The 72,089-nt window shown below is 36.0% G+C and overlaps 1 protein-coding gene and 2 pseudogenes across 1 annotated transcript; 1 reads left to right on the top strand and 2 right to left on the bottom strand.

Annotated features, from left to right (window-relative positions):
• Positions 1-21,190: 21,190 nt before the first annotated feature.
• LOC109680579 (olfactory receptor 4F3/4F16/4F29-like) lies at positions 21,191-22,127 on the top strand (annotated as a pseudogene).
• Positions 22,128-48,037: 25,910 nt separating this feature from the next.
• LOC109680584 (olfactory receptor 4F4-like) lies at positions 48,038-64,646 on the bottom strand. Its single transcript, XM_074058697.1, is given in 3 exon segments — positions 48,038-48,618; positions 61,699-62,049; positions 64,601-64,646. Coding segments are annotated over 3 exon segments (978 nt in total).
• Positions 64,647-67,124: 2,478 nt separating this feature from the next.
• Positions 67,125-68,087, bottom strand: LOC109680585 (olfactory receptor 4F6-like; annotated as a pseudogene).
• Positions 68,088-72,089: the final 4,002 nt, after the last annotated feature.

Here is a 72,089-nt window from a genome sequence, read left to right as displayed (position 1 = left end):
ATTTCAGTAATTCTCTCCTCTCCTCATTTTTTTTGCTTTTACTGACTTCATTTCTCTTATGGTTATCCTTTTATTGTGTCTTGAATGTTTCCAGATTAATTATCAGTACTTTATATTTTCCGTTATATAATTCTTTTCACTCAAGTCTCCTGAAGGTTACTTCAGAGGGAAAACCTATTCAAAACTTTATATTTTTATGTCTTTTATTCATATGTGCATACAATGTTGGGGTCATTTCTCCCCCATTCCCTATTCAAAACATTGATAGAATATTTGCTCTTAATTTTCACTGCTTAGTGGCATAAACTTTTTATTATGTGTACGCTGTCTCTCCTATACCATTTTCCCAACTTTTTGTTCATACAGCACCTTCCTATAGTTGAATGTCTGTTTTACTATTTTAACAAAATTATTTAAAAGTACTAAATGTATACTATTTTTGCTATTATTTTAAATTAATTCACTTGACAAGTAATAGTATATAATTATGGAATAAAATACAATATTTTCAGGTATGTATACCTTGTAGAAATATTCAACCAAGGAAATTAACATGTCTATTACCTCATCAATATATTTTTCTTGTGAAAACATTACAAATCTAATTTTGGGCAGTTTTGAAATACACAATTCATTGTTGTTAACTGTTCTCCTCATGCATGCACTAGATCACAAAAGTCTATTATCTTAGTCTAACTAAAACTTTATAGCCTTTAATTAACTGCTTTCACCATCCCTCCATCTCCCTTTCAGCTTTGGAGATATATTTCATTGCATGTTCTAAGTATGTGTGAAAAGATGTTGTAGAAAACAGGAGGTACTGGCATAAAAACAGACACATAGACCAATGGGAAGGCCCAGAAAAATCCATACACCTACAATAATCTGATTCTAGACAAGGGTTCCAATTATTTTGAAGAAAAGACAACCTCTTTAACAAATGGTGCTAGGAAAACTTGTTCTCCACATTTAGAAGATTAAAACTAGATCCCTGTCTCTTACTCTTCACAAAATCAATTTAAAAGAGATCAAAGATCTTAGTTAAATTTTTTTGTGTGGAGCTGAAGTTTGAACTCAGGACTTTTTGCTTGCAGAGCAGGTGTTCTACTGCTTGACCCTCCCCTCCAGTTCAAATATCTTAATATAAAACCTGAAACTTTAAAAGTACTGGAGAAAAACATAGGATAAACACTTGAAGGTACAGGCATAGGTAGTGACTTTCTGAGACTCCAAAAGCTCAGGAAATAAACACAAGAATTGACAAATTGAATCATATTAAATTAAAAAGCTTCTGCATAGCAAGAGAAAAAATTAACAGAGTGAATAGACAGCCTACAGAGTGGGAGAAAATCTTAGTTAGGTAGTCATGTAATAGGGGGCTAATATCCACAATATATAAAGAACTCAAAAAATTAAACAATAAAAATCAATCTGATCAATAAATGGGCAAGTGAACTGAAAAGTCTCTTCTCAAAAGAGGAAGTACAAGTGGTGAATAAATATGTGAAGAAATGATCAACATCTTTAACCCTCAGGGAAATGCAAATCAAAAGTATGTTGAGATTCATCTCAGTCAAGATGACAGTCATCAAGAAAATAAAAAACAAAGCAAAAAAAGATGCTTGCCAGGAGGTGGGAATGTAAAGCACTATGGAAATTAGCACAGAGGTTCCTCAAAAACTAGACATAAAACTAGTATGTAACCCATGCATACCACTTCTGGGTATATAGTGGAACTGAAGACCATATTAAGTGAATAACAAGACTATAAATTACAAATATTACATCTTTTCTATATATAAAGAAAGAGAGAGAGGGAGAAAGAGAGAGAGGGAGAGAGAGAGAGAGAGAGAGAGAGAGAGAGAGAAAGGTAGAACAAGAGGAAGAAAGAAAGATAGAAAGAAAAAGAAAGAAAGAAAGAAAGAAAAAAAGATATAGTGGAAGGGAGGTTATTTGGGAGGGGGAAGGAAACCAATGAGGGGGAAAAGGGGAAATCATACAGTAATGGAGTGAATATTATCAAAGTATGCTATATTCATGTATGAAAACATCAAGTAAAACATTTTGTTTTGTACAATTAATATAAACTAAAATGGGATATTTTGTAGGAGAAGCTAGGGTTGACCCTAGCTAGTTAGGTACGGCAGAAAGCAGAATTCTTCTGAATATTGTCTCCAAAACACCCTTATTTATTGTGGGGACTCTCCTACTCTACTGGAATTACTGCTGGTTTGGAGTGAAGTCACATTGGTTAATTTTTCATGTCTTATGATTTATCTTTTGCTTCTCCTTTTGTAATAGGAATTGTCATTTATCTGGCCAATTCCATTGCCTCCTTCTTTGATTATTCTTCCATTATCCACTGCACTCCCCCATCCCAGCCCCAATGAGGCCTAACACCTCAGAGTGCTGTGCTCTGCTTGCATGTTTTTCTTCAAGCCCTTTCCCTAGGCACTCTGTAGAATGAGCATTCAAATGATACAGCATTTCTATGCCCAGTAAGGACCATTGTCTTTGTTTTCAGTATATCTACCTCTTGTAATATGCCTGAGCCTTCTAAGATTGTCCATATTTTTAGAAGCATGAATTTTCTTGGGTGTCTTTTCCCATTTTAATTTTTTGTAATATTTTTAATTAGGATAAATTCATTATATGATAGAGGGACTCATAGTGACAATTCTAATTAGACTTATATTGCACATTAGTTACATTGTCCCCATCATCTCTCCCTCTCAACCTCCTCCCTGCCCCACTTAAATTTCAAGAGATTTCTTAGTTCTGTTTCATATAAGTATACGAAGGCCATCAATTATATAGCATCACTTTAATCTCCTTCATTCACCCCTCCCCCCTTCCAATAGTTCACCCCACAACTATGCCTATTTCACGGTCCTGTTTTTTGTTATTAATATTTAAGTTGATGTTCAAAATATGCCCACTGTGTGTATACATTATTTTGGTTTACACAACCCTTTCCATCACTCTGTTTTTCACCCCCCATTTTTAAACAGCTTTCAATACACATCCTTATATCCTGTACCTTCACATCTTATGTTATATGATATTACTGATGCTCTATCATCCTCTTTTCCTTTTCCTCTTTCCTCAAGTGCCATAGAGTATTTCTTCTATTACAAACATGTCCTATACCTGAATTTGTATATGATCATGCTTGTTTTTGTGTATGTTTATCATTTGGATCTATCTTCCACATATGAGAAAAAACATGTGGACTTTGTGTTTCTGAGCCTGGCTTCATTCACTTAACATGTTATCCTCCAAAAGTATCCCTTTACCTTCAAACAGCATGTCATTATTCCTTATGGCTGAGTAATACACCATTGTGAATATATGCCACATTTTCTTGATCCATTCATCAGTTGTGGGGCACCTGGGTATTGTGCTGTGATTAACATCAGTGTTCAGGGTCTCTACTGTATCCTGTAGTGAATATGTCCTTTGAGTGGATGCCCAGGAATAGTATCATCAGATCATATGGGAATTCTATCTTTAGCTTTTCAAGGAGTCTCCATACTTCTTTCCATAGTGGTTGTACCAATTTGCATTCCCACAGACAGTGTAAAATGGTTCCTGTTTCACCTTATCATTGCCAGCATTTGTTGCTGTTATTGTCCTTGAATATAGCCATTCTAACTGTGAGGTGAGATGAAATCTTAGTGTGGTTTTGACTTGCATCTCTTTTATTACCAGGAAAGTTGAACACTTCTTCATGTATTTTCTGGCCATTTCTACCTCTTCCTTTGAGAATTCCCTGTTTAATTCATGTGCCCATGTTTTCAATGGGGTGTTGATTCTTTGGGCTAAGTTTTTTGAGTTCCCTGTAGTTTCTGGATATTAATCCCTATTGGATGAGTAGCTAGCAAGATTTTCTCCCATTCTGTGGGTTGTCTTTTGAGTCTGGTGACTGTTTCCTTTGCTGTGTAGAAGCTCTTTAGTTTGATGCAGTCCTGTTTATTCATTCTTTCTCTTAGATGCTGAGCCATTTGAGTTCTGTTTAGAAAGTCATTCCCTGTACCTATCTGATCCAGTGTATTTCCTACTGTTTCCTGGAGTTGTTTCAAAGTTCCAGGACTATCCAAAGTTCTTCAATCCACTTTGAGTTGATTTTGGTATAGGGGGAAAGACAGGTATCTATTTTCAGTCTTCTACATGTGGATATCCAGTTTTCCCAGCAGCACTTGTTGAAGAGAATGTCTTTTCTCCATTGTATTTTTGGGCTCCTTTGTTGAAGATCAGTTGGCTGTAGATGCATGGGTTATGTATGCATATTCTATTCTAATCCACTAGTCTTCCTGTCTGTTTTTTGTGCCAGTAAGATACTGTTTTTATTGTTATAGCTCTGTAGTGTACTTTGAAGTCGGGTATTGTGAATGCCTCCAGCATTATACTTTTTGCTCAGAATTGCTTTGGCTATTCAAGGTCTTTTGTGTTTCCATATGTATTTCAAGATTGATTTTTCTTTTTCTGTGAAGAATGTCATTGGAAATTTGATAGGGATTGGTTTGAAAATGTAGATTGATTTTGTTAATACGGCCATTTTTACAATGTTGATTCTACTAATCCATGAGCATAGATCTTTCCATCCTCTGATGTGTTCTTTGATTTCTCTCTTTGGTGGTTTATAGTTTTCATTAAAAGTTCTTTAGATTCTTTCATTAAATTTATTCCAAGTACTTTATTGTTTTTGAGGCTATTGTAAATGAAATTGTTTCTGTGATTTCTCCCTTGGTCTGTTCATTGTTAATATACAGTAAGGCTACAGATTTCTGTATATTAATTTATATATTGTTTCTTCCCTGAAAGAGTTTATGATTTCTGGTAGGTTTTTGGTAGAGTTTTTAGGTATAGGATTGTGTCATCTGCAAATAGGGATAGTTTGACTTCATCCTTCCCTATTTGTATCCCTTTTATATCTTGCTCATGGCTTATTATTCTAGTTAGGAATTTGAAAACTATATTAAGGGGAGACCCAAGTTGGTGACTAGGGTATAGAAGCAGAAAGCCTAAGCTCCATGACTCCAAAACCTCCCAAAGATGTTGGAGCCATACTTGGGTAATTCTGACTTCTTCTAGTCAAAATAATAACTGCCATCACACTAGGTGCAGGAAAAATTCAAAGACTGACCCACAAATCAGCCTTTATTTGCACCTAACAGTTGCAATCCTCTACACAGCCAGCAAGGTAGGTCCAGCCCCAGGGAAAACATCCTGCTCCACAGCGATTTTTTTCTTCTTTTCTTTTTTCTTTCCTTCTCTTCTCCTTCCTCCATCAAGCAGAAATAAAACACCAAAAGAATCAAACTTTAAACATCCTGAACCACTAGCCTGTGGAAAGATCTTCCTATGCTATGTTACACTAACAAAACTTGGCACCATTTCTCACCACCACCATGGCTGCCATCAGCTCCAAACCTCCTGTGCATCAATTGACAGAACAAACAGTTGAGAACAAAAGTGAAACTCCATGATCCACCCCAGGAACATGAACCAACACAGTCCCTGGCAGACTGATCCCCCTGCAACAAAACTGAATACCAAACAGTGAACTGTAATCTGGCACAGACAGCAGAGAGGGCAGGTGGAATGCTGAAAGTGCACTGGAGAAAGGGGGATAGGAAAGGAGCTAATCTCAATGCCAAACTATCAGGAAAAAAACACAGGAAAGGCAGTGAAGACTGAGAGTAGACAGGTGGAACACAATCTGCCTGAGAGAAAGTGGTCAGGGCAAAAAAATAAACTCCCAGTGTGGAAATCCCAGTAAATAAAAACAGCTACAAGCCACTGCAAAGCAGGGCAGGTAGTGGATTGCAGGGCTGATCTCCTGAACCAGAGGGCAGCATTCAAAACTGAACTGCCCCACCTCACTGGAAGAGGAGCTAACCAAACAGATTACACAGTTATCAGCTGGGGAAATCAATAGCTCTGACTACCCTGCATGATCTGTCAAACGTACCTCACCTCACAATTTCAATTAAACTGGTAGACAGAAGAACAAAACACTACTCACAAGCCAATCACCTGGTGAGACCACATCAGAGCTTCTGCTAATACACCAATACCAAGACTGGATGCTGGAGGAGTAACTCCAGAATTTAAATTAAGACAGAAATGCTATTGTTCCTGAATCTGGTGGTTTTGGGGTGTTTTTTATTTGTTTGTTTGTTTGCTTTTGATTTTTAATTATTTTTTCCTACTGAGTTTTATTGTGGGGTTTTCACTTTTATTTTTATTCCTATTTTCTTTTTTTTTCTTTCTATACTATTAATTTTACCATGATCATGTTCTCATCCTTACTCTCACTCCTTTTGCTCTCCCTCCTTCTCTTGTTCTAAAATCCATTCCTCTTCTTCCCAACTACTCTTTCTGGCCCTTCTCATCCACTCTCTGCCCCTGACCACACCTTCTCTTCCCATTCTCTCCTAATCTGTCACCAGACAACCTTTCCCTCCTACTCACTCACAACCTGCTGGCCAACCTACTATACCAACTTTACACAACAACAATCCCCCCAATCCCTGACACAAGCACCGTACACTACAACAGAAATACACCCAAACACAAACAAGGGCCACAAAACCCAGCATCCCACTCACTGTTTCCCCCACTTAACCACCCCACTTCCCACCTCCCCTTTTATTGCCACCCTATCCAACTCCCCAAATTTCTATAGCTAGCCTAACAAACATTAACCCTGAGCTCCCACCACTTATAGATATCATTGCCATGGGTCTTCTATATGATATATAAACTACTGGTCAGGTATTGAAACTGTGAATTAGTTATTGCTAAATTACACCTCAAGACCAGGGACATAAATAGCACACCAACATAACTAACAAACACAACACAAAGATTATATGAAGGGAAAGAAAACAGGTGTCTAAAACCACCAACTTGCCTATCAAGAACATAGTTGCACAGTAACAAGTGGAGTGATGAAAAAAAGAAAAGATAGAAACCACTCTACATTCCCCCCAAAAAAATTTAGTACAAAATTCAGAGGGAAGTGAAGAAAACAGATAGCCAGTTCCAGACTCCAACTAAACAAAGATAAATGACACCAAGGAATCCAGCAATGCCCACAAAAACGCCCTCAATGAAGAAATCCTGTAAGTAACCATTGAGAATTTCATGGAGATGTTACTAGACATGGTTAAAAAAAATGTAAAAGGGGCACTCAAGATATTTGGAGACATCAAAAATAAAGAATATGAGAAGACACAAAAACAAATAAAATGAACTCAAAGCAGCCCTAAATAAACACCAGAGTGAAACATAGAACACTATAAATAGAGAGAAAAATGAATTAAAAATGAAACTTAAAAAATACTAAAGAGGAAGTGACCCATGATATGAAAAACCTCAGAAAAAAGAATCAAACATAAAGACAAAACACAGTGGAAGGCCACTCCAGCAGACTAGAACAACCAGAAGGCAGAATCTCAGAACTCAAAGGTAAAATAGAAATTAAAGAGAAACCTGAAGAACTGTTACTTAAACAACTCAAGACCTGTGAAAGGAATAAGTAAAAATTCACTGACTCCATCAAATACCAAACCTGAGAATTATGTCCATGAAGAAGGAGAAGAGATCCAAGCAAAAGTGATTATAATCTATTCAATAAAGTACTAAAAGAAAATTTCCCAAATCTTGAGAAAGTTTTGCCCATTCAGGTACAGGAAGCCTCCAGGACACCAAATAGTCTTGGATTTAAAAGACCCTACAGACATCAACAAAGTGGTAGTGGGAGACTTTAATACCCCCTTATCCACAAAAGTTAGGTCATTCAAACAAGAAATGAATAAAGAAATTCTAGAACTAAATCACACCATTGATCAAATTGACCTAGCTGATGTCTATAGAATATTTCATCCAACATCTGCACAATATACATTCATTTCAGAAGCCCATGGAAATTTCTCCAAAATAGAACATATCTTAGGGCACAAAGCAAGCCTCAGCAATATAAGAAAATACAAATAATCCTCTGAATTCTACCTGATCACAGGGCTGGCAAACTGGATGAAGCAATAGAGTACCTGTATTGCAAGTGTGAGGCCCTGAGCTCAAACCCCAGTCCTGCCAAAAAAAGTGTAATCTACCTGATCACAATCATTAAAGTTAGAACTCAATAACAAAAACAAAAGCAGAAAATATTCAAACAATTGGAAGCTGAACAACAAATTTATCAATGATCAGTGGGTCATAGATGAAATAAAAGATGAAATTGAAAGGTTCCTGGAAGTTAAAAAAAATGAAAACATGACCTACCAGAACCTATAGGACACAATAAAGGCAGTCTTAAGAGGAAAGTTTATAGCCAGAAGTGCATATATTAAAAGGACAGAAAGATCTAAAATAAATGACCTACATCTCAAATTCCTAGAAAATCAAGTCTAAGCAGAACCCAAATCAAGCAGAAGAAGAGAAATAGTAAAACTAAGGGCCAATATTAATGAAATAGACATCAAAAAATTACAAAGAATCAATGAAACAAAAAGCTGGTTCTTTGAAGAAACTAAAACAAGATCAATATACCCCTGGCAAATCTGATTAAAATGAGGAGGGAAAGACCCAAATCAGTAAAATCACAAATGCAAAAGGGCAGATAACAACATACACCATGGAAATCCAGGGAATCATCACAGACTACTTTGAGAACCCAGGTTCTCAGGTTCTTCATTTCATGAAGAAATGGACAAATTTCTAGATACTTACAACATCTAAAATAGAACCAAGAGGATATTACCCACCTAAACAGATCTATAACACAAAATGAAGTTGAGGCAGCAAGAAAGAGCCTCCCCCTCAAAAAAAAGAAAGTCTGGGACCTGAAGGAGTCTTGCTGAATTCTATCTTTAAAGAAGAACTAATACCAACCCTCCTTAAACTTTTCCATGAAATAGAAAGGTAAGGAATACTGCCTAACTTATTCCATGAAGCTGGTATTACACTCACACAAAACCAGAAGGCACATCCAAAAAGTAGATCTATAGGCCAATCTCCTTAATGAATATCAATGCAAAAATCCTAAATAAAATAATGGCAAACAAAATCCAACAACATATCAGAAAGATCATTCATCATGACCAAGTCAGCTCTATCCCAGGGAGACAGGGATAGTTCAATATACACTATTTATTGTATAAATAAATAGTAATAAATGTAATACAATAAATGTAATACAGCCCATTAATAGAATCAAGGACAAAAACCACTTGATCATCTCAATAGATGCAAAAAAGTCTTTGAAAAAATTCACCACCACTTCATGATAAAAGCTTTAAGAAAACTAATAATAGAAGGAATTTAACATTATAAAGGTTATGTATGACAAACCTATACCCAACATTATACTTATTATAGAAAAACCGAGCCCATTTCCCTTAAAATCATGAATGAGACAATGGTGTCCACTCTCTCCATTCCTATTCAACATAGTTCTGGAATTTCTAGACAGAGCAATAAGGCAAAAAGAAGAAATAAAAGGAATACAAATAGGTAAAGGAACTGTCAAAGTATCCTTATTTGCAGATGACATGATCCTATACCACAAAGATCCAAAAAGTGCTACCCAAAAACTCCTAGACACCATAAACAGCTTCAGCAATGTGGCAAAATCAACTTACAAAAGTCATTAGCTTTTCTATGCACCAACAATGAAGAAATTGAGAAAGAATATATGAAAACAATTCCATTTACAATAACCTAAAAAAAATCAAATACCTAGGAGTAAACGTAACAAAGGATGTGAATGGCCTCTACAAGGACAGCAACAAACCTCTGAAGAAGGAGATTGAGAAAGACTACAGAAGGTGGAAAGATCTCCCATGCTAATGGATTCAAAAAGTCAACATAGTAAAAATGGCTATACTACAAAACAATCTACATGTTTAATGCAATTCCCATGAAAATCCCAATGACATTCATCACAGAGATTTAAAACTCTACCTTAAAGTTCATTTGGAAACACAAGAGACCATGAATAGCCAAGGCAATACTCAGCAAAATGAGTAATGCTGGAGATATCACAATACCTGACTTCAAACTACATTACAGAACCATAGTAATAAAAACAACATGGAACTGGCACAAAAACAGATACGAAGAACAAAGGAACAGAATAGAGGACCTAGATATGAATCCACATGGCTACACCCACCTTATTTTTTACAAAGTTGCCAAAAACATACTATGGAGATTAGCCAGCTTCTTCCAGAAATTTTGCTGGGAAAAGTAGTTATGTGCCTGCAGAAAACTGAAACTAGATCCACGTCTATCACCCTGTACTAGCATGAACTCCAATTGGATTAAGGACTTTAATATCAGACCCAAAACTCTGAAGTTAGTACAGAAAAGAATAAGAAATACTCTAGAAGCAATAGGTGTAGGAAAAGACTTCCTTAATAGAAACCCAATAGCCCAGCAAGTGAGAAAAAGGATGGACAAATGGGACTATATGAAATTAAAAAGCTTCTGCACAACAAAAGAAATGGTCTCTAAACTGAAGGGGCCACACACAGAGTGGGAGAAAATATTTTTCTGGCAATATATCAGACAAGGACTGATAACCAGAATATACAGGGAGCACAAAAAACTGCACTCCCCCCAAATCAATGAACCAATAAAGAATTGGGCAACTGAACTAAACAGAAATTTTTCAAAGGAAGAAATCAAAATGGCAATAAAACACATGAAAAAAGGCTCACCATCCCTAGCCACAAAGGAAATGCAAATCAAAACCACATTAACATTCCTGTTAGAATTGCTTTCATAAAAAACACAAACAACAGCAAATGTTGCCAAGGATGTGAGGAAAAAAGGAATCTCATACACTGCTGATGGGAATGCAACCTAGCAAAACCACCTGGGAAACAACATGGAGGCTTCTTTAAAAACTAAACATAGATGTGCCATATGATCCAGAAATACCACTCCTAGGTATATACCCAAAGGAATGTGACTCAGGTTATTCCAAAGGCAACTGCATACCCATGTTTACTGCAGCACTATTCACAGTGGCCAAGTTATGGAAACAGCCAAGATGCCACTATTAAGAAATGGATTAAGAAAATGTGGTATTTATACACAATGGAATTTTACTCAGCCACAAAGAAGAATGAAATTTTGTCATTCGCAAGAAAATGGATGGAACTAGAGAACATCATCTTAAGTGAAGTTAGCAAGGCACAGAAGGCCAAAAATCATATATTTTCCCTCATATGTGGAAAATGCAGTAATATTATTGGACATGGGTCACACGCTAAGGGGTGAAAACATATAGGAGGGATAGGGAAAGATAGGAAATCCAAACCTTGAATGTGTTTGATGTGATCACTGTAGATGAATAAAGTAATCATGACAGAGGCCACGATGGGAATGTGGCCAGGAAGTAGTGAAGAGTCTGGTAGAGATGAACCAATTAGGATTATATTACACATGTACATGGAAGCAATGCTAGGAATATCTCTGTATAGCAATCACTATCTTAAACTACAAATGCGGTATGTCTTCCTTATTTTTGCTTATGTCTTCTCTTCAACAAAATTGGAGAAGAGGGTAGAACAGGTTCTGCCTGGTAGCAAGGTGTTTGGTGGGGAAAGGGAGGGGGAGGGAGGAGAGGTGGCCCAAACAATGTATGAAAATATGAATAAATGAATAAACAATAAAAATTAATAAATAAAACTATATTGAATTGGGGTGGAGAAAGTCGTCAGCCCTGTCTCATTCTTGAGTTTAATAGGAATGATTTCAGTTGTTGTCTATTTAGTATGATCTGGCTTTAGGTTTGTCACACATATCCTTTATTATGTTGAGGAGCATTCCTTCTAGTCCTAGTTTTTTCAGAGCTTTTATCATGAAAGGGTGTTGGATTTCGTCGGACTTTTTCTGCATCTATTGAGAGGATCATGTGGTTTTTGTCCTTGCTTCTGTTTATATGCTGTATTACATTTATGGATTTACACATGTTGAACCATCCTTTCATCCCTGGAATGAAACCAATTTTGTCATGGTGTATGATCTTTTTGATGTATTGTTGAATTCCATTTGCTACTATTTTGTTGAGAATCTTTGCATCTATATTCACTAAAGATATTTGTCTATAATTCTCTTTTCTGATACGTCTTTATTGAGTTTTGGAATGAGTGTAATGTTGTCTTCATAGAATGAGTTTGGTAGTGTTCCTTTCCTTTCTATTTACTGGAAAACTTTCATGAGTATTGGTGTTAGTTCTTCATTAAGGGTTTGGTAAATTTCAGCCATGAATCCATCAGGTCCTGGTCTCTTCTTTGTAGGAAGGCTCTTTATTACTGCTTTAATTTCACTGCTTGTAATAGGACTATTTAGGAGTTAATATCATCTTGGTTCAATTTTGGTTGGTTATATGGATCTGGGAATTTATCCATCTCATCTAGATTTTCCACGTTACTTGAATATAAGTCTTCTAAGCACTCTATAATGATTCTCTGGATTTTGTTAGTATTTGTGGTTATGTGCCCTTTTTCATCTCTGATTTTATTAATGTGGGTCTTTTCCCTCCTCTGTTTTGTCATGTTGGCAAGGGTTTGTCAATCTTGTTAATCTTTTCAAAGAAGCAAATTTTTGTTTCATTTATTTTTTGTATAGTTCTTTTTTGTCTCCATCTCATTGATCTCAGCCCTGATCTTTATTATTTCTCTCCATCTGCTAGGTATGAGTTTAGCTTGTTCTTGTTTTTCTAGGAGTTTAACGTGCAGCATTAAATTGCTTATCTGCTTTTTAGTGTAGGCACTTATAGCTATAAACTTTCCTCTTAGCTATGTCCCACAGATTCTGATAGGCTTTAATTTCATTTTCATTGGATTGCAAAAACAATTTCATTTCTTCCATTATTTCTTCAGTCACCCACTGGTCTTTCATCAGTGTGTTGTTTGGTGTCCATGTGTTTGAATATTTTCTGTGGTTTCTTTTGTTGTTGAGATCTAGCTTTATTCCTTTGTGATCTGATATGATGCAGGAGGTTATTTAAATTTTCTTGAATTTGTTGAGACTTGATTTGTGTCCTAAAATATGATTTATTTTGAAGAAAGTCTCTGAGCTGTAGAAAAGAAGGAGTATTGCCTGGTTGTTCAGTGAAATGCTCTGTAGATATCTACCATGTATATTTGGTCTAGTGTGTGGAGTGGCTCTGAAGTTCCTTTGTTGACCTTTTTCCTGGATGACAGTGAGTGTTCAGGTCTCCCACTATCACTGTGTTAGGGTCCATCTGTGCTCTTATGTCCATTAGAGCTTTTTAAATGTAGCTAGGTGCCCTTGTGTTTGGTCCATATATGTTAAGAATTGATATTTCCTCTTGATGAATTGTTCCTTTAATTAATATGAAGTGACCATCATTTTCTCTTCTGATTGATTTTAATCTGAAGTATACTTTTTCAGATATGAGTATAGATACTCCTGCCTGTTTATGGGGGTGCATTTGCTTGGAACATCTTTTTCCACCCTTGACTCTAAGCCAGTGTTTTTTTTTTTTTTTTGGTCAGTGACATGAGTCTCTTGTAAGCAACATGTTGTTGGGTCTTGTTTTTTAACCCAGTTTGCTATTCCATGTCTTTTGATTGGGGTATTAAGGCCATATTCTTTCAGTATTAATATTGAGAAGTGCCTGTTCTTTCCAATGATGTTTTTTATTCTCCTATTGTTTAATTTTACCTATTCCTTGTTTAGTGGTCTGCTTGCTAAAAAAATATTTTTTTCTTTCTTGAGTCTTTCTGTCTCACTCTAGTTTCTTCTTCTGTATCTAAAACTCTATTTTCAACTTGCTTTACTCTGTTCAACAAGCTTTTTTGAGATTTTAATGGGAATATTGTATTGTTTATTTCAGATTGATTATTTTTCAGGGTTTCAATATCTTCATTGATTTCCTTTTTCATATCCTACATAGTCTTCTTAATTTCATTCATCTGTTTGTTTGTATTCTCTTTGAGCTCATTTTTTGTTTATTCATATCCTCTTTGAGATCAGACACTATCTTCTGTGTTTCTTCTTTTCACTCATTAATCATTTTTACTATTGATTTTTGGAATTAATTTTATGCTATTTCTTTCTCTGTGCAGGTGTTTATATCCTTAGTGATGGAGTTAGCTTTTGGGGATAATGGCTGTTTTGATGTTTCACTCTGCATTGAGATTTACACATCTGGAGTTGTTTTTGGTTAGGGTTTTAATCCCTTGTTCCCCTGTGGTTGGAGTTTTGAGCTCTTCCTCCTGGAGTTCCAGCACTTTTCCTCAGAAAGGGGTATGCTAGAAATGTTACCCTTTGCAGGGTTTTTGTCATGGTACAGATTACCTCTCAGTGAGGCAACTGGGGTTCCTGCTCTTTGGTGGGGGAGTGGTGACTCCCTCATGGTCACAATTGAGAACAATGGGTCTCTGTGCACTGTGAGAGGCAGTTCTACTAGCACCTGTATAGTAGCAGATTGCCTCTCCATGGAGGAACTGGGATTCCAGCTCTTAGATAGGGAGATGGAACTCTCTTGCAGGGAGGTGCACTGGGAAGTGCTGGACCTCTGTGCTCCTTTGTAAACAGGTCTCCTGGGCCCACCTAGAGAGTAGCAGGTTACATCTTTCCTCTTTTCTGTGGGGAATCCAGCATTCTTTCTCTTTAGTGTGGGAGTGGGTGTTCACCCACTCTCAGGCACAGTGGGGAATGCTGGACCTCTGTGCACCTTGAGAGGCAGGCCTCCTGACAGCTGCAGAGCAGTGGATGGCCACTCAGTGGAGGAGCTGGGATTCCAGCTTTTAGACAGGGGAGACTGGACTCTCTTGCAGGCAGGCAAGATGGAATCTGCTGGTTCTTTGTTCTCTTTGGGGTTTGGAATTTCTGGTGCTGCCCACAGAGAAGCAGGTTGTAATTTTCCTCCCTTCAGTAAGAAATCTGGCATTCTTGCTGTTTATTGTGGGAATGGGGGCTCTCCCACTGTCAGGCACAGTGGGGAGTGCTGGGCCTCTGAGCACATTGAGGATGTAGGCTTTCTGGTGCCATCCACTGAGTAGCAGTTTACAGCTTTCCCTCAGTGGGGATTTTTGTTTTCTTTCTCTTTAACAGAGAAATAGGGTCTCTTTCATGGTCAGGCATGGTGGAAAGCATGGGCCTTTTTGCCCTTGGGAAAGCAGGTCTTCTTGTACTCACAGAGTGGCAGATTACCACTCAGTGGAGGAACTGGATTCCTGTTCCTTAACAGAGCAGTAGGGACTCTCCCAAGGAAGGGCTTGCTGATGAGCACTGGGCCTCTATGCTCTGTGGGCAGTTAAGCCCCCTGGAGCCCCGGGTTCACTTTTATGTATGTATGTATGTATTTATTTATTTATTTATTTATTATTTGTATAGGGCTTCAGTATGCAGTCCTGGTTTTCCTCGAACTTGAAATCCTTCTACTTCAGCTTTCCCCATACTGAGATTACTTGTCTGTTCCACCATACCTGGCATTTTCTAGTCTTTCCAAGGATGGAACTCACATTTATTTCTTCTCCTTGTGTAAGGAGGAGAGAGAAATAAGTTGTCCAAGTTGCAATACTTACATTGGAATCTGAATTTATTTACATAATTGAGGTTGACCTAGAGTTTTGTTTTTGCTATTGTGCTACCCTGAAATTCAAGGTCGTATGTGCATATTTAACATAATATAAGACAAGATAATGTTCTCTAGTTCCACCCATGTTGTTACAAGTGACTGAAGATCATTTTGCTACATGAAATGAGCCAGCACAGGAAGAGAAGTGCTGCATGGTCTTACTCATGTAAAAAAAATTGACCTCATAAAAGTTGTGAGGAAGCCAGAAAGAGTAGGTTGGAGAGTGGGATGAAGAAAGGAAGATCAATGAGTACTTGGTTACTGTTAAATAGGAGAGAGATGTTCTTGAGTACTGGATGCTGATGGCGCACAACTGTGATCCTATCTACTTGGAAGACTGAGATCAAAAGGAATATGGTTTTAGGCCAGCCCATACAAAAAAGTTTGCAAGACACCATCTCAATGAAAAAAGTTGGGTGGGAAAGCATCCCAGCAAGGACAGGATCTTAGAATAAGAGGATCAAGATCCTGGCTGGCCAGGACAAAAAGCAAAACTATCTTCAAAATAACCAGAATAAAAAGGGTTGGAGCTGTGGTTCAAGTTACAAAGTGCCTGCCCAGTAAGCAAGAATTCCTGAGTTCAAACCCCAGCACCACCCAAAAAATTGTGTGCTAATGAAACACAGGAAGACTATAGATGATAATCTTCTTTATATTTAAAAAAGCTAAGAAATAAATACTTGAAGAGATAGATATGTTTGCTTTAACTTAAACATTGTATCATATGTAATGTATGAAAACATCACATATTAACCCTAAATAGGAATAATGTTGTGTTTCTATGTATCAGTTAAAATTTTAAATTGAAACCTCATATATTCTTCATGAATATGTTGAATAATATTGTGACATTTCTATAATTGAAGGAGGTTTGTTATAGGGGAAAATATGAAAAAGAAAAATAAGAGAAAGTCCTTAGTTGATAAATGATCACCTTTTAATATCTATGTATTTTAGGATAAAAATATTTGCCTGAGATTATATGACAATAACAAACTTCATTATGTAGTAGTTGTATGACTCTAATATAATGCATACATTGCATGTTATTTTAAACTCACTTTAAATCTTGTTTCCTTGTATATTCTTTTGATGAAATATTTTATGATTATAGCTGAATGTACTATTCTTCACACTTTAAAAATATATTCTGTTTGAGTTGAATATTATTGTGGTCATCATTTAGGGAATGCTAAAAAGGATTTAAAATTTATTAGGACAGTGTTTTAAAGGTGCCCTGTAATTCATCTTTAGTCATCATAAAATAAATATTTAGAGTGCTTCTTGAAAATGACAAAAGGTCCTTTTGCCATAAGAAATTTAAATATCACTTATTTCCCCTAATTAACAGGGAAAGTTCTTGGCTAACCTGGGAAAACCACAATGATCACAGGCAATAATTCTCACACAACCCCAGACCTCTGTAGTGTCATTTGTTCACTTTTTTGTATGATCTGTACCACCTGCCTCACATATTGCTTTTTATGTGCATCTGTATTGATCTCATTTTAGATCCATGAGATCTTGTGAAACCATTTCCATGTGAATCTTTAATGATGCTATTTTCTTAGTTCCTTTGGCAAAACAGGTAGGTGAGAAGGACAGATATAAAATTATAATGAGTGGGTCAGTGAGCCCAGTATTCTGTGCTCTGGGAAATGAGATACGTTTTTCTCAATTCAGTATGATGGAACAGAAGTACAGCAGTTTTTTTGTGTGTGCTAGGGAAGAGGGTGGGACAGGTGTCAGGCACTCTCCATTAGTGTGTGGGCAGTTAAGATTACAGGCAGGAAAATGTGAACATTCTAGCCCTCAAGCAATGAGAATAGAAGTGTTTCTCTCTCTCTCTTATTCTCTTTCTCTCTCTCTCCTGACATTCCACATTCCACATCTTAGCCCTTGTTAATCTCATGGTTAGAGTTCTTTTTTATAATTTCAAACTTCAAGCTGTTAAGCATTGCTGATTGTCACAGCAGGATGACATACATGTTCTCTGAAATCTTTGTCATCAACCTCTAATAGGGGACTTTTCATTTATTCATTCTTTAGTGACTCATCATGTTCCTTAATTTTAGAGAAGAGATTGAGTGTGTTCAAGGTAGTATGGCTGTAGATGTGTCTCTTAGCCTATAATGGGTACCTATAATAAGCTAACCCAACAAGCCCATTTGCAATGTATAAATACATGTAAATTGGTGTTTCAATTTTTTTATGTTTCTTCTCTTTTCCCTTACCATGTCACTTTGTTTGGCATCCCCAAATCTGTCTTCTCCCTCCCTTTATTGTTACACCCATTCCTTCATCTTGATATGTTCTTGTCCTCTCAAGCCCACTATACTTGTCCTTCTGCCTCCAACTGATCTGCCTTTACTTCCTTCCTTTCACATTATCAATGTAGATATTTTCTATAGTTACGTCTTTGATTTTTAATGTTTTTCCTGTATACTCTTACTCACTTTTATGCTTTCAGTTATTATCTTTATATGGATTGCCATACAATTTTATCTTGCCTCTGTATTTCCTTTAACATATCCTATCTTATACTTCCATCTAGATATCTCAGTATTATCCAAAACTGCATTTGCTTAAAATACATATGATCAATTATTTTCCCTATTTGCAAATATTCTATGTTCAAATTCCATATTTCCAAAAATGTACCTACTATTTTCCTGTGTATTATTCTAAAATCTTGATGTCATCATTGATTTCACTTTCCTTCATGTTTCCCCTAACATCAATCATCAATTCCTTTGAGTTTTTCTTTCTCCTTACTTGTACTTTTTGCATCTATGGTCTCATAGCTAAAACTACAGTCTTAATGCATTTTCATAGACTCTCAACTCTGGTTATAATCATCATTCTTATAAACAGACTCTTCTGTGTACAATCCCTTTACAGTCCTTTTGAATAGAACCCCCTCTCTCTACAGACACTTTGGAGAGAACCCCCTCTCTCTACAGTCTCTTTTTTCCACTTGGATCATCACACAGATTGACAATTTCCCTTAATAACTGCCCTCTTTACTCATCTCTTGCCCCTAAACCTTCATTAACACCATAAATTTGTTTTAAAAATTCTTACATATCTTAGAAAAGTTAGGCAAAAATAAATCTCAATCATTTTATTTTCTCTGTTCTCCAAAATAATTTCTGTGCTGTAGACAATCATCTAGTTCATCATTAACCCTATGTACATCAAACTTATCTGTTTCTAAAAATATTTTACCAACTCTTACAATGACTTCTTCAGACCTTATATTTGCAAATTGTAGTACTTACCACCTTTGATGGCTATCAATCAAATGGTATATCACTACACTGCCTTCTCTAATCACTAGTGTTACCTCTTTTTACATTCTGCTAATATTTTTGATGACCTGCTCCACACATCTGATGTGTATTTATTTGCTGGATAAGGATCAGCTTTGTACAACATTTTTCTTCCTTGACATCTGACACATAATCTTAAAATCTACTTTAGATGAATAAAGTAAATCAGTGAGAAGGTAAGAATGGAAGTCACATATGACTAGAATTTGGTCTTGAATAGCCATCTGATTTTCTGATATACATAAATTACCTCTGTTTTCTCCACTTGTGAAATTTGACTTGAGATTAAAATTGAAGAACTCTACTCATAAAGAAAGCAGTTTGGATATGAATAAAAGAAATTAAAAAATGACATCAGTTTAGGGAGAAGTCTGTTTTTCTGAGCATCATGTATTGTATAATTGGCTTTCTTGCTTTGGAAGGCAATGGAAAAGTTTACATGTGGATCTTTAAGGCATCTTGTGTCATTCCTAATGACAGAAAATATCCAATGTTCTAACCAGTTAGAAAAGACATCTTCTTTTCAGGTGAGGCAAAGAATTTCATGGCTTTAGATTGGGAAGCTTATCATTGTGGAAGGGATACAGCCTGGTCTCAGCACCAGTCTTCTTCCTGTATTCCATAGATAGTCTTTAATTAGTGTATATGCCTAGGAGCAAATTGTTTTTTTGGGTAAATATTCTTAAGTTATTAGAAGAAAGTGTAGATATATAAGTCTCACCTAAAACTAGTTCTAGTTTCTAAAACTTTAGAATAGTGAAGGATTGGAGAAATCAAATTTGAGGAATAATAATTTTCTATACATGAAAGTAACTTATGAACATAGTCATACACATGTATAGGTGTGTAAATTGGTAATTTGTATCTATATATCATTATCCATATATTGTGATATATACTGAGTTTCATGCTTACATATGTCATTTATTTATTAGATTTTGCAAGGGAGGCAGGATCTCCATTTTAAACAATGAGATTTTGCAGAGGTCTCTTAACTTTTTTTATGCTCACATAGCACGTGAGTGGTGGAGACTAGATTAGAAAAAAAAACAGTCCTAGCAGGTCTCAACCCCAAGTTATTAAGATTTCTACTACAATATATGAAATCCAATCTGAATCTTTTATTTTTAGGATTGAAGGAAGGTAGATGAAAATTCAGAAATGGTTTCTGGACTTCTGAGCATCAGCATACAGGTATGTGAGGAGTCCACAGCCTTTGGAAATGACTGTAGTGGCCATCAGTAGCCAAAGCTGACTGGACAGAGAGCCCTCTTGGAGTGGTAACAAGTTCAAGGAAAACACACACTGGGGAGGATGTCATTGTCACTTGTCTTTCTCCTGATCAGTGTATGCTTGTCCTCAGTATCTTCATGTGTGTAGACAGATAACTACAGACCTATCCTCATCCTCTTTGGGCTCTTCAGACATGTTGCCTTAGCAGAAACTCTGATGAAATTCCCCCAAAATACATTTAATTTTGTCTGGTGAAGGTCTTGCATGACAGGTGATATACTATCCTTATGAAGTCATTACAAGGTGGGAAGCCATTAGGGCTTCATAATTATGAAAGATTGTGGAGAAGCTGAGGCACCAGATAGCTGTGATCATGAGAAACCATTATGGAGAACAGGTTTTTTTATAGAGTGATAGTCCACATACTTTCCCTGTTCTAAAAGCAGTTGAAGGCTCACATATTTTCATACTCTTTATTCAGTCTTAATGTATGAACTATATCAATTTAGTATGAAATCATGTCTCAGAAACCTCTTATTACAAATGGTGACCCATCTGTTAATAGTGATTTTTTTCATATCTCTGCAATCTGTCAGAGAAATGTGAGTGCCAACAGGAGAGGGAAGGAGATTATGAGAATATGCATGAATGCAACATGGAATATGGTGGCATTGAGTAGCAGTCAGTGGAACAGGTGGCTTAAGTACCTGAGGAATGTCATGGATATTATGAACCTTTTGGTGTTGTCTAATTTGCCAATTTGAGAACAGAACATTATTTTGAGAGTATCTTCTTGCAGCCCACACATTGTAATGATATGCTGATTTTTGTATAACTGAATAAATGGGTAATAGTACACTGATTCTTAATGAAAACATTGCAACTTTATTTTAGCACATATTATCATAATTTTCACAATATTGGCCATAATCACACTTTCCTCCTCATTTTCTTACTTCTCATAAGTTTAGCTGCAGCCTAATCAGCTGTGTCAATGGATGGAGGGAATCACTCAGTGGTGTCTGAGTTTGTGTTTCTGGGACTCACACACTCCTGGGAAATCCAGCTCCTGCTTCTGGTGTTCTCCTCTATGCTCTATGTGGCAAGTGTGACTGGAAACACCCTCATTGTGCTTCCTGTGACCTTTGACCCTCACTTACACTCCCCCATGTACTTCCTGCTGGCTGGTCTCTCCTTCATTGACTTGGGAGCCTGCTCTGTCATCTCCCCCAAGATGATTTGTGATCTTTTCAGAAAGCGCAAAGTGATCTCCTTTGGAGGCTGCATCACTCAGTTCTTCTTCATCCATGTCATAGGTGGTGTGGAGATGGTGTTGCTCATGACCATGGATTTTGACAGGTATGTGGCCATATGTAAGCCTCTGCACTACCTGACCATCATGAGTTCCCAAGTGTGCATTTTATTTCTGGCTGCTGCCTGGAGCCTTGGCATTATTTACTCACTCTTCCAGCTGGCCTTTCTGATTAATTTACCCTTCTGTGGCCCAAATGTACTGCACAGCTTTTACTGTGACCTCCCTCAGCTTCTCAGACTGGCCTGTGCAGACACCTACAAATTACAGTTCATGGTCACTGTTAACAGTGGGTTCATCTGTGTGGGCTCCTTCCTCATACTTCTCATCTCCTATGTCTTCATCCTGTTCACTGTTTGGAAGCATGCTTCGGGTGGCTCATCCAAAGCCCTCTCCACTCTCTCAGCTCACTTCACTGTGGTCATCTTGTTCTTGGGTTCAACTGTTTGTTTATACATGGCCACACTCCAATTCACAGATAGACAAGTTTCTTGCTATTTGTGATGCAGTTCTTACTCCTTTTCTGAATCCAGTCATCTACACATTCAGGAATAAAGAGATGAAGGCAGCAATAAACAGAGTTTGTAAACAGTTAGTGATTTTTAGGAGAATCTCATAAATGCTATAATGAAATCTTCTCATTAACCATAATGCAGCTTTAGAATTTTGACTTGAAATATTGATTAGAATATTATTAGATCTATATTTCACATGTGAATTATTTATTTCTTGTGAAAAAATTTGCGAATTCTGTACATCTCTTTATATTTATCAATTTTAATTTCATTCAGCAATGTTTTGTAGTTTTGATAACCAGATCTTGTATATTTTTACATTTTTTCCTAAGTATTTAATATTTTGGTGCACTGTTAAATGGGCTTTCAGTTTATAATTGCTGATTGAGTGTATATAGAAGTATAATAGATTTTTATTGTCATTGCATTCTGCAAACTTGCAAAACTTGTTTAAAAGTTCTCCCAGTAGATGATGCAGGATTTTATTTACAGATGATCATGTGTCCAATGAATTAAGATGCTTTTAAAATTCTGGTATGGATTCATTTTAGTTGCCTTATTGTACTTGCTGTATCACTGAATAGAAGTGGTTATACTAGACATACTTGACTTGCTCTTGTTCTCATAGGAAAATTATTCTATCTTTGATCAGTAAGTATGAAGGTAACTGTAATTTCTTTATAAGTACTCTTTTTTTCAGTATTGAGAATTGGACCCAGACCTCCAGAGTGGTAAACAACTTTCTGCTACTGAGATAAATCTCTAGCAATTTAAGAAATTTTATTTTAAGACAGAGTCTCTCTAAGCTTCTCAGGCTGAAGCTGACATTTTGATCCTCCCATCTCAGCCTCTTGATTAGCTGGGATTACAGACAAATGTGACATAAGTATTCTTTTATTTATTTTTTATTTTTTCTGCTATTTTTATTTAAAATTTTTTTCTTTCTTCTATTTTATCCTTTTTTATACTTACTTACATGTATATAAATTGTTTGTGCCACCTACCCCTCCTCACCCCACACCCCTCTTCTGCCAATTCTCCAATTTTGTTGAAGAGAAAACATAGTTAATAAGAAAGACATAACATTTTTGCTAGTTTGAGATAAATATAGCTATACAGAGAGGTTCTTAGCATTGCTTCCATGCACTTGTTTATTGAAACCCACATTGGTTCATCTCTGCCAGAGCTCTTCACTACTTCTTAGTCCCTTCCCATAGTGGGAAGTCTGCCAGTTTAAGATTACTTTATTCACTCCTTTACAGTGAGCACATTAACCACATTCAAGTTTTAGATTTCCTTCCCTTTCCCTATTCCTCCTGTGCACGTCTCCCCTTAGTGTGTGACTCATGTGCAATAATATTACTGCATTTGTTTTAGGTCTACAATCTGCATATGAGGGAGAATATGCAATTTTTGGCCTTCTGAGCCTGACTAACTTCTCTTAAGATGATGTTCTCCAGTTCCATGCATTTACTTTTGAATGACAAAATTTCATTCTTCTTTCTGGCTGAGTAAAATTCTATTATGTATAAATACCATATTTTCTTAATCCATTCATTAGTAGTGGGTCATCTTGACTGTTTCCTAACTTGGCTATTGTGAATAGTATAAGCACTCTTTAATAGGTTAAATGACCTTTTTATTCACAGTTTGAGGGGAAATTATTTTTTAATCCAGAGTGAATCCTGGGTTTAAAAATTTCTTTTTGTTTTACTATCAGGATTATGCTGGGGTTTTTTAAAGAATGAGTTGGAAAGTATTTTATCCTGTTACATTTTCTGCCACAATTTTATAGAATAGATACAATTTCTTCCTTAAAAGGAGAAGTCCTAAATATATCCTCCCTCATTATCCTTAAGTAAATTTAGATAAAAGTAATGGAGAAACTTTGATACATACAGAATGTCTCCTGGTAGTGTCTTCTGGGTGCTTGGTTATTTTAATGAATATGAGGGCTTGAATTGGGTAGAATAATGTCATGCTACCATGGTTGAGAGGTGTGTAGGAATGCTTTATGAAAGAGAGAACAGTATCACTGTGGAGCTCTGACTGATAGGATAATGTTTTTGGGAAATGACAAAACAAATACTGAAGAATATTAATAATCAACAACCACATACCCTTTTTACATAAGTAGTATTTTTAGCTGTAAGCATGAAAGCCAGAGCTATTCTTATTTTTGCCAGAGATCCAGAGATGTTAAGTGTCTTTTTTCAAAATGCTGGTGACTGAATCTAGGGACTTGTATATGCAGAGATGTTAGAAGTCTTGCAATGTGAATGACAGGTTAACAAAACAAGTTAATTATCCTGTAGTAATTGTCAACAGTACAGAGAATCATTCTGGACCATCTATAAAAGGGTTACAAGTTTTTCTTTATCAATCAGCTGGTCAAAGATGCTCACAATGAGGTTCTAGGTGCAAATAGCAAGAGAATATACAGAAAAAAAAGTAGGAATAAAATGGGCATACATCAATATAATAAAGGGTACATACAAGAGACCTACAGCCAAAATTTTACTAAATGGGGAAAACTAAAATTATTTTATCTAAAATCAGGATTGAGACAAGGGTATCCACTGTCTCTACTCTGTTAAATGTCATTCTTGAATTATTAGCCAGATCAAAAAGACAAGAGAAGGAATAAAAGGCACCCAAGTAGGAAGGGAAGAAATCAAATTATCCCTGTTTTTTGCAGAAACATGATCTTATATATTGAAAGTCCACCATGAAAAATGGTTAGAATTAATAAATGTATTAAGAATTTTTTTATTATAAAATAAAAAAATTTACAAAACCCAGTAGCATTTATATACAGCAATAATGAGCACCCAAAAAAGAAATCAAGAAATAATCTCAAAAATAAAGACAAATATACTTAACAATAAACTTACCTGAAGATTAGAAAGACTGGTACATTACGAATATAAATAGAGGAGTTGAAAATGGTATAAATAAATGAAAAGACATTCCATGTTCATAGATTGGAATATGAATATTTTAAAATTATCTAGACTACTTAAAGTGATCTATACATTTAATGCAATCCCTATCAAAATTCTATAGGAATAAAAACAATCCTGAAATTCATATGGAACTATATAGCAATTTTGAGAACAATTACAAAGTTAAGGGCATCACCATACATAACTTCAAAGTATATTACAAAGCCCTAGTTATTAAAACAGCATATACTAGCACAAAAGACACATAAAACAAAGGAACTGAATTGAGAACCCAGAAATAAATCAACACATTTAGAGTCAACTAATTTTTAACAAGTGTGCCAAGAATATACATAGTGAAAAAACTAATCTGTTCTAAAAATGGTGTTGGTATAACTGGATATACATATACAAAGAAATGAAATTATATCCTTATATCACACCATATATATAAAGATCATCCTAGGACCTGAAACTCTAAAAATACCAAAACAAAAACAGTAGTAACACTCTCTGACAGTGGGCTTGGCAATTGTTTTTTGTATATGAACCTCAAAGCAAGGCAACAAAACTCAAAAATGAAAACTGAGAATGCATCAAGTTAGAAAGTTGAACAAGAGAGGAAACAATCAATAGAATGAAAAGACAAACTACAAAATGAGAAAAATATTCAAACACAAAACATGTGATAAGAGGTAACATCCAAAATATGTTAGGAACTCAAACTACTGAAAACTTTCAAAGTAAGAATATTACAAATAAATATAAGCAAAAAAGAGGCCAATGAAAAAAAATGCACAAATTAGCTGACTAGATATTTCTCAAAAGAAGAAACACAATGGCCAATGGGTGTATGAAAATATCATCAAAATCACCAATCACCAGGGAAATGCAAATCAAAACCACAATGGAATATCACCTCACAGCTATTTGAATGGATATCATAAAAATGACAAAAGATTCAAATATTTTCAAAGATATGGAGAAAACAGAACCCTTGTAAATTCTATATGGGAAATCAAATTAGTACAACTATTATAGAAATATTATGTAGGTTCCTCAGAAATTTAAAAAGTGAGCTGCCACATGATCTACAATATCACTTCAGGGTATATATCAAAGTTTATGAGATAAGCATACTGAAGTGATAGATATTCCCATATTTATTACAGCACTAATCACTCAAAATACAGTATCACATTAAGTCTCCATCCGTGGATGAATGGACAAGGAAAATGTGAAATGTAGACATTTAGGAAGATGGCGGAGTAGAAACTTTGTCACACTGTAATAAGAGTCAGGGTCATAATGGACAGAGTTCATTCAGAAGAAAGAGAGGAAGAGCACAGAGAACTAAGAAAGAGATATAGGACAGCTGAAAAGTTCAGCAAAACAGAAAGGCAACAGTGTAAATCGGGAAAGAGTTTGCAACCCCAGCCACAGCTCCCTCAGGGGCAGTAGAAGTTGAAGTCTCCATGGCAATGTAAGCTAGGTGGCCTTTGTGACAAACTGGAAGATCTAGTTGTGGAACAAGCTCACACCTCCTGCAAGCCTCTTCAAGTGACTCTTCAAGCATGACAAGTTAGCATTGGCCAAGGTGATCTTTCACTCTCCATAGCTTGGAAAGCTGGGGTGAGGTTCCATGCTTTTTATTAAAAAAAGTTTTTTGTTATGATATGTTCATTATATAGTGTGGGGGAGGATTCAAAATGACAATTCTGATTAAACTTTTATTGTCCAATATTTACATTGCCCCCATTGTATCTCCCCACCAACCCACTCCCCATTCCACTAAAAGCAATTGCAAGGGGTTTCTTAATTCTGCTTCATATAGGTATATGAAGTCTCCTTCTGTCATCTTTCTGCACTGACTAGTACTCCCTCATGCCCTGTACCTATTTTACAGTCCTGTCTTTCATTATTAATATTTAAATTGATGTTCAAAAGGTTGTCTCATTGTATGTCCATTGTGGATATACTTTACTTTGGTCTGTTCAACCCCTTCTATTTTACTTCCTTACCCCTTTACCTCCCACCCCCACACATCCTTATATCCTCTGCCTTCACATCTTGTGTTATGCAATATTATTTATGTTCTATAATTTTCTATACCTTTCCCTACTTACCCAAGTTCCATAGAGTAGTTCCACTGTTATAAACATGTTGTACATCTGAGTTTGTATATGATCATGCTTACTTTTGTATATGTTTATCTTCCATGTATGAGAGAAAGCATGAAGCTTTTATGTTTCTGATAATGGCTTACTTCATTTAACATGATGTCATGAGGTGCCATAATGACAGTAGAGAGAGGGTCTACTGTTTGAGACTGGGAGAACTTAAAACAAGGGGGAACTACAACCCAGGGAGTATTGGGACACTTGGACACAATGTTTGGGAGAGAGACATCCACAGAGGTGGTTACAGAATGCAAGAGATTTTAATCGGGGCAAGCAGAGAAATTTAAGCTGCCAGTTAGCTTGGGGAGCAAAGGCACAGTGGTTGGCAACCACACGTGGCCTGGTGAGAGAACGTTTCAATGCCTGAGGGTCATTTCAGAAACAGAGCAGTGAGCCAAACAGCTGCATATTAGCTGCTGAGGTTTGCAGCCAGTCAGGGGTCTCCCTTGGGGACCAGAAAACACCAAACAACTCAGGGAGTATTGGGACACCTGGTAACAATGTCTGGGAAGGAGACAGGCATAAGAGAGGTTTGTGGAGAATGAGTGGGTCTAACATGGACCCACAAAGTTGTTTGAGCAGTCAGGAGCTCAGACAGTGAAGGATTTGGTGATCAGTGTGGTCAGTGTGCCCACCCTTCCTGGTTAGAGGAAGTCCCAATGCCTGAGGATCATTGTGGAAGTAGACAACTAGGCCCACAGCAGGTGGAGTGCAATGGCTCCAAGAATTGCCTGTCAGCTACAGGCATTTGCTGTAAGCAGGGTTTGAGACCTAACTACTCTGGGAACTTGAAAACCAAGGAACAACTGTGGCTCAGAGAGTTTTGGGACACCCTGACACAAGGTCAAGGATGTATATAGCCATGTGAGAGGGCCATGGAGAGGAAGAGAATTGGATGTGGATTCACTGATTACAAAGCTTGGAGTTCAGACATTGAAGGGCATGAGGATTGGTGACTCTGCCTTCTCCAGGGAGGGCAAGACTCATTTCCTGAAGTTCAGTGTAGAAACATCACCAAGCCTATTTTGGACAGAGAATCCAACTCAGTTTCCAGGGACCATCTACTAAGTGGGAGATTGTGCCAGGTGGGACTGAGAGCTTTGAGGACAGGATTCTGAGATAAGGTGATGTCCCCTGCCTCCTCCCTTCCATGGGGTGACAAACTTGTGGAAGGGGTCTGAAAAAATCAAGACTTCCAGAGCATATGAGTCTCTCAGTTATTCCTCACCATTGTAGACCTCAGTGCTCTGTTTGTTCCCCCCACTGTAAGATGTGTTCAGGGGACATCCTTAGGGTTACATGTGTGTTTCCTCTGGGAACACATAAAGGGGCCTGTTTAGCAAGTGGAATCCTACCTGGCCCTTAGGCTCAAATCTTTGTGTTGCCAGCAGTGGTTTCCAGTACACAAAGAATGAAAGGAGAAAATGTACAAAAACTTGAGTGAATTTAAAGAGATTACAGATAAACAGATGAACTAAATAAGGAAGACCATACAATGTATGAAAGAGGAACCCAATAAAGAGATCCCTGAAAATAATAAACCTAAAATTCTGAAAATGGAAAGCTCAATAAGTCAAATAAAAGCCTCAGGAGAAATGTCTCCAGTAGATTGGAACAAATTAAAGACAGATATCATGGCAGGAAGATGAGGTAGATACATTGGAGCAGTAAGATAAGAAAGAGAAAAAACACTAGGAATGGAACATGCAAGACCACTGAGATATTCCTAAAATACCAAACCTTGAAATCATGGGCATAAAGAAAAAGAGAAGAGGTGAAAGCTAAAAGGTTAGAAAATATGTTCAATAATGTAATAGAAGAAATTTTCCTAAATCTTGAGTAAGAGAAGCCATATAGTTACAGGAGGCTATTGGGATGCCTTGAAAACAGCCTATTATAGCTAAAACATTAAATCTGTAGAACAAGGAAAAAAATAATATTGAAAGCTGCAAGAGAGAAATAAAAAGCCACATATAACAGCAAACCTATCAGAATAACAGAAGATTTAGCAACCAAAACTAAAAGAAAGGAGAGCATGGAATGATGATGCATTTTCAAGTCTTGAAAGAAAATAACTGAAACCAAGATGACTGTATCATGCAAAGATATACTTATAGTTGAAGAAAGAACAAAAACCTTCCATGATAAATAAAAATTAAAGGAATTCATGGCCACTAAGCCAGCAGTGCATAAGATACTTAAAGGAATCCTACACACAGAAGAGGAAGATAAATGCAACCAGGAAAATATGAATAAGTTTCTCTAGATGAGTTGAAAACAAATGAGGATAAAAAAATCCACAAATATTATAAAAACAACAAAATGACATTATAAAATTATGACATATCTAACAAAAATACTGTAAATATTAATGATCTAAATTAATCAAAATGCAAAGACTAAAAGACACGGGTTATAAACAAGACCCAGCTATTTGTTGCCTACAGGAAATACACTTAACTAACAAAGAAAAAAACAGGTTCAAAGTGAATGGATAGAAAAAGGTTTTCTAAGCAAATGGAGCACTAAAGCAAGCAGAAGAAGCCATACTCACATCTGACAAAGCAGACTTCAAAACAAAATTAGGCAGAAGAGAAAAGGTCACTTCATGTTGATAAAGGGAAAAATCCATCAAGAGGAGATAAAAGTTATAAATATTTATGCACCAAATGCCAGTGCATGCAACTTCATCAAAGAAATACTACTAAACATAAAAGCACAAATAAAGTACAACACAATAATAGTGAGTGAATTCAATACCTCAAATATTTACATAGATAAAATAGATGTAGCAGGCATCTATAGAATATTTCACTCCACAGCTGCTGAATATACATTCTTCTCAGAAGCCTATGAAACTTTCTCCATAACAGGTAATATTTTAACACATAAAGCAATTCTTAACAAATACAAGAAAGTAGAAATAACCTCCTGTATTTTATCCAACAACAATGGAATAATACTAGAAATCAACAGCAAATTAAATCACAGAAAATATTTAAATAAATGGAGAATAAACAATACATAGCTGAATAACCAGCATCAAAGATAAGACAGCAAATCAAAAAAATTCTAGACTCAAGTGATAGCAAAAACTACTTATTAGAACATTCAGGACACAGCAAAGGCATTGCTCAGAGGAAATTTCATACTTATGAGTGTGCATTTTAAGAAATCAGAGACCTCAAATAAATACCTTCTAGGTAGAAAGAAATAATAAAGATAAAAGCAGAAAATAGTGAAATGGAGAATAAAAATACAAAGAATCTTTGAAAAACATTAACAAACCATTACCCACACTAATGGAAAGAAGGAAGAAGATCCAAATTAACAAATTAGAGATGAAAAAGTTGGTATGACAACAAATAGTGAAATTTAGATGAATAGTTTAAAAAACATATTCTAATAATCTGGAAAATTTAGAAGAAATGGGTACACTTCTAGACTCATGTGATCTGTCTAATTTGAGCCAAAAGGATGTCAAACACTTAAACATGTCTACACTGAACAATAAAATAGAAGCAGTAATAAAACATCTCCAAAGAAAGAAGAGCCCAAGACCAGATGGATTAACTGCTGAATTCTACCAGACCTTGAGGGAACAACAGTGATCTTTGAACTATTCCATAAAATAGAAAAGGAAGGAATTCTACCAAATTCATTCTATGAGGACTACTACCTAAACTGTATAAAAACCCAAACAGAAAAGAAAATTACATGCAATTTCCTTGATGACCTTCAATGCAAAAATTCTCCATAAAATACTTGCAAATTCCATTCCCATGAATGAAAACAACATCAGAGTCAAACTGTTTTCATTCCACAGATAAAAAAATGGTTCAATAAATATAATATAACACATAAACAGAATAAAAGATCAAAAAAATCACATGATCATCACAATAGATGCAGAAAAAAGCTTTTGACAAAATTCAACAGGCTTTTATTATCAAGCCCTGAACATAGTAGGAATAGAAGGAATGTACTTCACTATAACATGGGTGTATATGATAAACCAATTTCTGAAACATTTCCTCTACAATCAAGAGCAAGACAAGAGTGTCCACTCTTTCCACTCTTACCAAATATAGTGCTGGAATGCCTAACCAGAGCAATGACACAAGAAAAAGAAACAAAACTGATTCAAATGGTACACTAAAGACCACACCAAAAATCTCTTACATGTGACAAATGGTTTTGGGAAAGTGGTAGGATGCAAAATCAACATAAAAAAAAGCAATATATCTTTTATGCACTGATAAGAACAAGATAGAACAAACAGTAAAGAAATCACATTCACAATAGCATCATAATATAAAATGCAGAGAAATAAATTTGACTAAGGCTGTAAACAAACTCTACAATGAAAAATACAAATCACCCAAGGAAGAAATTATAGAATACATAAGGATATAAAAAGTCCTTCAATGTTCATGGATTGGAGGAGTTAATAATATGAAAATGATTATATTACAAAAACCAATCCACATATTAAATGCAGTCCCCATCAAAATTCCAATGTCATTCTTCACAGAAAAAGAATAGCAGTCCAAAACTTAATAAGAGAGCATATTAGGCCCTAAATAGCAAAGTAATCCTGAGCAAAAAGAGCAATGTTGGTAGTACCTGACTTCAATTTATGCTAGAGTCATGCTAACCAAAGCAGCAAGGCGCTGGCACAAAAATAGACACAAACACCCATGGAGAATAGAAATAAACACACACCATCAGCCATCTGATTTTTGACAAAGGAGTCAAAGCATATGCTGCAGAAAAGACTGTCTCTTCAACAAGTGGTGTTGGGAAAATCGAATATCCACATGTGGAAGACTGATACGAGATCCCTATCTCTCACCCTGTGCAAATATAAATTGAAAATGGATCAGAGATTTAATTGTAAGGTCTAAAGTGTTGAATCTACTACAGGAAAACACTTAAAGACATAGGCCAGGGCAATTACTTTCTATCTATAACCCCAATTGCTCAGGGTGTAAGTGCAAGAATTGATAAATGGGATTGCATCAAATTAAGAAGCTTTTGCACATCAAAGCAAACAATTTCCAGAATCAAAAGACAACCTGAAAAATGGGAGAAAATCCTTTCAAGTTATTCATTGGACAAAATGTTAATACCAGAATATATAAAGAGCTAAAAATTATACAATAATAGAAGAAATAATCCAATTAACAAATGGAAAAACAAATTGAACATTCTTGGAAGTATAGATGGCTAATAAATACATGAAGAAATGTTCAATATCTTTAGCCATAAGGAAAATGCAAATCAAAATGAAACTGAGATTTCACATCACCACACAGTGAGTATAGTTTCATCACGAAAACAAATATTGGTGAGGATCTAGGGGGAAAGGAGCCTTTATACACTGCTGGTGGGAATGCAAATTAATCCACCTACTGCAGAAACCATTACACAGGTTCCTCAAGAAACTAATAATAGAACTCTCACGTGATCCTGCTCCACTTTTATTGAGCATCTATCCATAGGAATGTAAATCACCATACAAGAGTTTTTAGCAACACTATTTCAAAGATATGAAAAAACATAAGGTGCCCAATAACTGAAGATTGCATAAAGGAAATGTGGCTCATATAGACAATGGAGGATTATTCAGCTCTAAAGAGTGAAATATGTTATGTGCTGGTAAACGGATGGTACTGGAGATCATTATCTTAAATGAGATATACTGAATTTAGAAATGCAAATATCTTATTATGGTTTGATGTTAGAAAATCAATCAATAAAATTAGACATTAATTTAATAGAAGGAAAAAATCTATATTATTATCTCAGTAGTTGCAGAAAAAACATTTTTAACATTTAACACTGCTTCTGATAGTAATTCAGAAAAGCTAGGAATAGAAAAGAATTAATCTCAATATAATAATATATATATATACACACACACAAAAATGGCAGTCAACTTTATAATTAATCATGCACAATGGAAAATCATTCACTTCTAAATAATAACAATAGTAATATAATTTACAGAAACATGGATGGAATGGCAGACATATTGTTAAGTGAAAAAAGTGGTATAAAAATACAAATACTGCATGTCCTTACTCATTTGTGGAGTAACTCATTTGTGGACACGAAAGGTAGGGAGGAGAGATGAAGAGGTTAGATGACAGGTATAAAAACACAGGAGATCCAAGATGGTGGAGAGCTGAGGAAAGCAGAAAGCCCGGGCTCCACAATTTCAGTAATCTGTTGCTTACAAGAAACTCACATAATTGACACAAACAAACACTGTTATGAGGTGATAGGCTGGAAGATTTACCAAGCTAACTGTTCCCAACACAGGCTGGAGTAGCAATACTTAGTAAAGTGAATTTCACACCTAATTTAGTCAGAGAAACAAAGAAGGTCACTTCATACTAATAAAAGGATAAGTACAATAAGAATAAATAACAATTATCAACTTACATGCACCCAATGTTGGTGTATCTACCTTCATTAACATACACTAATGCAATTAAAAATACAGATAGACCCCAACACAGTGGTACTGGGAGACTTTAATACTCCTCTATCAACAATAGATTGGTCATTCAGACAAAAAATCAACAAAGAAATTCTAGAATTGAATCCACAGATTGAATTCTAGAATTGAAACCACAGATTAAATGGAAATGACAGATGTCTACAGAGTATCCCATCCTGAAACTGCACAATATGCATTCTTCTCAGCAGCCCATGAACTTTCTCCAAAATAGACCATATCTTAGGTCACAAAACAACTGTCAACAAGTATAAAATAATTGAAATAACCCCTGCATACTGTTTGTACATAATGAAATAAAAGTAGAATTCAACAACAAAAGAAACAGCAGAAAATACTCAAACAAGTGGGGGCTGAGGAATAGATTGCTCAATGATCAGTGGGTCATAGAAGAAATAAGGGTGGAAATAAAATAGTTTCTGGAATCTAATGCAAAGGAAAATATAACCAATCAGAACCTATGGGACCCAGCAAAGGCAGTCTAAGAGAAATGTTTATAGCCATGAGTGCATATACTAAAAACACAGAAAGATATCCCAAAAAGCAAAAAATAATGATCTAATGATGCATCACAAACTTCCAGAAAAGCAGGAACAAGCTAAATCCAAAACAAGCAGAATGAGAGAAATAATAAAAAGAAAGGTGAAATCAACCCAATAGAGACCAAAACAACCATACAAAGTATCATTGAAACAAATTACTGGTTCTTTGAAAAAATTAAAAAGAATGACAAACCCTGGCAAATCTGACTAAAATGAGGAAGGAAAAGAAACAAATTAGTCAATTAAGAAATGAAAAAGGGGAGATAACAACAAATTCCAAGAAAATCCAGGGAATCAATAGAGAATACTTTGAAAACATATATTCAAATAAATTGGAAAATCTAGAAGAAATGAACAAATTTCTAGATAAATATGACCATCCAAAACTCAACCAAGAGAATATTAATTACCTAAACAGGTCTATAACATACAATAAAATTGAATCACTAATAAAGAGTATCCAAAAAAAGAAAAGTCCAGAACCTGACAGATTCTCTGCTGAATTTTACTAGACCTTTAAAGAAGACCCAATAACAACACTACCTCACATTTTCCATGAAATAGAAAGGGAAGGAACACTGCCAAACTCATTCTATGAAGCCAGAATTACACTCATCCCGAAACTGAATAAGGACACAACAACAACAAAAAAGAGAAATACAGGCCAATCTCCTTAATGAGTGTAGATGCAAAAATCCTCAACCAAATAATGGCAAACCAAATCAGTGGCATATCAAAATGATCATAAACATAAACAAGTCAGCAGTGCCCCAGAGATGCAGGGATATTCAACATACAAAAATTATTAAACATACTACAGCATATTAAGAGAAGTAAAGATACAAAATCAAGTTATAAAAATCATTAGCTTTTTCATACACTAATAATGAACAAAATGAGAAAGAATGTATGAAAACAATTCCATTTACTATAGCCTCAAAAAAATCAAATACCTAGGAGTAATCTTAATAAAGGATGTGAATGACCTCTACAAGGAAAACTATAAACCCCTGAAGAAAGATTGAGGAAGACTACAGAAGATGGAAAGACATCCTATGCTCATGGATTGGTAGAATCAACATAGTAAAAATGGCTATATTACCAAAAGCAATCTACATGTGTAATGCAATTCCCATCAAAATCCCAATGACTTTCATCACAGAGACTGAAAAATCTACCCTAAAGTTCATTTGGAAACACAAGAGACCACGAATAGCTAAGGCAATACTCAGCAAAAAGAGCAACGCTGGAGGTATCACAATACCTGACTTCAAACTATATTACAAAGCAATAGTAATAAAAATGGCATGGTACTGGCACAAAAACAGACATGAAGACCAGCAAAAGAGAATAGAGGACTCAGATATGAATCCACAAAACTATATCCCACTTATTTTTGACAAAGGTGCTAAAAATAAACGATGGAGAAAAGACAGCCTCTTCAACAAAAGTCATTGGGAAAACTGGTTAGCAGTCTGTTAAAAACTGAAATTAGATCCAAGTTTCTCACCGTGTACTAGTATTAATTCAAAATGTATCAAAGACCTTAACATCAGATCCCAAACCCTAAAGTTGGTATAAGAAAGAGTAGGAAACACTTTGGAAGAAATAGGTATAGGCAAGGACTTCCTCAGTACAACCCCAGCAGCTCAGCAACTGAGAGAAAGGATGGACAAATGGGACTTCATAAAACTAAAAAGCTTCTGCTCAACAAAAGAAACAGTCTCTAAACTGAAGAGACCACCCACAGAGTGGGAGAAATATTTGCCACCTACACATCAGACAAAGGACTGATAACCAGAATATATAGGGAACTCAAAAAACTAAACTCTCCCCAAATTAATGAACCAATAAAGAAATGTGCAAGTGAACTAAACAGAACTTTCTCAAAAGAGGAAATTCAAAAGGCAAAAAAAGAAAAGCCACATGAAAAAATGCTCACCATCTACACATAAGGAAATGCAAATCAAAACCACACTAAGATTCCATCACAGGTGGTGGCACCACCAACAGGTGTTGGCAAGGATGTGGGGCAAAAGGAACCCTCTTACACTGCTGGTGGGAATGCAAACTAGTACAACTCTGTAAAAAAATTTGGAGGCTTCTTAAAAATCTAAACATAGATCTGCCATATGATCCAGCAATTCCACTCCTGGGGATATACCCAAAGGAATGTGACACAGGTTACTTCAGAGGTACTTGCACACCCATGTTTATTGCAGCACTATTCACAATATCCAAGTTATGGAAACAACCAAGATACCCCACTACTGATGAATGGATTAAGAAAATGTGGTATTCATATACAATGGAATTCTACTCATCCATGAAGAAGAATGAAATCTTATCATTCACAAGTAAATGGATGGAACTGGAGCACATCATCCTGAGTGAGGTTAGCCAGGCTCGGAAGATTAAAAATCATATGTTCTCCCTTATATGTGGACTTTAGGTCAAGGGTAAACAGAACAAGGAGATTGGACTTTGATCACATGATAAGGCGAGAGCACACAAGGTTGGTATGAGGATAGATAAGAAACCCCAAAAAACAATGATAGCATTTGATATCCTCAATGCAAAGGAACAAATGCAGAAACTTTAAAGCAACAGAGGCCAATAGGAGAAGGGGACCAGGAACTAGAGAAAAGGTTAGTTCAAAAAGAATTAATTTAGAATGTAGAACATATATACATGAAAGCAATGCGAGGAATCTCCCTGTATAGCTCTCCTCATCTCAACTAGCAAAAACCCTTTGTCCTTATTATTATTGCTTATATTCTCTCTTCAACAAAATTAGAGATAAGGGCAGAACAGTCTCTGCCTGGAACCATGGGGGTGGAGGAAAGACAGAAGGGTAGGGGGAAAGGGAAGTGGCAGGGGAAAGGGGGGAGAGAAGATCCAAACATTGCATACACATGAATAAAAGACATATTTTTTAAAAAGAGAGAGAATGATGCAAAGACAAAACACACTTGACCAACTCAATAGATGCAGAAAAATCCTTCATTAAAATTCAACATTCTTTCATAATAAAAGTTCTGAGGAAACTAGGAAAAGAAGGATTGTACCTCAAGATAATAAAGTCTATATATGACAATCTTATGGCCAACATCATACTAAAAGGGAAAAACTGAAACCATTTCCCCTTAAGTCAGGAATGAGACAATGGTGTCCAGTCTCTCCATTTCTATCCACCATAGTCTTGGAATTCCTAGCCAGAGCAATAAAACAGGAAGAAGAACTAAAAGGCATAGAAATTGAAGATGTCAAATTATTCCTATTCATAAAGGACATGATCTTATACCTAAAAGTCCCGAAAAACTCTACCAAAAACCTCCTAGACATCATGAGCACCTTCAGCAAAGTATTAGGATACAAAATCAATTTACAAAAATCAATAGCCTTTCTATATACCAACAATGGACAGACTGAGAAAGAAGAGAGGAAAACAATTCCATTTACAATACCTTAAAAAATACCTAGAAATAAACTTAGCTAAGGAAGTGAAAGACCTCTACAGTGAAAGCTGTAAACAATTGATGAAAGAAATCGAAGACTACAGAAGAGGGAAAGATCTCCCATGCTCATGGATTGGCAGAATCAATATAATGAAAATGGCTATATTGCCAAAGTCAATCTACATGTTCCATGGTATTCCCATCAATGTCCCAACGATATTCATTATAGAGATAGAAAAATCAACCCGGAAGTTCATTTGGAAGCACAAAAGACCATGGACAGTCAACACTGAGTAAAAAGAGCAATGCTGGAGGCATCACAATACCAAACTTCAAACTACACTACAGAGCCATAGCAATAAAAACAGCATGGTACTGCCACAAAAACAGACATGAAGACCAGTGGAACAGATTAGAGGACCCAGATATGAATCCACACAGCTCCACCTACCTTATTTTTGACAAAGGCACTAAAAACATTCAATGGAGAAAAAACAGCTTCTTCAACAAATATTGGGGAACAGAATATCTGCATGCAAAAAACTAAAACTAGACCCATTTCTTTCACCCTGTACAAGTATCAACTCAAAGTGGATTCAGGATCTTAATATAAGACCTGAAATTTTGAAGCTAGAGCAGGAAAGAGCAGGGAATATACTGCAATTAATAGGCATGGGCAATGACCCTCAATAGAACTTGAATGGTTCAGCAGCTAAGAGAAAGGATGGACAAAATTCAAATGTAACTACAAAAATTAAAAAACTTTTGCACAACAAAAGAAATGTTTTCTAAATTGAAGAGGCTGCCCATAGAATGGGAGAAAATCTTTTCCTGCTATACATCAGACAAGGGACTGATAATCAGAACATACATTGTGCTCAAAAATTAAAACCCCAAACAATCAATGACTCAATGAAGAAATGGACAAATAAACTGCATAGAGCCTTTTCGAAAGAAGAAGTACAAATTGCTGAAAACTTACGAAAAATGCTCAACATCTTTAGCCATAAAGGAAATGCAAATCAACACCACGTTACGATTCCACCTCACTCCTGTTAGAATAGCCACCATCAAGAGCACAAAAAATAATGAATATTGGTGAGAATACATGGAAAAAGGAACACTCATTCACTGCTGGTGGGATGCAGATTAGTACAATCACTAGGAAAACAGTATGGAGGCTCCTCACAAAACTAAAAGTAGAATTGCCATATGATCCAGTAATATCTCTCCTTGGGATACACCCAAAGGAATGTAAGTCAGGTTATAATAAAGGCACCTGCACACCCATGTGTATTACAGCACTATTCCCAATAGCTAAGCTATGGAAACAGTGATGATGCCCCCAACTGAAGAATGGATTAAGAAAATGTGCTATTTACATACAATGGAATTTTATGTAGCAACAAAGAAGAATGAAATGTTGTCATTTTCAGGGAAGTGAAGAACATAATCTTCAGTAAATGTAGCCAGGCTCAGAAGGCCAAAAGCTGCATGTTTTCCCTCATATGTGGAATATAGACCTAATACAAATACAGCAATATTATGAAAACTATGTCACATGAAGTTGAGGTCACATATGAGAGGGGTTAGGGTAAATGAAAGAATGTAAGAAGATGAATATGGTTGATAAACTGTCTATACAAGAATGAATAAAGAATTCTTAATCTGCTGAAACTACCATAACAAAGTGACTAGGGCAGAATGAAGAAATATGGGAGATGAATTAATTGGGGTTTTCACACATATACATGGAAATATCACAAGGATACTCCCGGGTGTCATTTTTTTCGTTTTTCCTCTTCTTTTTTTCTTTTACAAAATTGAAGAATATCACAGTGGAACAGGTCCTGCCTGGTGTGTGTGTGGGTTTGGTAGCACTGGCAGGGGAGAGATGGCAGGTTAAGGGGATAGGAGGGTGATATGCTACAAAAAATGTGTACACATGTATGTAAATGCAAAAATGATAGCTGTTAATACTAGTCCAGGAATTGGAGGAGGGAGGGATAAAGGAGAGCAGTGGACGTGGTAAATCCAAGTATGATATACTAGATGCATTGTAAGAACTTTAGTAAATGTTACAATGTACCACCACCAAGCACAATATAAAAACAATGCTAGATAGGACTAGTTTTAGTGTTCTACATCACAGTAGGGTAAAAAAAATCTGAAATTTATTATTATTCAGTTTTGTTATTGTTGTGCCAGGGGTACATTGCAACATTTACAAACCTCTTACAATATATTATAATTGAATTCACCCCTCCATCTTTCTCTTTTATCCCCTCCCCCATTCCTGGAATGCATAATTAATTTTTATTGTAATGTTTTATTTTTATTTTTTGCAGTAGTGTGGTTTGAACTCAAGGCCTCACGTTTGCTAGGTGTGTGCTTTACCACTTGAACCATTCCTCCAGCACTTATTGTAGCATTTCCATATATGTTTACAATGTACCTTGGTTAGGTTATTCTTACCCATCATTCTTCCTCATCCCCCTACCTGCTACTTAAAATGGTTTTGACATGTTTCAATGTTCTTTCAATTTTTAAAATTGTAACTATAAGAGTCTGAGGTCTCCCAATACATGGAAATGATATCTGTATGAGGAGATGGAAATCCCAGTTGTTCTAACTTGACTATGGTGCAATGTATGCACGTTAAAATCCTTGTATTATACTTCAAAAAATGCACAAATATTATGTATCAATTGACAAAGACAAAACACCATCTTTATTAGAATATGACAGGGTCTCCTTCTTTGTATTTTAAACTGCATTTTATCAAAGTTCTCTTTTTAGATCCTTTCCCACCGGCTCTTGTTACCAATGTTCTTCTATTCTCCAGGCAGTGATACCAAGCAGCAGATAACCCTCAGACATCCTTGCCCTGTGGCATTTACTCATGTTTCTTCTTTTGTTTGGAAAAACTCACACATTTCATCATTTGGTTAATTTTTCCTCAATTTCAGTGTTCCACTCAGTTCATCATTTCCATTGAAAGACTTCCCTGAAACCCCTCCTTCTGAACAGATATTATTATTTATTTCTCTAGTTTTTCATTTATTAAATTTTATTAGATTGACCTCTTTACATGTCTAATCTCCCACAGGGTAGTAAGCTTCTTGAGAGCAGAGTGCCCTTGTTTATCTTTGTATCTTCAGTGCTGTATGGAGTTTCTGTTTTCCTGTAGACACTCATTACATATTTCTTGAATTAAACTGTGTTTTGGGGACTGACTTGAGACTACAGTATTATGATGTAAATACCACAGATTGATATGCCCAGATTCCTGATCTCTTTATTTTTATTTGATACAGATGATCTAAGAATTCTGTGTTAATTACATAACTGTGCATTTATCCTGTATGTCAACAAGCTCCAGAAATTTCCTTTGCACACTTATCTCCATCTGTCTTCACTCCACACACACAGGAAGGAAACATGAACAACTCTGGTCAAGTTTCCAGATTAGATTTCCTGCTTTTAAATGTAAATTCCACCAGTTGTAGGATTTGGTTAAAGATTAAGTAGGAAATACACTGTTGACATGGATAGTAAACATTAGATATTTGCTGTGTCTTAATTTGTATTTACTTAGTCTTAATATATGGGGTTTTTATGGATCATTACAGGTTTTTCAGGATTTAACATTTTCCTTCAAAGCTGCTATTATAGAAAATTAACCTTTGAAAGTTTCTGCTCAAATTAAAACTAACACTTATAAAATCTTTATTGGTACAGTCATTTGTGCTTATACTTTACATTATTGCTAATTAAAATTTTGATGGGCAAACAGGTCACAAGAGTTATTCCCCTATAGATTTTTGCAATTTCTATTTTATCTATCCTGTTTTGTTTCCCCATTTGCCACAATGTTAATAAATAGAGAGACAAGCAAAGCAACATTTTGCTCTGTCAACTTTAATTAAGGGCCTGTGAGAAGACTATGGGTATTCTTAATGTAGAATTTGAAATGCAGAGTTATATTTAAAAGTGTAACATTTTTCATTCTTCCTGTTATTTTATATAATTATAATTTGCTTGTTATTTCCCTTCATGACCAAAAATATTCTTAGTAGAAAAATAAATGGTAAGTAGCAGAGAGAGCTGCCAACCCCAAGTGACCCATTAACTGCTTTCCCCTTAGTTACCTTGGGAAAACCAACACAGTTCTAGAAGGCAATTCCCATAACAGACTGATTTCTGGCTGAAATACCTGGTCTCTGAAGTTCACCTTGGTCACTACCCAAGCAAAATTAGTGCTGTTAATTAACTGCTTCACTATGGCACTATTCTGTGTGACTCTTTACACAGGGGGCTTTATGCAGCAGACAGAAATTTTCTGAGCTGTTCTCACCCCTGGAGATGCAGTTACCTAAACCCTGTAGTTGAAGAACCAACTTTCTCCTATTCGTTGTGTTTGTGATAACAACGAGAGCACTGATTACCTTGCAATGTTAATTGGATGTTGGGCTCCAGACAAGGGCGTTATAGGCTGGAGGCTTTGTGCTGCTGCCTTTTCACTAAGATTTGATCTGTATTTTATTTATTTAAGTTGCAAAATAAAACACAATACAGAACATAGCAGAAAACAATCATTTTTATAAAGTCAGCACCCTTGTAATCAGTACCCAAGTTGATATAGAATTTGTGAGCCATCCTCCATATCATCTCCTTGTCTCTTTTCAATCCCAACCATCCTTTTCCTTAGAAGTAACTATGATCCTGATTGCTACATAAAGACTTCCTTGAATTTTTGCAGCATTATCTTTCAACTGTGCATTCCAAAATACTACAACTCAGTCTTGCTTATTTTTTTTATTTGACACATTTTTAGAACTTCTTTGAACATACAAAGTTCCTTTCATTGATTTTTTTAATGGTTGGATAATATTCCATTGTTTATAGATACACCACATTTTGCTGAGCCATTATTCTGTTGATAGACATTTAAAGATTTAAGATTGGAATGAAGAGAATGAGAAATATAATATTATAAAATAATATTAGAAAACAGAGAAAATGGAGAGAGAAAAGTACATAGAAGGGATGAATAAGATAGTATGAGATAGAGAAAAAATAAAAAGGAAAAAAGAATCCAATCATCACCAAAAAGTAAAAATCAAGAGAAAATTAAAAGGGGAGAGAAAGAAGAAGGAACAAGTGACAGGGAAAACTGTTCTAACTGAAGGAAGAAAGAGAACAAAATGGGGGAAGTAGAAAGGAGAGGAAAGAAGAGGGGAGGATCAAACATTAAATTTCAAAATCCAGGTGTGGTGGGTCTTGCCTCCAACTCCAGCACTCAGGATACTGAGGCAAGTCTGGGCTCCATGGTGAAAGTCTAACTCAAAAAAGAAAACAGGATGGGACAAAAGTAGGCAAAGAAAAGAAATGAGAGAGAAAAGCCAAATAATAGAAAAAAGAGAAATTACATAAATTTTTTATATTTATACGTAAACATTTAAATCAATATTTCTGATGAAAAAGTCCACAGACCACCAAACACAAAGTACCACACCAAAACTGAGAGAATAAAATTAAACTAAGTTTTTATTTTTGTGGTGCTGGGGTTTAAACTCAGAGCATACACCCCAAGCCACTCCACCAGCCCTTTTTTGTGATGGTTTTTTTTTTAACTGACTTTTGCAAACTATTTGCCTGGATTGGCTTGGAACCATGATCTCCCTGATCTCTGCCTCCTGAGTAACTACAATTATATGCATGAGCCACCAGCACCTGACAATTTCTTTTTAAAAAGGACAGGTTTCTAGTACTTTATTCTAGCCAATCTTGGGGCATCAGTGAAAGGTCTTGACCTCTGCTTACTAAGTTTTTCTGTGCCCACTTTGGCTATGCTCCACCTGGCATGCACTATTTGACTTTTGTGTTTCTCCTTTGTGGTGTTATTGTAGTAAACCAGAGGATATGGATTACAGGAAGAGCCAGCTATAACTACTCTGGACTGCTCTGCATCTCAGGACCCAGTGGGGTGGACTGAAATCTTTCTGCTGGCTGGTCCCTGTCTCTGGCACCTCTGTTTAGGAGTCCTGCGTGCTCCACCCTCTGGGTCTCTGACTTTCCACAACTTAGATCCTGCAGGTCATCACTTGCAATGACTTGTTTTCCCCTCATGGAGATCTGCTAGCTTCCTGATTGAGTGCAACAAATGGGAAGGGACTTCCTTTCCCCCCTGTGACTCTGACCAGTTTCTCACCACTTAGAGCTCTCTGCATCCTTGACTCAAAGTTTTTCCCCCATTGCAAAACCAGATGGCCAGTTGTGCACTCATTGGATCAGTGCATAACCCTTTCTGGGAATTCCTGGAGATAAGAAAGTGTAGGGATCTTTGGCTGCGAATGCTGCATATTCAGATAGAAATTTTTGAAATTGCCTACTTGCTACTAGACTGTGATGAAATGCCAGGGAGAAGACAGAACTTACCTAGTCCCCAAACACTGTGCAGACTGTAGAACAACTATATGGTTAGACTGCAATTCTAATCAGTACGGAGACCAGTGTTAACAGTTTCCTGAATCTCTCATTTTTTCTTTATTCTCCACCCTCTGCTGTGACACTAGGTTCTGCCTGCTGGAGCTCTCTTTCTCTCCTTTTATTCTACTCTCTAAATTCTCTTGCTGTTTTTATATATAAGACTTTGCTTGCAACTGAGCTACAAATGTGTGTTTTCTGAGGCTCTCATTCCCTTACCTCAGTTCCTGGCCTCTGCTGATGCACCCTTCATGCTCCATGGGTTGTGGTGGTCTTTAAATCCCCTATGTTCCACTCTTCATATTCTGTATTTTAAAAATAAGTTTCTCACAAGAGGCCATGAATAGCCAAGGCAATACTCAGTCAAAAGAACAATGCAGGAGGTATCACAATACCTGACTTCAAACTATATTACAAAGCAATAACAATAAAAACAGCATGGTACTGGCACAAAAAAAGACATGAAGATGAGTGGAACAGAATAGAGGACCCAGATATGAACCCACACAACTATAACCAACTTGTTTTGACAAAGGAGCTAAAAATATATGATGGAGAAATAGCACCCTCTTCAACAAAAACTTCTGGGAAAACTGGTTAGCAGTCTGCAAGAAACTGAAACTAGATCCATGTATATCACCCTATAACAATATTAACTCAAAATGGATCAAGGATCTTAATATCAGACCACAAACTCTAAAGTTGATACAGGAAAGAGTAGGAAATACTCTGGAGTTAGTAGGTATAGGTAAGAACTTTCTCAACGAAACCCCAGCAGCACAGCAACTAAGAGATAGCATAGATAAATGGGACCTCATAAAGCTAAAAAGCTTCTGTTCATCAAAAGAAATGGTCTCCAAACTGAAGAGAACACCCACAGAGTGGGAGAAAATATTTGCCAGCTATGCATCAGACAAAGGACTGATAACCAGAATATATAGGGAATTTAAAAAACTAAATTCTTCCAAAACTAATGAACCAATAAAGAAATGGGCAAGTGAACTAAACAGAACTTTCTCAAAAGAAGAAATTCAAATGGCCAGAAAACACATGAAAAAATGCTCACCATCTCTAGCAATAAAGGAAATACAAATTAAAACCATGCTAAGATTCCACCTCATCCCTGTTAGAATAGCCATCATCAGCAACACCACCAACAACAGGTGTTGGCGAGGATGCGGGGAAAAAGGAACCCTCTTACACTGTTGGTGGGAATGTAAACTAGTACAACCACTCTGGAAAAAATTTGGAGGCTACTTAAAAAGCTAGACATCAATCTACCATTTGATCCAGCAATACCACTCTTGGGGATATACCTAAAAGACTGTGCCACAGGTTACTCCAGAGGCACCTGCACACCCATGTTTATTGCAACACTGTTCACAATAGCCAAGTTATGGAAACAGCCAAGATGCCCCACCACTGACGAATCGATTAAGAAAATGTGATATCTATACACAATGGAATTTTATGCAGCCATGAAGAAGAACGAAATGTTATCATTCACTGGTAAATGGATGGAATTGGAGAACATCATTCTGAGTGAGGTTAGCCTGGCCCAAAAGACCAGAAATCGTATGTTCTCCCTCATATGTGGACATTAGATCAAGGACAAACACCACAATGGGTTTGGACTATGAGCACATGATAAAAGCGAGAGCACACGAGGGAGGGGTGAGGATAGGTAAGACACCTAAAAACTTAGCTAGCATTTGTTGCCCTTAACGCAGAGAAACTAAAGCAGATACCTTAAAGCAACTGAGGCCAATAGGAAAAGGGGAACAGGAACTAGGGAAAAGGGTAGATCAAAAAGAATTAACCTAGAAGGTAACACCCACACACAGGAAATCAATGTGAGTCAGTGCCCTGTATAGCTATCCTTATCTCAACCAGCAAAATCCCTTGTTTCTTCCTATTATTGCTTATACTCTCTCTACAACAAAATTAGAAGTAAGGGCAAAATAGTTTCTGCTGGATATTGAGGGGGTGTGGGGTATAGGGAGGGGGCGGAGTGGGTGGTAAGGTAGGGGGTGGGGGCAGGGGGGAGAAATGACCCAAGGGTCAACAATAGTGGTGTTACAGTATTTTATGTTTGGAATGACTTATACTTTAACTTTTTTTGGAACAAAAAATATTTAATGCTTTCCTGTAGTGAAAACAATAGTAGAGTTTATTGGGAAAGGAATACACTTTCAAGAGACTGAAAGCAAGTTGTCTTTAGAGTGAGAAGAGAATGAGCAAAAGTAATTAAATCTTTTAATGCATTGTAAATGTCATTTAAAAAGGAACATTCTTGGAATTCAATTGTTTTTCTGAAGTCTTCAACTATAGCTAATATATGCCTGTGTTATCTAAAGGAACTTAATGTGTATCTGTAAATTTATTTTGAGACAGGTTCTCTTCATGCAGCTGAGGATGTCCTGAAACTTATTGTGTGCTCCAGACAGGCCTTGAACTTGTCAACCTCCTGTCTCTGCCTTCTAAGGCAGAAATGCTGGGATTACAAGCATGTACCACTAAGTCTGGTTTCTAAGTTTTCTTTAGTTATTCACAATTTGGAACAATAATAAAAGCATTTAAGGTGATAATATAGCTAACATGATGATACAGAGTATGCAGTCAAAAATGGGAAATGCATTATTTCTTATTCTGTCATTTTGTTTGCATTTTGTTTCCACATGAAGAGACAAAATCTGTATATGATCATTTTTTAAAGGATTTTATTGGTCTTATAATGAATTTCAATCCATTTAATGTATAATTCTTGGGGAACTAAAATAATTAGTATATATTTGATAATTTTAAGACTATTTTGCTTTATTTTTATTTACTTTTTGGCAGCACTAGGGTTTGAAGTTAGGGCCTCCCTCTTGCTAGGCAGGTGCTCTACCACTTAAGCCACTCCACCAGCACTTAAAACTGTCTTTGAATGCCAAAAGTATATTAATTATTCCTTTACAAATGGATGTTAGAAGTATTTGAATGGAACAATTTGCCTGCATTGATTTCTCAAAAATACATTAAGGGTATGTATACATACACAATTATGTATTGTCCATTGTATTAAGAAATACAATTTCAAAAAATTAATCACCTAAGTCTGGTCACTGCCTTAATGGATATTATATTTCAGAATTTTACAGAATAATAATAATCTAGAGAATAAATTTTGGGCCATGTGACTGGATAAGTAATAAAAATAGCATTAGGTTCAATTTATATATTCATTGAAATGCAACACAAAATAAAGACCACTGCCATTCTGCATGTAGTTTATCACTTTTGCTTCATCCTCATAAATGTTTTTCTGCTGCCCTTCACCTCCCACTGTTAGTGTTTTGGTAGATAGTTGGGATATGATAAAAATAATGATGCGGCCTTTTGAAAAAGGGTAAGTGAAATGTTTGTGGGGTTATGTCAACAACATGAAGAAAATTTTAAATGTGAGTTTGGATAATGTTTTATGAGAAGATACTGGGATGTTATCCATAGAGATGGATACAAGAGTCTATTGAATTTTAGATCATTGTTTACATGACTAAAGATATACAAAACCATAATTTCCTCATAGGAAAAGGTCATTCATGTGTAGATTTTAGGGAAATAATTCACAGTGTTTGGCTGGTCAATTAGTAAATAGTAAAGCCCCAGAATTTTGCTAAACTTATCTGTGTATATGTAGACTAGAAATCATACATACAAATGATATTCCCTGGTTTTCAATCTATCTTACAAGGTCAGTGTGTTGTCAATTTGAAGTACTTACAGTGAGCTTTCTGGGGACTAGTTATTTTCCTTGGAACCTACATAATAGCTTATGAATCTTTTCACACATTTTTTTTCTGTTTGTGTCTCAGTGTATAAGTTGCTGGATTTAGGAGAGGAATAAAAACAGAGTAAAACACAGCAAGAAGTTTGTCCAACCAGGTGATGTTGAGTGCACACACATAGATGAAAATTCAGGCCCAAAGCAGAGCACCACCACCATGATGTGGGCAGTGCAAGTGGACAGTGCCTTAGATGCACCCGTTTTAGAGCTTTGTCGTACTGTGAGGAGAATATGCATGTAGGATATCAGCAACAGAATAAAGCAGCTTACACCCACAACCCCACAGTAAGCATTCATTAAAATGTCCAAATTATGAGAATACTTGCAGGCCAGCTTGATTACCAGTGGTATGTCACAGAAGAAGCTGTCTATCTCCCTGGGGCCACAGAAGGGCAGCTGTACAATCACCACTATGTGACTCAAGGCATGCACAAAGCCAATGGTCCAGGAAGTCAACACCAGTTCTATGCATCATTGCAGGCTCATAATGCTAGAGTACTGGAGTGGTTTGCAGATGACCCCATAATGGTCATATGCCATTACCACCAGAAGTACCATCTCATCTGCAGCAATGAAATGAGCATAGAAGATCTGGGACATGCAGCCTCCAAACAAAATGGTCTTGCTCTCCTTGAGAAAGTCTGTGATCATCTTAGGAGTGCTCACTGAGGAAAGCCACATGTCAACAAAGGACAAGTTGGCCAACAAGAAGTACATGGGGGAGTGGAGATGAGAGTCAGTGATGATTAAGATCATGATGACAATGTTTCCAGATCCAATGATCAGATAAAACAGCAGAAATATCATAAAGAGTAAGACCTGAATTTTCTGTGAGTTGTCAAGTGCCAGAAGTACACATTCTGACACTGTTGACTGATTTCCTCCATTCGTTTTATCCAACATGTCCTCTGAAATAACCTAGAGAGAAGGATAGATTACCAATGAGTTCAATGAAGTAGAATACAGCCTGTAGAATTTGACTTTCACATTGAAATTTAACATCTATGTCTGAAACTGAAGAGTATAAATACAAAGTATAAAGTATAACTGCAAATCTTAGTGACATATAAGTGAAATTATGCTCCAAAGTAAAAGCTAACATGTTAAAATTAACTTTCCAAGAAGTAGAGCATGAGATGGAAATTATATGCAAATAATTTATTACGATAGTGCTTTCATAAGAGGGGCATAAGAAAAGCAGCTGAAAGGTAAGAATGATGTGGCTTCACCAGGATGCTACAGTCTGCCCACTAGTTCAGAAAAATATCTGAGTGTGACACCAAGAGTCAGTACACTACATAACAAAAATTAAGTTATAAAAGTGGAAAATGGTAGCAAATTGCATTTATTTTCAATACAAATAATATGATACAATCATACCATTTCTTTGTGTTATGTTTAATAATTTTTTCAATCTTTCCCCTTTATTAATTCTCTCCTGGCATTGTTTCAATTTGTGCATCTTATCTTCTTCCACCCTTTGAAATCTCTATGGCAGGGCTGAAGAGGACAGGTGAGTAATAAATATCACCATACCTGGAGCACTATTCACTCCCCTTTCTCTGAGGACACAAAGCATAGGATAAGGATGAAAAGAGAAAGTCCTCCTGAAGAATTCTAGTAACACATAAACATTTGCTATGGAAAGAATGAAAGAAGATAATAGTCTTGTAACTTCCAAATCAACATATTTCTCTAGGAGACATTTACTGAATTTCTAAGAAAAATACACTGATATCATATGCAATCAATTTGTGTCCATTGAAAAATGTGAATAATCTGTTTTTCTCAAAACTTAATTCCTTTTCAACAGAAACCTTCCAGGATAAATGTTCAAACATCAGTTTTTTACCCGCTATGACAGTTTACATAGATGATAGTGATATCTCAAATATGTTTTAGAGAGGAGATTGCTAACAGATGAGTTACACACATTTTTATGAAACAATTCTCCAATCATACAATTTTTAAAAAATCAGTTTTGGAGTTGTTATTATTCAAATATTGATAGATTAGTTCCAGTACTATTTAATATTGACCAATAATTAGTGGAGTTAGTGGACTAACCACCGGTTTTAAATCACTCACAGCTGAGTAAACTCTCACTCCAGTGCTTGGATTATGATCTTACACTAACAATATTTCTGTTTTCATTTCCTTACTGCTGAAAAGAGCACACTCGATTTAACAGACATGTGGTTAAAACATGAAAGAAAATAAACAGAAAACAAGGTTTTCTATAACACAAATTAGTTATTTGCCTGTCTGATTGATTGATTGATCCAAAGACCTTGTGTTTGCAGCAAGCACTGCACCACTTGAGCCATGCTCCAGGGCTTTTGTTTTCAGTTTTTGAGACAGGGTCTTGCTACCTGTGTCTGGCCTGGCCTTGAGCTCAAGATCCTTCTGCCTCCACCCCCAGAATAGCTGGGATCACCACCTTGTTCTATTGTGCCCAGCTATTCTCCATTCCTTACAGTGGATCTTGAAGCAGTATTTTTCCCACAGCTATGGGCAGCAATTGTATTGTTCTTGTGAACTTTCTCTGTGGGCAAAATATATATTATCACCTTTCCTTAAAGTACCTGCTGACATTTCCTCTAAGTTGCCATGTGCCTAAACAGGAAATACTTGGTGTACAACTGCAAAGGCCATCTCAGACATGCCGCCTCCTTTCCAGGAACATAACAGCAGTTCCACTCTTAACTTCTCTTGCTTGGAGGGGTTTTATTAATATTGTTTATTCATTTATTCACATGTGCATACATTGTTTGGGCTATTTCTCCCCCCTATGTCCCAGCCCCTCCCTCTCCCCTCCACCCTCACTCACTTCCAGGAAGAACCTGTTCTGCCCTTATCTTATTAATATTTTAGAGAACTACAGTCAAGAGAACATTCTATCAAAGCATTTTTTGAATTTTTACCTTTAAGTTGGGGATAATTCTCACAGAAAGGGAAGTGTTAGCTTTGGAATTAATGAAATTAAAAAGTTAGAGAAATGAATTGTTTTTAGAAGTACTGAAAAACAACAGAGTTCATTTTTCCCCTTCCATAAAGCGTTGCTCTATAAAACTGATAAACTCTATGATATTCTCAATATTCGTGTTTTGTGAGATTATGCTAGGATTCACACAACTCAATAGATTCCCAAAGACGCATCATGTTGAGGTACACAGTGTGTTCCAATAAGTTTTGAGCTTTGCTTTTTTTCTCATGTTGTGAATTTCAACCCTATTTCTGTAGTAACCATGCTTTACATCTCTCATTAGACTTGTAACCCTTTTTACTTATCTCTCTGTTGTAAATACTATGTTATTATCTTACATAGTATGCACTCCCTTATGCAACAACTTGTTGGCCCTTTTGAACATGGATAACTGGCTTCTTCTCACATTGATTAACAGGAAATGAACTGCAATTTTCTGACAGAAGTCTGACAATGCGTTTGAGACTGTGCACTTTGGTGGCATGTGCACTATCATGAAGACCATAGAAATTCCAGTATGAGTAGGAGAGCAGTAAAAAAATCCATGAACCATCTTCTGAAAATGTCAGAAGACAAAGAAGCATCCTCAACTTCACGTATGCTGCACAGAAATATTTTAAGAGTTCTCTTAAAGAAGAAGAACAGAGATGGAGATGACTTACTAAACAAAAGATTCACTTTCATCTTCTCTCCTGATGTGTGCATATGATATCCATAATGAGTAGAGAAAGTATCTATGGAAGAGCACCCTGAGTCTGACCATATATTCACTAACTGAAGAAGTCCCTTGGGTGAAACTTACCTCTTCTATGTTCTGAACAAGACAAGAACCATGGACCTGTCCAGGAGATTTCTCTGTAGGAGTGATGTCAAATGTTGCAGACTTGTGAAATCAGAACAGGGAGATAAGCAAACCTTCATATAAATCAGAACACCATTAAAATTATTGATTTCTAAAGATAATTCAATTGAGAAATAAGTACTAAGGAGGTGCTATTTGCAATTTTGTTCAGTAATTGTCTCATTATGTAATATATATAATCAGAATAAATGAAAATTTTACTTTCAGTTCAAGAGAGGTCATAGACTACACCATAAGCAGAAACATGCTGTTGACAAAACTCTTTAGTGCATGCCAAGGTTGTTTCAATAGGTAGGCAGTCTTGGTCAAATGACTGATGTGTCTCAGTACATGCTAGGGTTGAGTGAGGAATGACAGGTCTGTACCAGACGTCACATTACTAACATAGCCTTAGTTTTTTTAAAGGTACATTGATGTGAACTTAAATATATTTTTGATCTCTTAGATTTAAAAACAATTTTATTACAGTACAATTGCCATATGATAAAGTGATTATATTTCAAATGCATTATTTAATACATGTTGACACGTATACAACTATGAAAACACCATCACATTCTGTATAGGGAACACGTGCCACCACCCCAAAGTTCCCTTGTGCTTTGATAACCTCTCCTTCCAGGTCTTCCCCCATCTTCCCTCCCTAGACAAGCACTGGTATCTAATCTATTACTAATTTTGCATGTTCTAGATTTTGTATAAACGAACTCAACTAGTCTGTCCTCTTTCTAAAAAATGACTTATTTTACTAATTATACCTAGTTTACTGTTTACTTTGTTTTTGTTTATATTAGTAGAATATTGCTTTACACCAATGAGTGGAATTCAGTTGTACTTGTATACCACAATTTTGCAATCTGCTCACCTGCTGAGAGACATTTGTATCACTTCCAGTTTTGGGGTCATATAATAAGGTTGCTGTGCACATTTGTATACAAATATGGGTAAATTGAATATTTTAATATTATTGATACTTATTTCATGGCCCAGAATATTAACAAGCTTGGTAAATATATGTGCTTGCTAAGCAGGTGCTCTGACACTGAGTTCAATCTCCAGTGCTGCTGAAAAAATAATCTGATATTTGCTGAAAGGGCTATGCAAACATCACTCATATCAAACTGATTCTTCTTTAAAGAATTGTTGTTGTTATACCAATAATTTGAAATATGAGGCCTCTAAGTGAGATGACCTTTTTTCTCTCTGGTAACATAATTTTTCTGAAACATACTTTATGTTATTAAAATATTCACTGATAGTTTAACATTATACTTATTTATTATCACTCATTAATTCCTTTTTTAACTGAATAAACTTTTCCTTTAACATTGTGTGTTTTCACCTTTGATGATAATAATTTCACCAAAAACGTGTGGAATTATATCTGTGCCCACTGTTCTGTGTCACAGATCTCTGTGTCTGCTTTTACTTCAGTACCATAGATGTTTTATTGCTATAGATTTGTAGGTTTTAATGTGTGATACTTCCTCTTTTGGTCTTTTTGCTTGCAATTATTTAGGATACTAGGGGTCTTTTGTGGTTTCACATAAATTCTAAGATAGCTTTCCCCCATGTCTATGAAAAAATGTCATTAGAATTTTGATAAAGTTTGCATTGAATCTGTAGATTTCTTTCAACAATATGGACATTTAAGCAAGATTAGCTCTTAACAATCCATGAATGAATGTTGGCATCATTCCACTTATTTGTATGAATTATTTTTAGCAAAAATCTTTCAGCACTTCAGTTAAGTTTATTCTTAATACTTTATTTGATTTTATTTGGTGGTACTGGGTTTTGTACTTAGGGCCTTGCATTTGGTGGGATCTGCAGCACTTGAGCCATGCTCCCTGCCCATTTTGCTTTTAGGTATTTGAAGAGAAGACATAAGCATAATAAAGAAGACAAAGTGTTTTTGCTAGTTGAGTTAATGATAGTTTTATGGAAATATACCTAGCATTGCTTCCATGTACAAATGTTACAACCCAAGTTAATTAATCTCTAACTGATCTTTACACTGGTTCCTGATCCCCTTCTCATGTTATCCTCTCTTGTTTTAAGGTTTCTGTATTAGTTCCTCTGGAGTGGGGACATTAAACGCTTTCCTGTTTTGGGTTTTCTACCTATTCCTATATCTCCTGTACGTGCTCTCCCCTTGTCATGTGATCCAAGTCCAACCATATTGCTGCATTTGTCCTAGATCTTAAGTCCACATATGAGGGATAACATATGATTTTTTGTCTTCTGAGCCTTTGTGACCTCACTCAGAATGATGTTCACCAGTTCCATCCATTTACCTGCAAATAATAAGATTTCATTTTTCTTCATGGCTGAGTAAAATCCCATTGTGTACAAGTACCACATTTTCTTGATCCATTCATCAATAGTGGGGCATCTTTGTTGTTTCCATAACTTGGTTATTGTGAATAGCAATGCAATAAACATGGGTGTGCAGGTGCCTCTGGAGTAATCTGTGTTGTATTTCTTTGGGTATAACTCCAGGAGTGAGATTGCTGGATCATATGGCAGATCTATGTTTAGATTTTTAAGAAGCTTCCAAATATTTTTCCAGAGTGGTTGCACCAACTTTCATTCCCAACAGCAGTGTACAAGTGTTCCTTTTTCCTCACATCCTCACCAACACCTGTTGTTGGTGGTGTTTTTCCTGATGGCTATTCTTGCAGGGGTGAGGTGGAATCTTATTGTGGGTTTGATTTGCATTTCCTTTATGGCTAGAGATGGTGAGCATTTTTTCATGTGTTTTTGGGCCACTTGAATTTCTTCTTTTGAGAAAGTTTTTTTAGTTCAGTTGCCTATTTCTTAATTGGTTCATTGATTTTAGGAGAGTTTAGTTTCTTAAATTCCCTGTATATTCTGGTTATCAGTCCCTTATCTGATGTATAGCTGGCAAATATTTTTTCCTACTCTGTAGGTGGTCTCTTCACCTTAGAGACCATTTCTTTTGTTGTGCAGAAGATTTTTAATTTTATGAAGTCCCATTTGTCCAACCTTTCTCTTAGTTGCTGGGCTGCTGGGGTTCTATTGAGGAAGTCCTTGCCTATACCTATTGCTTCCAGAGTGTTTCTTACTCCTTCCTGTAGTAACCTCAGAGTTTCAGGTCTGATATTTAGGTCCTTGATCCATTTTGAGTTCATAGTATTACAAGGTGACAGATATGGATCTATTTGCAGTTTCTTGCCGATGGATAACCACTTTTCCCACCAACATTTGTTGAAGAGGCTGTCTTTTCTCCATTGTATATTTTTGGTACCTTTGTCAAAAATGGGTTGGGTATAGTTGTGTGGATTCATATCTGGGTCTTCTATTCTGTTCCACTGGTCTTCATGTCTGTTTTTGTAGGCAAAGACATTCTGGATAGGACTCTAACTCTCTAGGAAATAAAATCGAGAATTGACAAATCGGGTTGTGTCAAACTGAAGAGCTTTTGCACATCAAAGGAAACAACAGAGTGAAAAGAACACTCAGAATGGGAGAAAAATCTTTGCAAGTCATTCATTGCATAAAAGATTAATACCCAAAATATATAAAGGGTTCGAAAACATTAAACACACAAAGAGAAAATCCAATTGACAAAGGGCAAATGACTTGAACAGACAGTTCTCAAAAGAAGAAATGAAAATGGCAAACAAATACATGAACAAATGTTCAACATCCATATCCATAAAAGAAATGAAAATAAAAAGGATGCTCTATTTCATCTACCCAGTAAGAATGGCTATCATCAAGAGCACAAACAACAGTAAATACCGACCAGGATGTAAGGAAAATGGAACCCTGGTACACTGTTGGTGGTAATGCAAATTAGTCTAGTCACTATGAAAAACAGTATGGAGGTTGTTTATAAAAGCTAAATTTTGAAGTACTATATCATCCTGCTATGCCACTTGAGTATATATGTGATGGAATATAAGGCAACATGCAATAGAGATAACCGGCACACCTGTCACTATTCACAGTAGCTAAGGTATGAAACCAGTCTAGGCACCCCTCAACCAATGGACAGATAAAGGAAATGTGACAAAAGTGTATATTGGAATATTGCTCAACAATTAAGGAAAATTAAATTATGTCACTTGCAGGAAAATGGATGAAAAGGAAGATCATTATGTTAAGCGAGATAAATCAAGCTCAGAAAGACAAATAGCACATTTTTACTCATATGTGGCACCTGAAACTAAAACAATGATAGTATGATATAATTATAAACAGAGACTGTTTGAAGGAGCTGAACCAGAGGGAGAGGGGGAAGAGAGTGGGTGATGGAGGGTGAATGTGATTGAAGTAAACTATATGCATGAAAGTAGCATAATGAAACCCATTAAAAAGTGGGCATAAGGGAGTTAAGAAAGATTAATAGGCAGTGAATTTGTTCAAAGTACATCATATATGTATACACAGCTATCATAATGATATCACTTTGTACAATTAATTTATACTAATAAAAATAAACACAAGTTCTCCATCTCATCTTTGTCTCTAAAGAACAAGGATTACTATTTGGTCAGTTTTTGATGCCTTATTTTGACTGTCAGGTGAGGTCATGCTCCCTAATTCGTGAGGTTTGTTTGTATTACATATACGTTGTAGGATTGTATATTTATTCCAGTCTTTGTAATCTGGCTTGATTTGTGCTTATTTTCCACTATTTCAGCACTAGATTGTGCCCTAAGTCAGAGTTTGGTATTAATCCATAAATGGTGTGTTGTCAGTGTCTCAAAAATAGAGGATGACCCAAGACCTTTTTTGTCTGTGTGTCCAAAAATTCACAGTTGATGTGTTTTTCAGCATGAATTGGAGGTGTACTTAAAATGGGTGGGTGATTCTGTGAGTCTTTCCCTGGAGCTGAAGTAAGCCCAGATGACTCATCCACAGTCACTGCCTGTGATGAGCCAGCCACTGTGGGATTCTGTCCAACAATGGGCAGAATCTCTGTAGAAGTACCAGCCCTGGCTCCTGTATCCTGATGGAAACCATCAATGCTGCAATTCTGTATCATCCCCTGAACCCATAGTACACCAAAATCAGCAGAGCTCGGGATAAACCAAGGCCTACGCTGCTATGGGCCAAAGGCCCCTGCAAGAAGACATTGATGATGGTGGTCAAAATATAAGTTCAATAGATTAGGATTCACATCTCGGTCTGACACCAAGGCTGTTCCAAAACTCTATCTATGGCCTGCAATAGTGCAAGCCAAAATTCATGCCTGTTCCACTTGTGTGCAGCTCTTTGACTCATGTCAGGGCAAGGCTATAAGCTCTATGTATAGACTGTGGCCTGGGTCCAGCCCTTTGTTTTCTGTTACTACTGAGTCTCACTGCAGTAAGCCTGGCACTGAGCTCCAAGGCAAAGTCTTCTGCCAGCTTTCATGCCTTGCTCCCCAGCAGGTAGAATTTTGCAACCCTTTTATGCCCAATATTAGAGTAGTGGCCATAATAGTCACCACCATAATAATAGTTCCAGAAATTCACTCAGTAGGTATCAACCTGGGAGAAGGCATTGTGGGGCTCTGCATAGTACTGGGTATCTCCATGGTGGACCTGATACTGGATTTCAAGTCTAAGTCCTGGATTTAACCCTAATCTGCATTTAATCTCTTCTCCCTCCCTCAAGAAGGAGACATTTCTCTTCAAGTTTGGCTGCTTGAGATGGAGGGCAGGTGATGCAGGCAACATGTTCATATCTGTCTTCAGTCTCTCTCTCTCTCTCTCTCTCTCTCTCTCATATTTCTTTTTTCTTTTTTTGAGCCACACTCTAGCTACGTAGCTTTGGCTGGTCTGGAGCTCACTATGTAGTCAAGGCTGACTTTGAACTCATGATCTTCTTACTTCTACTTCCTGACTTCTTGGATTATACTTGTGTGCCACCACACCCCAATCTTATCATTACATTAAAACAAGGTACTTATGGGCTCTTACCTTACTTCCTTAGCTGTGATGAAGTTAATTTGATGTTTGAATACTTGTTCAACTTGGTATGCCTTTCAGGAGATACTGACTGGAGACTCTTGCTCAGCTTTCATCTTTGTCATTGTGTTCCCAATGACATTCTTTGCACAAATACAAAATGCAATCCTAATTTTCATAAATCTACAAGAGTATGTAAAGCCAAAGAAATCTGGAGCAAGAATGACAAAGCTGGAAGTATCATACTACCTGAATCCAAAATATTCTATGAAGTGACAATAAAGAAAAGAGAATGATACTTTCATAAAAAACAGATATGTATCTGAGATATTGGACCAGTGAAGCAGAATAGAGAGCCCAGAAACAAAAACATACGGTCTTGATCTTTGACAATGGTGCCAAGAAAACTCTTGGAAACAGGTAATCTCTTCAATAAACGTCAGTGAGAAAATGATACGTGTATAGAATTCTTGTGTATAAGAGTCAAATTGGATCCATATACACAAATCAACTCAAAATTGATTACAGAACTCTTAAATTCTTGACAATAAAAACATTAGAAGGAAAGATAGGAAAGCATCTTAAGCTTGTGTGGACAATGAGATTTTGCATATGACATTGCTGTAATTTGGATCTGACATGTCTCTAAAGGTGCATTTATTAAAGGCTTGGTCTCCGTGTTTGCACTCCTGGGGAGTTTGGAAAACATTAACAAAGTGGGACCCAGTGGGAGGTCTTCTGGTCACTGGACCTCATTGAACCTCAGCCCCTCCTCTCCCGCCTTTTTCCACTTTCTGGAGACTACATGCTCCTGGCCATGATATACTTCCTTGCCATCAGCCCAAAAGCAATGGGGTCAGCCAACGTGGACTAAAATCTCCAAAACTATGAGCAGAAATAAGATGTTCCTTTTGAAGTTCAGTATCTCAGGTATTATTTTAGAGTAGTGAGAAGCTGACTAACATAGACAGTAAAAGCATAAGTAACAAAAGTAAACACAGCTGGGAACGTGAACTAGTGCAAGCATTATGAAAAATAGTATGGAGGTTCCTCAAATCTAACAACAAAGTACCTTATCACCCTGCTCAACAACTCCTGGGCATATATCTAAAGGAACAAAGTGAGCATACAAGAGATACCTACACAGTATTATTTGTAACAGCACTATTCACTGTAACTAAGCTATGCTCATCAAGTAATGACAGAATAAAGAAAAAGTGGTATATATACACAATGGAGTATTATTCATTGTAATGAAACAGTGAATTATGTTGTTTTCAGGAAAATGGTTGGAACTGGAGATTATAATGCTAAGGGAAGCAAGACAGACTGAGAAAGACAAATATTGAATGTTGTCTCTAATACTCTGAATCTGGACCTAAAACAGAAAAAAGAAATGCCATGAGTATAAAAGGGGTACCCTTTGGTGACAGAGTAGGGGAGGGGAGTAGACAAAAGGAAAGGGTGAAAGAAGCTGTGCATGATTGGAGTACATTACATACCTGTATGAAAATAGAATAACAAAACCCATTAAAATCGTGAATATGGTCAATGCACCTTCTATGTACATATGGACATACCACAGTGAAACTCCCTCATGTAATTATATATGTTAAATAATACTGAGTAAAGAAAATACTTTCATAACTTTATGTATACCTGAATTTTGTCAATTTTATTTCAAAAAGAAGCTAGGAAAGAGAGAAGGAAATGAAATTCAAATAAACAGAAAGAAATAACACTCACATATAAGAACAGAAATTGCTGAAATAGAAAGTAGACAAAATAGAGTAAATACATCAGTCAGCCTTCTCCAGAGATTCAGAAAGGAGGATGAGTGTGAGTATGCATGTGCACTGTGTGCTTGTGTGCATGTGTGTACTTTAAAGATTCACTCAAGCCATTGAGTTTGCAAGTATAAATCCAGGAGGCTGGAGGCCCAGAGAAGAACTGATGTCTCTGAGTTGTTTGGAGCTGTTGAGTTCCAAAGAATGTGAAAGCAGAGGTCTTTGCATGTTTTCTGTCCTCAGAGTATATTCCATATTATTTTGACCATGTCCAATAAAACGATTCTTTTCTCTGATGTCATATTACCTAATTAAAATAGCGTTAAATCACTTGGTTTGAACTAAACTTGAGTTTTTAAGAGACTTAATTCATCCCTATCGATTAAATTTAATTTTCATTATGTAAAACAGTTGTATGATCTCAAAGTCAAAACTACAAGTAAGATATATTCAGAAAAGCCTAGTTGTTATCCCTCTGACTTTTTTCCTCTTGCCAGAAGAGTCTTCATCATTTTATTTACTATTTAAAATGCTTACTTAACTGTATATAAAATTATATACACATATAAATCTAATTTATGTCTGTTTTAACATAAAATTAGCAATTGGAGACACTTTCTGTCAGTTTACAATTTTCACTTAGTAAAAATCTCATGGATTGTTCCAGAGTCGTGTGTGGAGATACTTCTCATCCATTTTCAGCTTTTTTTTTAAGTTTTATTTATTTTTATTTACACAAATACATGAATACATTCTCCTTTGAGACAAAATATTGGCCGGGCATAGTGACTCATGCCTGTAATCCCAGTACACTTAATTGTCGTTTAAGATGCTTACTTAACTGTCTATACAATTATACACTCATATAAATCTGATATATGTCTGTTTTAACATCAAATTAGCAATTGGAGACACTCTTTGTCAGTTAACTGCCTTCACTTAGGAAAAATCTCATAGATTATTCCAGAGTGGTGTTTGGAGATAATTCTCATTCATCTTTCAGTTCTTAAACACTGCATTGTGTGTAATTTATTCCAGGAGTTCTTTACTGATCATTATTTAGGTAGTTCTGATTTTGCTGTTACAGATAATGTTTGAATGACTTAAGCCTTTTGTTTATTTTGCATTTATGCTAGTACATCTTTATGATAGAAATGAGATTCTACATGACATTTAGTAGTGTGTTAATCTTTCTAGCTCTTGCTAAAAAGTCATCCCCTTTTCATTCTCAGCAATGAAAAATAAGAAAGAGGCATAAGAGTGCCTCTTTCTTCACAACCTCATTAACATGTATTTTCAAATACTGAAGTCAGATATTTCAGATATTTAATATCTTTATTTTGCTGGTGCTGGGTTTGATCTCTGTTTTGCACATGTTAGGAAGGTGCACTATCACTTGAGTCATGCCTCCATCACTTTTTGCTCTGGTTATTTTGGAAAAAGAATCTCATTTTTCCCCCAAACTGGCCTGGACAGCAATCCTCCTATTTTACTTCCTACCATAGTTGGGATCACATCACCATGCCAAGTTTTTCCCATTGATTTGAGGTCTCAAAAACATTTTCTCCAGGCTGGCCTGCAACTGTGATACTCCTGATCTCATCCTACCACTAGTTTGGATGACAGGCATGGACTACTGTGCCCAAATATTGGTTGAGATGGGGTCTTGTGAACTATTTGCCCTTGCTGCCCTTGAACCATGATCTTTCCAGTATCAGCTGCCTAAGTAGCTAAGATTACAGCCATGAGCCATTGGTGCCTGGCTTAGGTATTTGATATCTTAGAACAGAACTTATATAAATTTTGTTTTACTTTGCATATATCTTAAAATAAGAGAGCTTGAACACATTTTCATGTATTTAAAGATTGTCATCTTTTTATTTATAAACTATAAGTTTATTTCTTTCACCCATTTTTCTACTAGTTTGTTGAGTTTGGGGGAAATTAGTTATATATCAAAACTACTATTCCTTTTCATGTGAGTTATAAATAATTTCTTTTCATTTATTTTCTTACTCTTGGAGATACTTTTTAACGATACATTAAAATTAAATTTAGTCAATGTCAATTTTTATCACATTCATAGATCATAAAGACATCAAATCATGTTTTCTTTTAATGTTAATATAATTTTAAAGAAGATTCATGCTTGCTGAAAAGGTCAGTAATCATCTTGGTAGCTGTGACTGAGGACAGAGACAGATCAATGAGTGAGAGGTTGGCCAACAGAAAGTACATGGGGGAGTGAAGGTAGGAGTCAGAAGCAACAGTTATGACAATAAGAAGGTTTCCAAACACAATTCCTACATAGAACACCAAAAAGAACAGAAACAGGAAAATCTGAAGTTCCTGAGAATTGGAGAGTCCAAGAAAAATGAACTCAGTCACCACAGAATGATTTGTTTCATGTGTTGATTCATTCCAGTAGACTAGCTCTGCAGTTATGTTAGAGAAGACAATGAAAAGGAGGTCAGAATTATTATATTTAAATCCAAAATCTCACTTTTTAACCCTCCATTCACTCATGTAGTGACTTTCTAATTCAAAAATATAAACTCACATTTTTAACCCATCATACTTCCCTGATTATGTCTTACTTACAGTTCATTCATCCTGGTCTTCTCATGGCCTCCACTCATGCAAGGTTGAGTCCTAATAAAATGCTATTATCTAGGCTGTCCAGTTTGCTGGATTAAGGGGATACTATCACCCTACATTTACTTCCTTTTCCCCTCAATTTGAAAAGCAGTTCACAATCTGCAGCACACATCTTATGTAATTTGATGAAATTAAAGTTTTCAGGAGAAAAAAATGCTTATCGAAATGAATTGAAAGTTGAAAATAGAAAGAACAAAAAAGAAATTGAAATGTTGCAGATATAGCATTTAAGTTGGGTATGTGGTTCAAACCTGTAATCTTAGCTACTTCAGAGGCTGAGATCTGGAGGATCACTGAGATTAATAGTAAAGTTAAGCAGGCCAGCCGGGCAATAAGCAAACAAACAAAAAAGACAATTATAAAACCCCATTTCAATGGAAAAAATCTGAGTGTGATGGCACACACCTGTCATCCCAAATACAGTGGGAAGTACAGACTAAGAGGAGCAAGATGCAGGCTGACCTGGACAAAAAGTGAGAAAATATGTCCAAAATAACCAGAGAAAATGGACTGGAGGCATGACTCAAGCAGTAGAGGGGAACCTTCCCAGCAAGCATGCAGTACTAAATTCAAACTCCATTATCACCAAAAAATAATAACATATAAAAATTGAGAGGATAAAGAATGGGGTATTTAAAGATGGAGTGAGGAGAATGCAATGAAATAACATGAGATATAGTATGATGATGGAGTTTAATGAAGATAAAATTGGAAAAGTAATAATTACTAAGGGATTTGGGTTTTGTTATCAAAATATTTAAGAGCTATTAGAGAATTATGAACAGTGGTTTAATAAATTCACTCTGATGTCAATGTGACTTGGAAGAACATGAGATTGGAAGAAAACCTAGCTGATTGCTTAAGCCTAACAGCAGATAGCAACTGGAGCATGGGGCTCTGAGAGTAGGAAAAAGGTGAGAAAAGGTTTGTGGGTCTATGAAGCAACACTTGGTAAGGTTAAGATGTGAGCTGTGTGCTAGGAGGCTTCGGTTTAAATCCTGAGTTTATCTACAATGTAGAGAGCTGACCTTGAATACCTCATTTAAGCCTTTGAATCTTGTGGCTGCATCTGGACAAGATAGATGACCATAGCACTATATCATGAGGATTGTGTGCAGTCATAAATATGAATTATCTAGAAAATAGTGATAGAGACATAATACACAATAGCTGTTATTAAGGTAGTAATAGAAAATTTGTCATCAGGATGTGGGAGATGGAAAATGTCACTAAGGAGTTTTTATTGTGAGTAACTGGGAGTACTGTGATGGCTTTAACTCTGGTAATACTTGTACTTGAGTTACACTATGTAGCACACAGAGCACTTTTAGAATAGAGATAAATTTGGAAGAAAGTGAAGGATAATGATGAGGGTTTAGACACATGGAGGGATTGTTGGTATAAGTTTTTGTCTGCTGAGATAGTGACTGAACAGTGAGTGTTGAGAGAAACATTTCAACTCTGTTTCTAAGAAGGAAAATTAGATATTGTTTCAAGAGTCTTTGCAGTGAAGAAGTGGCACATGGAAGTGCACTGGATGTGAAGCATAGCCATGAGAACACATGACAGATTAGGTGGCAGAGCCAACAAGCAAGCAAAATGTAACAGAGGAAAATGAAAATTGAGACATGAAGGTGCAGAAGTTACACTTGTCAAATTTCTTGGAGGAATACCAGTATTTGATCTGGACATTTTTTAAATCACATTTTTCCATTCCTCTTAGGAATTGCACTTCCCTCTTCACTATTCTGAATTATTTAGCTCTCCTCACTCAAGCACTACATTACTATTTTCAAAGTCCTTTAAAACTTACTAATTCAAAATTTTTCCAAACATTCAGAGAAATCTAGTAGTAAAATAATTTGTGAACTTTTTGTTCCCTTTTGCTTAACATAGTAACAAACATAATCATACTAGTCACTGACAATACAGAGGATCCTATTTTGAGATATTTTCTGATGTGACTCTTTGGTGGGGATGTTTCTTTAGAATCAAAGTATGCAGTATAGAATTGACCTTAGTATTTGCCAATGGAAAACCATTTCTTTTCATTGATAGAGACAGACACATTTGAAGTTATATCTTCATAGGAAAAGTGCCAGGAATGATGCCTGGTCCAAGGGTTCTCAAATGTAGCTCAAAGATTTTCTATTATATTAGCAAGTAAAAATTCAGGAATGATATTCTTTAACAAAAGGAATTTATTAGTTATTTAAGACATAACATATTCTGAGCTATTCTTCCTGGGGAAGAGTGATAGCACAGGATTCTTAGATATAGGGGTCCTTTTATATAACCCTCTCACAGTACATTTATTTTTAATTTTCCATTGTTATTAGCATATATTCACTGTATGTGGGGATTTATTGTAACAATTCTGAATAGCCTTACATTGAACATTGGTTAGATGATTGTCTCGTCCATCTCCCCCTGCCATGCCCTCCAATCCTACTTAAAGCAATAAGAGGTTTCATTGTTCTATTTCTTTCCTTCAATTAAGCCCATCAAATCTACTCCATCACCTTCATTTATTCTATTCACCCCCCCTTCCCACAAGTGCCCCCACTCTACCTATTTCACAGTATTTCTTTCATTATTAATTCCAAAGTCAATGTTCAAAGGGGTTTCTCAATGTACTCCAACTGTGAATATACTTCACTTTGATCAGTTCAACCACCTCTGTTACTCTCCCTTACCCCATCTCTCCCTCCCCGCCTATTTGGCAGCTCTCAGTTCATGTTTTTATGTCTTCTACCTAAGCAGGTATGAAATATGTTGATATTGTTGACTTTCACTTGCTTTTGCTTTCTGTCCTTCCCTATGTTCCATAGTGCATTTCCACTGTTGCCAACATAATCTACCTCACAGCTCATTTATGATTCTGCAAAAATTACTTGAGAAGTTTTAGAAGTGCATTGCATGTAACATTAAGTTTAAGCTCATTGAAAGAGTTCTTCAGAATTTTACACACAGGGTTATAACAAAATGAAGAGCCAGTCACAGTTCTAAAAGAAAATCCTGCCCCACATGTTACATTAAACTTTGAATTCAACCTCTAGGACTTCATGCTTTTCTTAAAAATCTTTTACCTTTCTATAAAGAAAAACACTGTAGGTCTTTGTAAGTCTCATTGACATGGAAGGCAGGGGCTTGGGTTTAGTATACATTCATTTCATGATCTTTCCCATGTCATCCCAAAGCTCTGGGCCTTAGTTTTCCTATTTCAAAATTAGTTCACTCATTTTATGTGTGAACTTATTTACCTTTATGTGAAAGAAATGTCCCAAACCAGGTTTCATTGGAATTATAACAAAGAGGCAAAGAGGCGGGCCAGAAAACACTAGCTTTGAGGGAAAATAAGGATAAGGCCACTGAACAGAAAGAGTCAGGAAGGCTACAGAACTGTTGCCATTAGAACACTAATAACAAGGGGAATCCTTCTTTACATTACCCTTACTAAGTATTTAAGCCAACCCAACATCATCTGTCCATTTCTCCTGAGGATAAAGACATATCTAAGTTCTTTAGAATGGATTTCTTTACTAGAAGCATCTCATTATCAATAAAATTCTACAATAGAGTTAGTTCTACTTTTATATGTCAGTTACATTATTCAACCTTCATGGAAGGAGTAGTTCAGATTTTCTTTTTAATTTCATGCTCAGAGATTAAAGTTTCCAAGAGAATGACATGTATGTGAACTGGCTTCTTTAATAAAACACTTGGCTAATTAAAATCCTTCAAGAAAGTGACCAGAAGCAGGTGAAGAGATCCAGAAATAACTACTTGGAGCTAAGAGTACTGAGACCTACTTACACTCTCAAAGACTTTCCCTTGGCCGTTAGAGGAAATGCAGAAACTTCTTAAGGAATATTGCCATAATGACTGGGTCTGTTTGGGTAATTTTAGTAAGAGAATATCTTAGAACATGGATCATCAATATATGGAGAAAGTACAGAAAAAATATTTTCAATGATAGTATCATTTCTTACCAAATAGTCATTTTATTTTTCAGCTTTAATTACAATGTAGGAGTTAAAAACAAGATGAGAAACAATGAGTATTTCTTTAATCTGTCCTACAAATGCATTTGACATATGTCTCAAATTCTGCTTCTTGCCAACAGACTTTCAGAGTTGTATTTGAAAGATGTCAGTCACCATCTTTGTCTAAGCACACAAGATTAAGAGCAGACACATCAATATTCTTTTGAAATCTTAGTGAGAGTCTTCCTCTATAGAAAAACAAGTCCCCTAAAATACTTTAGAATTGTAGAACCCTTTTTCCCACTGTGAATCAAGAAATTCTTTGAGGTAGACTGTAAGGGCAACAGAATTGTGCTGGTAAAAAGTGGAATACACATAAATTTCACATCATGTGAATTACTATAGTTTTTAAAATTATGTTGTACAAAACACTGAAAATTGGACTGTAAAGAATACTGAGAAAGTGTAACATAGTGTCAATTTTTCTACTTTCTAACTTAAAATACATCTGAGATATGATTTCTTTCAAAATTCAAATATCTTTTGGTTTATAGAAAACCATATTTTAAACATTGGATCCACAAGATTTCTGTAGGAAATATCTATTACATTCCAGTGATGTGTGTTATCAGCATATTTATGCTGATAAAGTTAATTTGTACATATATGTATATTTCTACAAAGGTATAGAATAACACATGAAAATGAAATGTTATCATTGCTGGTATCTACAATTTAGGTCTGCATATTAGAGAGAAATGTTTAATACTCTACTTTCATTAACAAAAATTGCTGTGACTCCATTTGAAATGTAATTCTTTAATTTAATACCTTCTTTTCTGCAGATTTCTCCATTTTTCAAGGCAATAATAAAAATGGATTTATTATAGTATTAATGTGATAGTGGCAGTCTTGATGGCTCATGACATTCATCCGGTGTTCTTGTTAACAAAATCTATTGTCATCTCTCTAGAACTTACCACCTGTTGATTCAGCCTTTTTATCGCCAGTTTCATATCTGTATTCCTTAAGGTATAGATCACAGGGTTTAAGACGGGAGTGACAACAAAGTCCACAATAGCAAAACTTTCATCCAGTGACTCTGTGGGGAAAGGACACACATAGAGACACATGCATGGAGTGAAAAACATAACCACCACAGTGATGTGAGCTAACCAAGTCAAGAATGCATTGGGTAAATCACATGAAGAATGTTGTCACACAGTGAGCAGGATAAAGATGTATGACAGAATCAGGGAAAAGAAGGTGCCCATAGATATGAAGCCACTGTTGGCAATGACACAAGTTCCAGTTGGTAAGTTTCCATGCATGCAAGCTTAATAACCCTAGGAAAGTCACAGTAAAACTTCCCACATTATTGGGGCCTCAAAACGGCAAATTTATGACAAACACAAACTGAGACACAGCATGAATCATGCCTATGGCCCAAGCAGCTTCTACCAAAATCATGCACATTTTGGGGTTCCTAACAGTCAGATAGTGGAGAGGTTTGCAGATTGCTGTGTACCTGTCATATGCCTAGCAATGAATAGCACCATTTCAACTCCTCCCATGATGTGGATAAAGAACATTTCTGCCATGCAGCTGTGGGAGGGAATGACTGCATAGTCAGTGAAAATGTAAGAGATGGCCCTAGGACTGTGGTAGATGAAAGGCCCAAGTCAACTAGAAACAGGTTGGCCAGCAGAATATACATGGGGGAGTGTAAGTGAGGATCCAAAAACCACTGTGAACACAATGAGGAGGTTTCCCAGAATAATTTCTACATAAAATAAGGAGAAGAAGACAAAAAGGAAAATACGTATGCCCAAGGATTGTGCAAGTCCTAGTAACACAAATTCAGTCACCACAGAATCATTTACTTTGTCCATTGAGTCAAAAAGAATGAAAGGTACTGAAGTGATCAGAAAGAGAAAAAGAAATCAGCTTGGAGACACTGAAAATCATGTCTAAAATACTCATAGTTTAAAACTGACCCCTGAGGTGGGGTGAAGATCAGTAGTAGAGCACTTGCCTAGCATGCATGAGGCCCAGGCCTCCATCTTCAGCACCTTAAAATAAGTAAGTAAATGAGCAAGTGGGCAAGTAAGCAAGTAAATAGTAAATTAATAAATACAAACTTGACTATGGACAAAGCTTTTCTTTAGTTGCTAATCACTATTTATGAAATGATAGCAACTCAGGAAAGATATGTGTAGCATGAACTCAGAAGTGATCTATTGTATTAACTGTTCTCAATTGCTCAACCATGTAAGTGTTTATTCATAGAAGGTATAAGGCATTTTGTAAAGTTAGAAAAACATGCACAAAACTAACTCAAGGAATTCAGGTGAAAGAACAGAATCAAGTTTAAAATGCACATAAGTGAATATGGAATCCCAGACAATTGGAAGATTGTGTATGAGCACACAAAAGCATTTTTATCTCCCAGCACTTGGTTTACTTCAGTTAGTTTTTGGATAAGGTCTCATGTTTTTGCCCTGGGTCAACCTCAAATTGTGATCCTTCTGACCTCCAAACCAGTGTAGCCTGTATTACAGCTATGTATGACAATGCCTGGTCTATATGGTTTTCAAAAATTTAAAAAGATAGACAACCTTCCAAAAATGTGATCAATGGTAAAATAAAATAAACATGATGCATGAGAATATAAGTGCAAAATAACAGTTAAGGCACCTCTGAAATTTATTTCATATATATGCCAGGCTGGGATGTGTTTTGGTGACAAAGTGCTTTTCTAACATACATGCAATCCTGACCCTCAGAACTGCCAAAAATTTGTACACATTGCTAAAGCAATCTACTCCAAACTAGCACATGGAAGACAGGCTCATTTTAAACCTCAAAGAATACATTTCAAAACAATGTATCAAGAACTGCAAGTCCATACCATTTGTACCATACTGTTTCTTGTGGAGTTCTGTTTGTTATAGAAGTCTTCAGCTCAAAATTGCTCACCATACATTACTGACAGTGGTAAAAGCTTGAAACAAGTTCAATGCCAAACATCAGGTTTAAGTCCACTGATTGTACAATGGATTGTAACAGCTATTAAAATGAATATTGACAGAAGACTGTGCAATAGCAGTAATGCTTTTAAAAATTTTAAGTGTAATACAGCAACTAAGTCACATCCTCTAACATTTTAAATGAAAGTAATTGTTGTTTTTATAGCTTCTAAGTATACTTTTAGATTTAAAAATATCCTTCAATGCATGTGTTGTATTTATGTTGGTATTTTTGCTAAAACATCGAATGGCATGGGCAGTTGAAGGAATGGTGGTTTATTAAAATGTTTGAAAACCAGGATTGACTCTACCACGCCCTTCCGATTACCCATTTTCCCAGATGACGCAAAGTTTTTCCTGGAGGAGACTGCCACGGAGGTAGATAGAGTTAAATTAGGAAAGTGTCCTGGTTAAACGTCTTTCACAAAAGTCAAACTTCAGGCACATGACAGAACATCTCTGTTTCTTTACTTTGGCCATTGTTGACCATTCTGAATGAGTTTTGGTAATAATGAAATAACTATAAGGAAAACCATGTTCTGGTACCCTCAGCAAGTTCAGTGTGGGCAAGACTACTGATGTCCAGTGGGAGACATTAAGAGGTAGAAAAAGTGGTCAAAGAAATAGAAGCATATGTTGCAATGGAGTAGGAAGAGATTGCTATACTTTGGCAAGAATATGGAGACAATTTGCTTTGATTCCTTCCCAATTTCCACAGAATGCAATAATTTTTTGTCTCTCAAATAATTTACACATTTTCTACCTTCTCGTACCTAAATGTTCTCCTAAATACTCTTTATGGCATTTTCTCAATGTGCTATACACATTTTAAAAAGCATGTTTTACCACTTTCAATTAATTCATACTACTATCCCTAGAATTCCGACCCATGTTTTAGATCATCCATGTCACTTGGGCATAAGGAGAAAGGATTGGTAAGGGAATTGAAAGAAGCATTGTAGAGTTAATAAGATCATCTCTGGGATTTCATGTCAATGCCCTCTATTGTGATATGCAAGATGTGTTTGGTAATTTGCTAACTCAATTCTGTAATTTGAGAAAAAAGATGACAAATCATATGGACTGCTATGCTGGAATATTTTATCCTGTTAAATAAACATACAGCATATACTATATCAAACGCTCTAGTGTTCTCATTTTCAAAGTTGCGTTACATCTCATAAAAGCAATTAAAGTTTCTGAATTAGTTTCTCAGATTTAGAAATTCATACACTATTGGGTTCATACACTGAAATGGTGTTTGTCTTAGAGTGTAGGTATATTTTAAGGAGAGTGATTCTAAGTTATATGAACCTATTATTATAAAGATTCAAAAATTCTCTTTATAATATGTAATTTTGTCTGTTAATGGTCTTTAATCATTCTAAAATGGAAGAATCTCAATCCAAAATATGGAACTATTTATGCAAGAAATATGGTGACAGTCAGTAGCATGTTTCATGGATAGGTAGACAACAAGAACTAACGAGGAAGAACTAAGGTGGGGATGCAAAGACAGTTGGACAATAAAAGCAGTGACAGGAAGGAATAAGAAAGAACACAGAAGAGATGTAAGGAGGATAAGGTGGCGATCAAAAGATTGGTGGATTGATTAGGTCACCTCTCATGGCTTATGCCAGCACACATCAATGATTATGAACACCTGTGAGATAGGATTTTCCTTGGATTTTCATGCACTGCTTATGTACATTTTCACTGGAAGAATGGAAAACTGTAGAAGAGCTACAGGGGAAAAAATCACTGATGTGAAGAAATGCTGGAAGTTTAAGTATATGAGTGAATGGATGTGACAGTGAAGGATTGGGGAAAGGAGCGGGTGGCTGAAAAACATGGAGTGTGCTTCAGTTGACAGGTGGGTCTTTTAAAAAAATTTAGGAAGTAATTGATCAAATTAGCTCTTATCCTCCAGGCATTATTTTACTTAGCCTAGTTCTAATATTTATAGATTTTCATAAATGTAAAATAATGCCCATGCTTGCAGGGAACCTTGATGCTTTGCACAATGGTTTTACTGAGCAAAAACTGCCAGAACCACAGGTAAAGCTCAAGAAATAGTGGATAATGTATCTCTAAAAATTGGTACAAAATTAATCATATATAAAACAAAATTCTATCCCTCACAAATTATAGGGAAAATGCATTTAGTGATTCTTCCTCATAAGCTTGTACTTTCTGCTGATAACCTAGTTTTAAAAAGTTTTTAAATAAGTGGAGAAGGATTCACTCTTATTTTACAAGCACCTGGAATTATTATATATTATTGTTGAAGAAATCCTGAAATCCCAAGAAAACTTGTTAAAGAGACCTTGTGTTTGACTTCTCTGCTTTCTTAGGAAATATTGGTGACTTGTTGAAACTACCAAAAATTCTTCAGGAGACAAGACCACATAAGATTTGTCATCTCTCCTAGTGGTGATTTAAAACTTTTCAGTCATTACAGACCTGGGAGACACATCCGTTGAGGAAAAGGATTTTGAGAGTAACTGATCCAGTCACTTGAGTCACTTGATTATATAGGCAAACAACCCAGTGTGGTTTACTGAGTAGTCAGTGTGTTCCTGAAAATAAAACCACAAAACCAGAATCAGATGTCAGATGTTTGCAATTCCAATCCACTGCTCTTTACCTGTTTAATAGAAATAGTTACAGAATTGCTAGAATTATTTACATTTGATAGGCTCATTTGATCCTATTGAAAGGGTCCTCTTATTCAGTGAGTTTACATTTTGTCTTACATAAAGTTAGCCTTCCCTTTTTAAAGGGTATTTCCTCTCTTTCTATGAGGCATGTGGCATCCAATATCTTTTCCTACTTCTTCAAACAATCTGGTCATTCTTAAAGCTC

The sequence above is a fragment of the Castor canadensis genome, chromosome 2 (assembly GCF_047511655.1).
Source record: "Castor canadensis chromosome 2, mCasCan1.hap1v2, whole genome shotgun sequence".
Classification (NCBI taxonomy): domain Eukaryota; kingdom Metazoa; phylum Chordata; class Mammalia; order Rodentia; family Castoridae; genus Castor; species Castor canadensis.
This window is presented reverse-complemented; position numbering and strand designations above follow the sequence as displayed.